The sequence below is a fragment of the Dermacentor variabilis genome, chromosome 11 (genome assembly GCF_050947875.1).
Source record: "Dermacentor variabilis isolate Ectoservices chromosome 11, ASM5094787v1, whole genome shotgun sequence".
NCBI classification, from domain to species: Eukaryota; Metazoa; Arthropoda; class Arachnida; order Ixodida; family Ixodidae; genus Dermacentor; species Dermacentor variabilis.
The window spans coordinates 78,390,278-78,462,366 of NC_134578.1; the positions used below are offsets into that span (position 1 = coordinate 78,390,278).

Genomic DNA, 72,089 nt, shown 5'->3' on the forward strand with positions numbered 1-72,089 from the left:
CCACGCGGTGCGCGAGGGGAGAGGGCCTCGTGGCGACGCTACACGATCCTCGCTCTCGCAAGCCTGTTTTATCTGCGTGTACCTTGTCCGAGCAAGCTCTCGCCTGAATTCTAAGTGCCCCTCGGTGAGGCTGAATCAAAACGCGCGCATTGACTATGTGTAGTTGTGAGGTCTGTGTCTGAGTTATATGATTTATGCATTCTAGTGTCGCTACGGTGGGGCAATTGCCGGCATCAACTGCAAGGCTAACCCCACCAGTAGCCTACAACCACTCAACTTGAGAGAGATTTCTTTCCTTGAGATTCGCCAGCCAGCAAAGCGAATGGTGATCCCTGACTGCTCTGAGTGGTCAACCATAGAAGTAGGGCCAAAATTTAAATATTGCCCAAATGACTGCAAGACACTCGTTCTCGGTTGCGGAGTAGTTTGCCTCTGCTTTCGAGAGCTTACGGCTGGCATAAGCAATTACATTCTCCTGGCCGTTATTCCACTGCACTAGTATGGCACCGAGGCCGACGTTACTCGCAGCGGTATGAACTTCAGTAACGGCTGTCTCATCAAAATTGGCAAGGATTGAAGAAGCTTGAAGGCGTTTCATTAACTCGTCAAGGGCGTCTTGTTGTTCGCTTTTGCACATGAAATGTTGGCCTTCTCTTGTCAATATTGTAAGGGGCTCAGCAATCTTTGAATAGTTTTCCATAAATCTCCTGTAGTATGCGCATAAACCCAAGAAACGTCGCACTGACTTTTTGTCTGTGGGTGTCGGGAACCTCTCAACAGCTGCTGTCTTTTCGGGATCTGCCCGAACGCCTTCAGCACTGATGACGTGTCCGAGAAACCGAAGTTCATCGAAGCAGAATTGACATTTTTCCGACTTAATTGTCAAGTCTGCTGCGCGAATAGCTTCTAATACTAGTCGCAGGCGCTCTAGATGTTGGTCAAATGTGGTGGAAAATACGACCGCATCATCCAAATGCACTAAGCATGACTGCCATTTCAAGCCTGCGAGCACAGAGTCCATCATCATCATTCGCTGGAACGTTGCGGGCGCGGAACAGAGGCCGAATGGAAGTGCTTTAAATTCGTAGCGGCCATCGGGGGTTGCGAATGCTGCCTTTTCACGGTCCCGTTCATCCACCTCTATTTGCCAGTATCCATTCTTGATATCCAGGAAGGAGAAAAACTTTCACATCGGAGCCAATCTAACGTATCGTCGATACGCGGAAGGGGGTACACATCCCGCTTAGTTACGCTGTTCAATTTGCGGTAGTCGCCGCAGAATGGAAGTGTGTTATCTTTTTTCTTAACGAGCACTACGGGAGACGCCCATGGGCTGCTGGAAGGCTGAATAACGTCATCAGAAAGCATCTCCTCTACTTGCTTCTTGATGATCTTTTCTTTTGGTGAAACTCGATACGGGTGCTGGCATAACAGTCTGGTGGCGTCCTCTGTTATAATTCTGTGCTTTGCAACAGACGTGCGCCGTACTTTCGAGGAAGTGGAGAAGCAGTCGGAAAAATCCTTGATCAGGGCATATATCTGTTTCTTTTGGCTTCCGGGAGTCTCGGGTTGACGGTTATTCATCTACCGACACTGCAGGTCCCTGGCACGGCAGTTGACGTTGTCGTCAGGCTCCATAATTCAGTCGCTACACAGAACTCGTGGAAATAGGCAATAACTGTTCCTTTTGCGATGTGTTGGAATTCATTACCGAAATTCGTATGTGCTACATTTGCACAGCCACCGCTTAAATGAACAAGCCCCCGAGCCACGCAAATACCTTTGTTGAAGTGGAGCTCTATGTCTCCATCCGCAATGCCTTCGCGGTCGTAAAATGTTTCATTCTCCACAAGAACCATTACACTGGAGTGTGGCGGCACAGTTACATCATCATCAACGACGCGCAGTGCAGCAAGACGTAGCTCCTCCGATGCTTCCACAGGTATAGCTTGTTCTGTCGAGAAAGACACACTGGACCTACGTAGGTTAATTATGGCGCTGTTAGCTTGTAGAAAATACATTCCCAATATAAGTTCCCGTGAACATTCTGGCAGTACAATAAAGTCACAAACGTAAGCGAAGCCTTTTATCGCAGGTCTTGCGGTGCATCGGCCAAGGGGCGTAATAAAATGACCGCCTGCCGTGCGCATCTGCGCTCCAGTCCGCTGTGTCACAACTTTTTCCAGGTGTTTCGCCATCTTGAAGCTTATTACCGGATAATCAGCGCCGGTGTCGAATAAGGCATTAAGCTCGCATGGATAAGAAGCCAACAAACAAGGACATCAAGGACGACGTAGGGCAAATTGCATGTGTTTACTAATTGAAATAAAGAAATGATAAAAAATAGAATTGAAGGCGGAGGAAAAAACTTGCCGCAGGTGGGGAACGATCCCACGTCTTCGTATTACGCGTGCCTCGACACGATAAAACCGGTTATAGAATTCGTTTCCTGCAGGCCGATAAAACGGGATGTCCCCCGTTTTACCGGCCTGCAGGAAACGAATTCCATGAGCAGTGACCGTGGTTTGTCATGATAATCATAAGCAGTGATTTTTTTACCGTTCACTTGAGGATGTCCCATAAACATAAGGCACCCCAGCAGCCAGTAATATGTACTCGATCGTTTCTGATTTCTAACAAATTATGCAGTGTGTATTCAAGGAAACAAATATACTTTTTTCCTCCTGCCAAGGTTTGACAAGAAGTGTGCCGCTGTGAGGTTGAAAGAAAAAATATTTGTTGATTCTCTGAGTGGGTATCCTGTTTATCCTATTTAGGACATCTCCTTCGAGTCTGATAGCGTACAAAGTTGATACAACGGTTACGGCGACATATCATCTACATTGTCCTTATACAATTTCTTGCGCGTAACTCCACTCAAATATTCTAATAAAATAAAAGGTACATACAAAATGTTGAAAGAAGAAACAACTTCATGAAGAAATCCAGACGCACTTGGTCGACTCATGGCATTTGCAGAAGCGACCTAACAAGGTAGCACTTCGCGCAGTCTTGTTTGAATTAATGTCCTCAAGAAATCGTCGCATTGACCTCTCACAGAACGGACTCCTCTTGCAACCTGCTTCAGGAATAATTTAGAAAACCTAGTCTAACCCTTTTGACTGAACGAAAGGGGTACGTTGAACTTGCCCGTTCGCAAGTCGAAACCTCACACTTACACGGTAAATATTCTGCGTATCATTTGCCCATTTAGTCGCGACACGCACAGAGCTCGCAAAACGCCATATAAGTTTGCAACCAGAATAATATTACATGCTGTTGCGCGAGCAAACATGGAACGTCGTGCCCCCGCCCCCCTTTCGCGTTTACTCGCGCACGCGCTAAGTTTCTGTTTTCTAGCGCTAGCGGCAAGCCCAAGTGGGCCGATAGCGGTGGGCCGATCCGGATACCGGGCCCGCAAGTGGCGGAGGTGGAGCAGACTTCGAGCACTCAGCAAAGTGAAGCAATATGTGCACACATTCTTTGGAATCACGGATAAAATATATATAGAACCCGCAGCAGCGAGTGGCTCTACCTTCGTGCTGTATATCGCTTGAACGCAAACGAAGCGGCGAGAACACAGCACTCACACATCGCTCAGCACACGCCGCACGTTGCCCCTTTCGCAGATAGCTTTCAAGACATGGGGCCATGCGTCTCTCCTCCACGAGAGGCTGTGAGAACACAGCGAGCGAAGCTATCAGCAGTGGGCACTCCTTGTTTGCATCGTAGGTCACGTTCAAGATATGGCATAATGGTGCGCCTAATGGTTCGATGGGAATGGATAAGGCTCTGGGGAGCGGTAACAGCGATATGATGACCGGAACTTCATCTGCGCACCTGGCTCCGCCACCTGCAGTAGTTTGCTTGCCTTATCAATTAAACTTGTGCCGTTGTCCGCATCAGTTAGTGTCGGCGCAGTGCTGACGTTTATACCAGTCGTATCAAGTTTCCTAACCATGATAATGACATCGACGAGAGTGGAGATGAGCAAGTTGTACAATTCTTGCGCACACTTAGACAACTCCCAGAGGGGTTCAGCGTGAAGTATTTTTTCCTTTCAGCTTCACACTTCAGCAAAAAAGAAGATGTAATTTGCTCGTTCAGTTCTACTTCGAGCGACGATAACGTCTTCTGGTTTTCGGTTCTTGGTTCAGTTCCGTGGCGATAGCCTACACGGGAGAAACGTAGCTGCCGTAGACCAATTGGTAGGGGAACGTACCCATGATTCGGAGGTCGCCGCGGGTTGGGTACCCACTGACGGTATGTTGCTTTTGCGTGTACTTCCATTTGTCCTATTAGTTCTACACTTGAATTCAAAGCTAAATATATTCCCCTAAGTTTGCCTTGGTTTGATTATCTGTTGACTTTATGTGGTTGTGGCTTTCAAAAAATTTAGCCCCTTAGTTCACCTTCTTCTGGTTAACGCGCACACACGCACATACGTACGTACATACATACATACATACCTACAAACATACATACATACATACATACATACATACATACATACATACATACATACATACATACATACATACATACATAGCTTCATTGATCGCTTATGGCTGAACTAGCTTATCAATCTCAGAAAAACGTGGAATATGTCACATTATTTTAACCTCAACACTTATTTCATAATAATAAACCCAGAGATCTTTAAGAAATTAAGCGTTTGGCTATCCGAAAAAGAACGTTGTGGCAGGCAACAGATACAGGCTAGTAGAAGCGAAGCGAAATCGGCTGTATTTGTTCTACTTCATTTCTGAAGTTCATTATAGCACAAACTGCGTGTAATTGTAAGAGATTTGTTTGAGCTCGGAAACAAAGCAATTATTCTTAAGTATCTCAGGCACAATTCACAATACGCGCGTGTACCGTCATGCGCTCCCCACAATGTATTCGAAAACAGCACTTCACGTGCTGTTAAAGCTCAGTATTTTCCTCGCGTAACCTTTCGACTTCACGATGGCGTATTATCATAGTGAAAGGTTTAAAAAAAGAACATTTTAATGACGGAACACCGCACAGTAGCTACAAGTTATGTCGTCTAAATCAAGCACTCAGAAAAGGTGCTGAAGTGATACCTATACCTTCTTACAATCTTCAGAACAGCGACTACAAAAATAACAATTCCATCTTAGTATAATTGTAGCATTTGCTAGTACTACGAGTGGAATAATTTCTTGCAATACAAATTTTCTTAAGATATTATATTAGCTGACGTGCGGCTATGGACGTCGTCGGCCGCGGTGGTCCAGACGTACCAGCTCTCACTGAAAACTTGTTTCATAGTTTACTGGTGCTTGATGCCATATGTATTCTCTATCATAACAGAGTGAGTGCTAAAGTTTTTAGACGACACAGAATGAAATGTAGAGGTTGTGAAAAAAAATACAGCAAAGAACTTCAAAATTCTTACACATGTAACGGAGTCCAGATTAAGCGGTATGTTCTCCAAACAAGCCTTGGTGCCTGAGTTTGAAAAATAGTGGGAAAATAGTGCAGTTTCACTGATTAGTTTGGAAGCGTGTCAGTCAAGGATAATGTCGCTTTATAATATCTAACCTCTCGCCATGTCCATTTTCATGTTCTACGCTCCTTAGCCCACTGCAGCTCACATTGTCAACTAACTTTTGCTTCTGCCTGTTTCTCCATGCACATATTCCTGGTATATTGCGGCGAGCTTTATTCAGAAAAATTCTCCAACATTTCAACAACGTGCACAAAAATTATAATCATATCGTTTGTTAGTGATATGTCATGAAGCGTTTTCCTCAAATAGTTGCGAGAGCGCAACCACACGATCGTGGAATTAAAAACAGAAAAGAAGCACAAAGCCGCGGGCCCTAGATTTCTTCATTCGAAAAACTCGAAGGCACTCGTTTCGAACGAGTGGCAGGCTGCTTTTTCGTGGAGCTGTAAAAGCGAATTGTGAGACGCGTGTCGACCGTGCCGCCTACGAGGCAAAGCTGATCGCTGCTCGCGTGCGAAGCACCGACGCGCCCGCTGTCACAGGAACACGCCGAAACGCACTCCCGCATCCAAAGGAGCACAAAGTGAAACACCTGCACCGAGAGCAGCGGATGCAGTTTCGAAATAGTGTATTCAGCTTTCGTACAGGTTATACATTGCTGAATGTTCCGAAGGATGCGTTATTTATCTTCTGTTTGACCTATACGCTCACTTCGTTGCAGGAGACTGAAAGTAGAGAAGTTTACGAGTACTGGTGATAGGTCGGAAGAGTTATTGCTAAAAAAAGTATGCCGAATTCGATGAACTTCGGAGAAGATATAACCTTGCGTTGTGCTACGAAACATTCGAAAAGCCAGTGGCAGCTGTTGCGACTTCTCAATGAGCATTATGTTATATTGTGTTCTGATACATGACAGTTCGATGCTGTGTACCTTTCACTCTCAGCATCCTTTAGATGCCTGGTTCTCACAACTTTTCCTTTTGGAATATTGCGAGAAAAATATTGATCAGGAGTTGCAAAAGACACAAACCATATGCCCATCTTTGCATTTGTGCTACCATGTTACGTGACTCTATGTTCTAACACACACAAGCGAGCATTAAGGAATTACGTTTACTATAGAACTGAACTTTTAATCTTGGTTTTGTTTAGCCCTTTCCACAAGTATTCAGACCAATCATGGCACATAAGTATTTATCCCTGCATATTAAGGGTCAATAGACACTCGGATGCTAGAATACTGAGATCCGATTTGTAAATTTTGTTCAAGAATGGCTCGAGGTTCAACTACATACGTCAGGTCAAAGCACCATAGAAACAGCGATATTAGCTACGCTGTGTGAAAATCGCATTTATGGAGAAATGAAAAAAAATTTGTGAAAATCAGTGTTATATATATGATGTACTTTTGAAATTTTTTCCGAGCGTTCATTAGAACTCGCAAAGCTAATTTCTCAAATTTGGCTCGAAAATAATGTAGATTCCATTCAGCCCACTTTCCTTTCTTTGTGTCACTACAATGTTAATCCACCGCTACTAAAGCAGTTAAAATAGCGCCTCACCAGTTGCCCTGAAACATATTCATCAATTATCAGCAGTGCGCTTGAAAGAAAACAAAGAAAACAAATTTTGTACTAACTGAACGTGCGATTTATCTACAAAACAATGCTTCAGTAAGTTTCGTGATTGATGGTCATCCCCACGGTTGAGAAATCTTAGAGGCATCAGCTGGCTAACAAGGTGGCCAATGCTACAGTATTCATTAGGTCACGATAATTATTCAGGTGAACTTCATGTGATAGGGGCGATGGGCCCTATATTGGTAAGCGTATTTTAACGGTGTAAGTGCACTCTGTAAAACTCGATCGACACTGATTATCATAGTGCTCAAAATAGGAAGTGGCGGGTTCGTCGACACACTAAAATTCAGATGAATAAACTAGCTCTAACAAGTAAGGTATATATTAGGTTCTTACTGGTTATGATCAGAAAGGAAGTGCAATGAATTGTGTACAACGACAGCTGCTCTGGAATGAACCAGGAAGCTCCATAAGCGCAATCGGTTATTTGGAAGAGAACCGGAATATCTTATTGGGCGTTGACAAATATTAAAGAAGGAGACGTTGGAAAAAGCAGCTTTCAATAATAGGAACTCTGTTAGGAACTCTTTTACCAGTCTCTACTCCCCCTTTCCCAGGCCCCCATCATAGGCTAACAAAGCAGACATTCGCTTGGTTGACGTGCCTGTATTTCTTCACGTTTTTTGCTCTTTCCCTCTTAGCAGCCTGCAAATTCTGGACTTGTGTTTTGTGCATCGGTTAACGGGCAGCCATTATTCTGTGCTAATCTATTCTAGGTCAATTCCTCAGACTGCGTGTGCACCCATTGCAAGAACAGTATCTACAACTTGAAACCTATTGATGTGCAAAGGGCCATAGTGCGCGACATAATTTCAGAAAGATTCACGGATAAACTTACCTATAGAACACTCGTCGTCCTCGCAGGTCATTGCTGTTTTGTCTGAAATTCTCATTACGAGAAATAAGATAAGAGCGCGAACAGCGTAGGCCATAGTGCGTCCAATGGGGTAGTGCTTGCGGTCGTATAAGGCCCAAGTTTGAAAAAAAAAACAGCTGTGTAATCTGCGTTTCCGTAAAGAGAAAATAGCGTGAGTTGTACCAGTGGGAGTGACGTTTCGCCCATCGCTCGCGATTCCGCGCATTTCTTTATTTTATTTTCTTCTTTAGAATTCATCGCGTGCATACCTAAGGGGGTGCGCGAATGGAACTTTTTTTTGGTTCTGTGTTTCAGCAATATATATATATTTTTTACTTTGCATTTCTGAATTCCAAACCTGCCATGACGGCACAGTGCCTGATATTCTAGTGCTGAGCACCCCGTCTTTTGTGCGATTCTTGTCAACGACGGCCGCATTATGATTGGGGCGAAATATAAAGAAATACTAGCATGCTTCGATTGAAATGCATGTTCAAGTGCTCCACATTGTCCAAGTTATTCCGGAACCCTTCACAACTGCTTCTCTCATTGGCCCACAGTTGCTTTAAAACGAATCAAAGTCAATACCAGAAAATATATTTTAATTGTGTTTTTTTTCTTGTTTTTGTGCATTGTTTAGTTACCAAGAGCTCAGCAAGGTATATTGCAGTGGCGTTTGGGTGTTTACATATCGCATGAATAAATAGCGTGAACTCACTTCTAGTGATTTTAGGAGAGTCATTCTTTCGCAGAGCATGCGCTGGCTTTACTTCACGGCATAGCTTCTTCGTATAATGGTACAGGCTGCAGGATACCGTGACACCAATACTTGATGTAGGCTAACAGATACGTTCGTCATTTCCTCGTCGCTCTTTGAATAATGGTCCAACGAAGCATTATCTTAATTTAGCTTCTATCGAGAGGGCTAAGAAACAGAATTTAGAAGATATTAATATGTAAAGAAAATGGGTTTTCGGGTCTTATTTGTCACAATCACGATTTGATTGTGAGGCACGCCTTAGTGGGGGTCTCCGGAATGCTGTAGAATCAGCGAGGGGTTTTTACGGGCACTGAGAGCGGACACCCGAACGCTTTTGCATTTAGCTCTCAACCGAGTGCGGACGCCCCAGTCAGGATAGCAGCAATCTACTCGTGCTCTCAGGCACTTCTACTCTATCTCTCGAATCATTTGAAGCACTGCCGAAAGTACGAGGCGTACACCGGTGATATACTTGCACAGCGGAATGTAGTTTTGGGATTAACTGTCTGATTATTGTCGGGAATAGAGAGCTTTATTTCGCTTGGCACACGGTACGTTAAAGGCGGTAGCTGACATGTTAGGACCTTTGCGCATGCACGTCGAACACGGGGAATCCAGTAGCCGCCGAGCAGACGACGCGGCTTGAATGAGCCCATCTCGAGGGGCATTCGGCCTTGCTATTGGCTAATAAGCCATCGAGCTTCCACGGTGCAGCGAACGACTTGTGAGATGGAGCACAGCTACCGTGCTTTCTCAGCTGCATTTAAAGAAAAAGTGTAATTGCTTGGTGAAAACTAATTATGTCGTTTATTTCACATTGTTGCACTATCTTCACGAAGTCATAAGCATCTACGCGTAAAATGTGCCAGCATGCTTCCGTGTCACATAGTCACGCGTAAGTTGAGCCAGTATCAGTTTGCTTCTTCGGCAGCTGGAGTAATTTAGTCATGCCGCAGCCATCGAGGTAATGAATATTTTTGCTTCTAATATGCTCTGGGAACGTTCTCATTTAAACATCCGGTGATTACAGATGGTTAGAGGTCGGAACTAGCGCTTGCAAGGGCATCGTCAACTCAGGGTCCTTGCGAAATTGCTTGCAGCCGCAGGCGTTTTGGTGCTTTTATTATTATTTCTTACAAAGGGTTTGCTGAAATTGTGTTTTGTTCGAATGAGTGCTTTTGTTATTCGATATTCAATGCCGTGGCCCCACATGGATGTCACTAGATACGTGCCCGTTTGATGCCAGTAGTAAGCGTTCAATTGATCAAAATTATTTCTGCGCCTTGATATTTTTGCAGCTGTGGCGCTGGCTCTTCTCAACGTATCTTCGCCTATCTATTGTTCTCGTCAAGACTGCATTTCAGCGAATGGAAAAAAACGAGAACTGAAAGTAGGATCTCCTGTTTGAGTAGAACGTGCTTGTGCCCCTGCGTGCCTTGCCAAACTTAGTTTTGATCGATCGATTATTTCGCTAAAACGTACCGGCGTGCCACCGGCAAATCGGGGCAAAATGCTGGCTCGAGGAAGAACAGACTCTCGAACAACATTAGAAGAATGGGTTTCCGTTGGAATCGTGCTCAGCTATTGCCTTGACTTTGCAAATGGGGACAAATTAACCTTTCCCGTTTAAGTGTAACGGTAAAGGCGTGTATACTTTATATCAGATCTTTACCGGAATCAAAGCGACCAAGCTCTGACTGACATCTATACACAGTCAGAATGGTTACAATTCCATCGTGTCATTCCTGGGTATAATGAAATACAGGCGTAATAAGCTTGCCTGCACTCACTAGGCTGTAATGCTACATTGTACTTAGGTTGGAATTGTAACAGCACATTACGGATGATACACTGCTACAAAGGACTGCAAATGCGTTTTCCAAATGACGATACTTGGTACCCGCAGAGCCGTCGCGAGATGTAACCAGTATTACAGTTTATACACACTTCAAGCACACTGACTGAAATGTATTGCGGGTCACCATGCCTTCTGAATGGTAGATACGGGAGGGCTTTATTTCGTGCACTCTCCGCAGAGGCTGTGGCAAGACACGTGTTTCCAAAGCGCCCTCTACTGAACACAACAGAAGCATACCTAGTTCTTCATTTCCAAGGCAACTTCATTGCTTCTTTTGTACCTAAGCTTTCCTTAAATATCTCAATGCACTGGAGCTGCATATCCGCTAAGTGTGTAGCCAAATAACTCAAAGTCATACATGTAAATCGCGTGCAACAAAAGCACCTGCTGTCGCGTGAGCTCTGCGAAATGATGCGCGGAATCAGCGTCGGATTCTGCAGCAACTGTTTTTGTATTCTTCTTGGGGAACGACCAGCCGGCTAGTCCAATCCTTGGCAGCAAGGAGGCCAGGTCTCGGTGAAGCGATTCCACCTTCAGAATGATGTCGTACCTGACCAGTGAGATCAAAAGCGTGAACGTTACTTCTCCGCAATTGAAAATGCAATCGTGTGTACAAAAGAGTGGTCCCGCACATAGTTAAGCATAAGTAAAGTAGTGATTTTTAAGAGTATGTTACTTGCATGTCTGCTAACCTGTGGACAATACCGTTATTAAGACCCCCGCAAACACAAGGAGAGGGGTTGGTGTGTTGCACATTTCTTAAATAAAGTACCCTCGGCACCCGTCCTGTGGAATCTATACGCAATTTTAACGATTATGTTCCTTCATGAGAAAGAGAGACATAGAAATATATATTTAAATGAGGCCTCGAGATCTTTCAGCAAGGGGAATAGAGTTAGTTATTGTTCACTATTGAAGCTTCAAACGCGAAACCTTACATTGAGTTAAGTGTCCCTGATGCTAGGCGCTGGTGGCACCCAGTCCTTAAACGCCGTCACCTCCTTGGGCCAGCTTATTTCCGCAATGCCTTAAGTCCGTCGCATTCCCATGCGACGAGCTAAACGACGAGCTATTTTCGTTAAGGCATTTTTGTTTCGCGTAAGAGGAGCTTGACTTCTAACTCAATCATTCAGAGGAGTAGAACCTCGGCGAAGCGGGAAAAGATTCTGGCAAAGAACTCTCTCCATAATGACATAATCAGGAAAGCCACAATGCGTGCGAACAAGAAACCTAATTAAATGTTGGAACATTGGAAACCCGGAAATTCCTGGTTTTAAAGCGATAATACGATGGCTACTCGAGAAAAAGCCTGTTTGAACAAACGTGAGAGTTCGACGTACCATACACATTTGTTTTAGCTAATTCCGAGTGTAAGCGTCGGTCCTTACGAGAAGCAATTGGAATAGGCTATTAATGACACTCATGAAATAACAACTGCAACGTGGCCACGCGATATTCAACGAGCGTGACCGCATGTTGTTTTGAGAAGGGAAACTTCAATGTTTTCAAAGAAGTGAATTCCTGAATCCACTGCCAACATCAGGTCCTGAATATCACCGGTTTGCTTTATTGCCGGCTCAAAGTCATTCAATTTGTTGCTGGCTGAATGCGAAATGTGTGTGTGTGTGTGAGAGAGAGAGAGCAGATGATAAAGGAAAGGTAGGGAGGTTAACCAGGACTGAGCCCGGTTGGCTACCCTACACTGGGGAAAGGAAAAAGGGGACGGAAAGATTAAAAGAAGAAGAGAAAGTCTACTGGGGATATCGTTCGGTCACTCAGTCCGGATCACAGACGCTGACTCAGTCCAGTAGCGTTCAAATATCGCAGCGGAGCTTTTGTGGCCTTTTGTAGCTGCGATATGCGAGGCCATGGTCCCAAGATCTTGTTCAAGGTGAACGGTGTTCTATCTAGCTGATTGAGAGCTGTGGAGAGGTCATGTCTTTCGTTTGCAAAAGATGGGCAGTAGCACAGTAGATGTTCTGAACCTTGTTTCTGTACATTTATCGCGGACCGACGCAGCCCAACACCTAAGCAAGGTAGCACACCGTATGACATTAGAGAAGTGGCACACACCTGAATTCACCCAAGAACGATTGCATTCCATCGACCCCTCTATGCAACTGCGGCTGTTACCAGGGCTTCTGCGAAATGAGGGAACAATGCTGTGCCGCTTACGCTTGGGCGTCGCATTCACCAATGCATATACGTTTTTGATTGGAATGACTGATAGCGCCGACTACAATGCCTGTGGTGTCGAGGAAACTTTGCGAAATGTTATATTGCGTTGTAGAGGACGGCAATCCCACCAGTGAACTCAAGACCTTTTTTTCTAGATGAAATGTACACTTCATAGATTTGTCAAGCGATATGAACTAAAAAACTGCCATCAGCGTCATAATAATCATCGTCATAAGAAGCCTACTGCATGTGGGCTTTTTGGCGAAGGGCAATGTGAGTGATCTGAAGTTGGGCCCTGCCTTGTAAGTCAGCAGGCTTCACTCATTGTGTGCAGCTTTTATAATCTCGTCACAGCATCAGTTCTCTGCCGTGTTCGGCTGGTTCGATGGAATTTCGCTACTCTAAGCAAATCAGTAACAGACCACCTGCTATCTGCTCTGCACATCACAACATCGCTTGCCCAACCACTCGTATATTTCGTATTCTAAGCTACATTATGAGCAGCATCTGTGCGATATATAGTGTATCATACCCTGCTTCAGTTGCTCACCAAAAAATGAACCGTAAAGAAATCTAAGAACTCGAGCTGGATTGAATGACCGCTCTTCCGTAACAACGAGTTCGTCATTAGTAGCCAGCTTAGAACTTCTGCAATGAAGAAAATGACAAATGAAAAATTGGAGGAACGTTAATTGGTGGCACCTCTCATACGATATCAGCAATGGCTAATTCATAGAGAACGGTAAAGAACAAGGTCGCGTGTTGATTAGGTAAACTCGTCCGTTTTGGCGTGGCGATTCAAATATAAGCACAGCTGCGTCCCGGCGGAAGACCAACAGAGAAAACGTGTCAACGTAGCTGAGCCTAACACATTTTAGTACCTATTTAAAGATACGTGAGCTGACTACTATAGTAATGATCGTTTTAGAGAGATATGTCGAATTGAATTGAATTAAAAAAAAGTACGCATAGAATCTTTCATTCCATTTGTCCTTGCGCGGTCCGTATATATAGATCTCTTCTGATATTTTTTTTCTAGCCCTCTTAGCTACGTTCAAGCCGATAAGTTAGCAATGTGAGAAAAAGTTCAGTATAATACGACTGGCATATATTTCCTAATGCTTCTCGATAAAACAGTGCAGCCACAGCTGAACAACTACTTGATATTGTAATAACAGCTGCATTACCTCATCGTACAAGGCCGGCATCGACGAGTGTAGGGCGCCCAATGCGGGTCCCAGGTCTCCGCAGACGTGTTCAGTATGATGTTCACGAATTCGGCGAACGTGAAGGTCCCGTTGGGCCCACTACCACGGAAGCCGCTTCTGTACATTCTTTTGGCGCCCACGATCATGGGTCGTGTAGTGCGAATCTTGTTCACGTACGCCGAGACCAGTCTTTCAAACGGGTGTCGCACTATGATCGCCTTTGTGTAGTTGGCGACGAGGTGGTCTCTCACGTAGGCTCTGGGGCACAGGGCACGAAACCTTCGCCGGAACGCCCTGTAGATGCCGTCGGCGTCGGCAGCCACCGCGGAAACGTTCTCGGCCAGCAGGACTAGGGCCTTGATGCTCGACGTGGCAGCCTTCGGCACGGAGCAGAATGCGAAGCGCCTAGTGTCCACGAGATACAGAGATCGCGGGCCACGTGCGCACATTGAACTGTTTACGTTCGCTGAGTCATCCACAGAGATCTCTGCCTGTAAGATGCCGGAGTATTTCTTGCAGTAGGCCTGGATTCGGCCGAGCCTTCTAGCTAGATCGTCCACCTCGCCGTGTTTTTCTTTGTCTCCGGGGTAGACGGATCGGTCGACGGAAGCACTGCAGTCGCACGCTGAAAGCTGGGTGGAATGAAATAAAATTTATGCAGAAAACAGTTTCTTTGCATATAATCCGATACTAAAGTTTTCGCATGGCTTCTCGTGTGAAATTGTAAATGAGTTCACGACGTGCAGTCAAGCACTCATCTCATCTCAGGAAAGTGCATTATAAGATGGTCTTAATCATGCTCAACTGCGGAAAATATCAAAGCCAGTTCTGAATTGTCCTTGCGCGTATGCCAAAGAATTTCTGTTTTTGAATCATAATGTTGATAATGATGATGAATTCATGGCATATCCTTTGAAACAGGGCGGTGACAAATTGTCACCTAGCCTGTTTGATTTAATAAGGTACGCTGGACACGTTTTTTAGCTAAAGTACTTGTATACATCTCGGTATTTTCCCCCTTCAGAATCTACCTCCTACCTCTAGCTATGACCCAAAGGTATCCAGTCATATCAATCTCTTCCCTGATTTTTCTCCACCAACACTCGAAGCGTCTCTTGCTTATCTCAACTGCTGACCGGTTGACGCTTCCGTCCAATTTAAGCCCAAGCGCTTCTGGAACATGTACGTTACCTACGGTTTTTCCTTGGTGAAAAAAAAAAAGCGTTCGCATTCCATTAGGATTTGCTGAGTATGACCGGAGTTTTCGCTGCAGCATACGCATGCCTCATCTAGTTCTGAATATTTGCTGCGGTATGTTTTTGTTCTTAAGAACCCGGCTCGAGCCTCAAGTAGCAAGGCACTGCCCTTTCTCTTATCGTTCAGATTTTCCTCCTCATTTCTTTCTTCTCATTCTCGTAAATATTTATGGTTCTTTTTGTTTCGATTCTTTGCATCATATTAACTGTGTCTGCTTTTCTCACATTCTGATCACTAATTGTTTGCGATACACAGTTTCAATTACCCTGTACTTGATTGTCAACATCCTTGACCTTTTCCTCCATTTTTTGTCCACGTTTTCAAGTACAGATACTTAAGCACTTTAGCTGCCCACTTAGTTTCATCCATGTTCCTGAGTATTTCTTCAAAGTTAAGTTTACTCTGTACTTCTCCAACTTCAAAAGAGGCCCAATAATACATGTCACCATGCATTGCTTCATTTGTGACTTTACTATGGGCTCCCAAAGCCAACCGGCCTACTGATCTTTGGTGAACTTTCAACTCCGACATGATATCCAATTTTAAGCATAGAATGACATTGGTGAACGTTAGCGCTGGCACCATGACTCCTTTCAATATTCGACGCACCACCTGATACTTATTGTGGCCCCACAGTGTTCTGTGTTTCATTGCTTCAGCATTCCGCCTGCCCTTTATTTTCAGATTCTGTTTATAGGTGGTTGACTAAGTGTTTCCTTCATTTATGTATACGCCGAGGTGTTCATATTGGTTGACTATTTGTATTACTTGCTGTTGGATTGACTCCCCATAGTTACACATCTCTTTAAGAAATACTGCAATTTCCGATTTTGTGATGGCTAGATTTGTCACTGCATTGCCACACATGTTCGCAAGTGTCTGTTTATTTGTTTTATTGTCCACTAGTAGCAATATGTCGTCAGAATACATCAGTCCAGGGCCCTTTCGGTCACACCATTTGTCCATTTCACATGTGGAATAAATCAAACCCATATTCACTGTGTTCCAGACATTTTTCTATGCCTCAACACAAAGTGTGAGCAACGACGGAGACAGAGGACATCCTTGCTTCACCCTTTGGTGATTTTCCATCACTTCATTACCTTTTCCATCTTACTGCACAACTTGTACTCGGTTGTCTTTACATATCTATCTCAGTAGGTCCTTGAAATCGTCATCTATGCTTTCCTGATTAAGAATGTCCCATTACAATTCTCGTCTACATTCTCATAGGCTCCTTTAATTTCTAGAAATGCTATTCGATAAATGTCTATTCTGAGCTACTCAAATCTTCATGCACTGAGTTAGTACAAACATATCCTCTAAGCGTCTGGCGAGCGCGAATACGGTCTGCAGTTCTCGCAGTACATCATTTTTCTCCACCGACTCGGACAGTTCCAATTTTATGGCTTGTATTATCATTCCATATATAACCGACGTCACTGTGACTGGCCTATACAGTTATCTTGACGCAGCCAAGCGTCCCCTTGCTTGTTCTCGCTCAGAAATAATGTAGACGTCCACCAATTAAGAAAGCACACATATTGGTCCTGAACGTAGACATGGTGATTGATGCATCCCTCTGAAAGTTCAGTGGAAATTGCCGCAGAACCTATGCAGTTCTGAACGGGTATCCTGAGCCCACAATGTTTCGAACGTGTTGAACTTGGACAACATATTTTGGTTAGATTAGTGAAAAAATCGCGAACGAATAGTGCTACTATTATTTACCTGCAGTAGCGATAACAGCCGTGCTTACGCTGTTCGAATGAAACTGAAAAACAACCGCTGTTGAAGCAGATAAATTAATGATAGCACAGTAAAAAACTTACGCTGTTTTGTAAAGCTCGCCTAGTTCGGACGTTTTTTTTTATTATCAGCGTTCTTATGGCATAACAAATTCGTATAGCGTGCAGCCGATACATAGAAAAGTACATAAATGCTAAGTCTAAGGAACTGTAAAATACCACCATAGTGGGACGATCACTCCTGCGTAAAAGGAAAAGAAAAACAAAACAAAGCAGAAAACGCTTATTTTTTTCGCCTAATACGCAGAGCAAGATGAACAAGAATTACACGAAGCGCAGCTGGCGGTGAAACTCTGCGTGCATCAATGTTGAATAATAATGTTTATAATAACACTTATTTGTTATGGATTGTTTGTACAATTTTCTTCCTTTTTATTTAACTTGGCCACATCCACACTTAGTTTAATAGTTATTCTGTAAAGATAAACGTACTAACATATATACGTTTGGGATTCAGGTGCTAATAATTGTGTTTTCTTGCGGTTTATCTATTCTACTGAGTACCAAAGCATAGCGTTCATTGACTACTCAATGTCATTCAAAGCAGAATAAATCTTTATTCATGACAGGAACACTGGCACCAACTATGCGACCGCCTTAACGGCCAGCTAGGGTGCAAAAACACCTGGTTCCTGCTTATACACCTACTTGACCCCAGTCAGACTAAAACACCATCGCAAAAGAACCTTCAGAGGATCATACACTCTTTCCCGGGAGATAATGATGCCCTTTCTGAAGCTCTTAAAAACCGCTACTTTAATAAAAGCACCAATATTCCTCTACCCGTAGCTTATACCGGAAAGGAAAACAGGGAACCAGGCAGCAAAATTATGGAATTTGAAGTACGTGCTGTCCTAAACAACCTCAAAACTACAGCGGCGGCTGGCGAGGACCGCATCACGAATAAAATGCTACGGAACCTAGAAGATCAGCCGGTTACCGAAATCACCAATCTTTTCAGCATCCACTGGAAAGACGGAACTATAGCCACCAGCTGGAAACATGCAAACGTAATTTTCATAACCAGGCAAGGAGCTGGAGCAAGAGAATCTCCGCCCTACCTCCTTAACCTCTTGCCTGGGGAAGGTTATGGAACACGTCATTCTTGACAGGCTAAAGGAGTGCACTGAAAGCAATGAGCTGCAGCCCCATACGTTGATAGGCTTCAGATAAAATCTGTCGACTCAAGACATTATGTGGCAAATTCAGAAAGATATCCTACACCCGGGCCCTATAAGAGCCACACGTACAATTCTAGGACTGGACGTGAGTAAAGCGTTTGGCAATGTGTCACATACTTCAGTACTCACAAATCTAGCCCAAACAAAGCAATGTCGGGAAGCACACTAATAGCTATATTACAAGCTTTCTCAAGGATCGCACTGCACAAATACATTTTGGCGACATTAAAAGCGGACAGTTTCAATTAGGTACAAGGAGCACCCCTCGGGGTACGGTTCTCTCCCCCTTCCTTTTCAATGTGACCATGCGTAACCTGCCTCCATTGCTGGAAAGGATCCCGCATATCAAACACTCCATCTATGCCGATGATATCACCATCTGGACAAATAGCGGTTCCGATGGAGAAATCACGGAAGCATTACAAGCGGCCGCGGATACCGTACAAAATTTTGTGCGACAGAATGGTCTAGCGTGCTCGCCGACAAAATTGGAGCTTCTCGTCATCCGAGATAAATCAACCAAACAGGCCACCGAAAGCGACGCCACCTCACCTATATGAGTCAGTATGGAAGACGGCCCAGTTCCGCCCGTACTGACTATAACTCTTGGGCATGCTAATTCCACATAACACCCATAATTCTGAGGCGATTGTCCGATTACAGACGACAGCCCACCAAATATGTGGCCTAATCAGACGAGTAGCCACACGACACCACGGTATGAAGGAGGCTGATATCTGCCATTTGACGCAGGCTTTCCTGTTCAGTCGTATCGTGTATTCCTTCCCTTGCTACCACCTACGCGTTTCTGACAAGGAAAAGGTTAACAGCGTCATTTGCACAGCTCATACAGCTGCCCTTGGTTTCTCGAGGTATGCGAACACTGAACGACTACTTAAGCTAGGTATATACAATGCCCTTGACGAACTCGTGGAGGCCCATAAAACAGCCCAACGTGAACGACTCTCCAGCACCGCAACTGGCAGGGTCATTCTAAGTAAACTCGGGCTGAATCCCGTTATGCATTCAACAGGAAGAACAACATTACTCGGTGCCTTCAAACGCCGTTTGGTTATAAAACCGTTACCTAAGAACATGCTCCCTGGGAGACACGATAAGAGGCGGTCTGGCAGAGCCAAGGACCTTCAAGAAATGTACCAAGGCAACCAGCGCACCGGTTATGTCTTTGCAGCAAAGCAAAATCACCAAACTTACGTAGTGAGCGTCGTGACCGGAGAGGGAAGTATCCTCAACGCCGCGACCATAAAAATTGTGTCCACCGTGGAAGCGAAAGAGACTGCCATTGCTTTGGCCATCATGAGTCCCTCTCTCCAAACTATCATAAACGACTCCAAAAGGGCAATCGTCAAATTTTTGAGAGGCAGCATACGCGTCTCTGCAGCGCGAGTCCTACGGGATTTTTTTTTTTTTGCAAATGAAAATACTGTTGAACTCGTATGGGTCCCTGCCCATTCGGGGAATCAAGGGAATGAGGAGGCGCACTGGTTAGCCCGAGGCCTAATCAACCGGGAGGTGTGCCCCTCAGACTCGCATCCCATGAATGAGGCACCGATGACATACAACGAGACTACAAACTACTACAAGCAAAAAAGGCGAATCTACCCGCCTCCAAACACAAGCCTCACGCCAGCGCAAGCCTCGATCCTGCGTCGAATCCAAACTAAGTCGTTCCCCAGCCCACATTGGCTGTCCATAATTACCAACGGGCAGTGGAACCGAATATGTCAAACTACACAAATCAAACACTGGATACCAAAAATCACATTCTTTGGGGATGCGAGGGCTTACCCCCTCCCAGGTCGCTCCTGCCAGCTCCCTCACAACAGACGTGGGAGGAGCTCCTCAGAACGCCGGATCAAAAACTACAAAAAGCCCTCGTTGCCTGGGCCCAAAGGGTCGCTCCTCGTGAGGGGCCATCATAGGACTCGGGCCTGCCAGATCATAACTGAGCAGAGTTCCAATAAAGTTGTTACCATCGCGTAATCATGACACGCACCAAATAACATCAGCTTAGTTCAATACCTGCTCTCTTCGTAAGGCCAGCAATGGTTACTTGTTAAGCACAGTAAATGCGTCAGTAGCGTCTTAATACTCGGGAAAACATGGACATAATCAGTAAAGCTTCTCACTGGAAGGTTATACCTCGTCATTGGATGTTCCGCGAAGTCATAACTGCCTTCATTGGATGCCATAATAATACAACTGCTAGGCCTAATAAGGCTTCGAACGCCGACGTCTTTGAAAGTCCCACTTTCTGCATTGTTTCCATGGTAGATAGAATGAAGAGAACAGAAGGCCATCGATGAACTATAAAGTGATACGCCATTGTTGAATCAGCCGAGAATAACCATCCATTCACGATGGGATTCAAGCGTACGAAACATACCTCAATGTAACATCGGCACTCGTAAATCATAAAGGATGCATTGTTAGAAAAGGCACGCGAGGGCTGTCGGTATATATGAACACTTCGCCACAAAAATCTCGCCCACTAGAGCGCCGACTTCGAGAATAGCAAATGTGTAATACGGGGCATGCGGGAGCCTATGAACCACCGACGGTGCAAGCTCACCTCCAGAAATAAGTTAGATGAGCCGGAAAACAGCAAATCAGCGAAAAATAAAACAATGCAACACACCTTTGCAAAGAGCCGATGTCGTCCGACGATAGCCAGATTGGCCAGCACTACAGCAGCCACGACGATGGCGAGTATGAGTGGTTTAAACGACGGTATTGCCATGGATAAAAAACCTGCCTAAATCGAGCGCAACATGCCCGACTCGGTTGCGAAAATTCTCGCATACTGTAAGACCGGCGCAAGTTGACGGTGGGCACAGTTGTCAAGAGCTCGCAGGCTCAGTTGCGTCGCTGGATGAAATATGAACGCTTCGTTCTCCTTTACTCCGTCGTCGTTCTTGGGCCTTTTCCGTTCTCGAAAGGCACCAGCTGGAGCTGACGCGACGTGTTCTATAGAAAAACTGTCTGTACTCCCTGCTAGTGAAGGCCTAACTGAAATCACACGCGCAACGACAAATAAAGGTGCCAGATTTCCAACCTACAACGTCGGAAGATCGGTAACGAGACAGAAAAACAAAAGAAAGAATGCGACAAACTGTTATTGTGACACATTTAGGACCAAAAGTAAGAACTGGAGGAGCCCGCTGCTCGCGCCTCGTTTATTTTCTTAGATAAAACGAAGCATTTGCCGAGACCTTTTTGGACTGCAGTGTAATCTACTTGTAAAAAAATGCTACCGCAAATAATTTATTGGCGCCACAAAGACTCAGCACAATATTCTGCGAGGCTTTTGTTCCTGCCGTTTTTTTTATTTCGCGTTGTCGTCTTTTGTGCGGACACGAGTATAGATTACAAGTCGAGCTTGTCTTTGTAAGCAGGATTTCTTTAGGCATTCCCGAATAAACGGAGATTCTTAGGACTCTAGGCGTTAGTTTCCACTTAGTTGCCACGGCGGCCGTATTTCGATGGGGGAGAAATGTGAAAACACCCGTGTGCTTAGATTTAGATGCACGGTAAAGAACCCCAGGTGGTCGAAATTTCCGGAGTCCCCCACTACGGCGTGCCTCATAATCAGAAAGTTATTTTGGCGCGTAAAACCGCATAATTCTTTTTTTTTTAGTTTTCACTCAAATGTTGTCCACGATCTGCAACGCGTTGGGAAATGGCAAAGTGGTAGTGAACTTAAAGGATTCCTTTAGCATTAAGTAGACAGCAAAATGTTTGCGGCCCTGGTCAAACCTAGAACCAGTGAAAACCCCCGTAAAGCTTGCACTGCGCACACGATAAATCACTTTGTTTGCAATCAGAACAATTGCGATCTGCCGCATTCTGGAAACGAATATTGGGATGATAAAAAATATTCCCTGCGCAAACGTATGTCCCGTCGACGTTACTTTAAACCGAGCAACTTTTTATCTGCATCTAAAGTGCTTAGGTATATTTCTGGTATTTTTTTCCTGGTTAGGACATCTGAAGCTCATCCATTTGTAGAAAAGCGAAAGCACCATCCAAAGCCAAGGGTGAAAATCACCGAAGTGCCGGAAACAATACATATAGATGAAGTGGATACGAACAAGCAAAGTGAGTGACGAAAAGTCAACAAACTTTTGCAGTAAGTGTTCAATGGGGCTTGAGTCTACGAAAACGTATGCACAAAAAACTATGTCGACCTAGGAGCCAGCACAATTTGGGAAATCGGCATTTGCAGTGTGAGAAAAAAAAGAAGAGGATGACTCCCCATCCCGGCCTGGCGACAATGGATGTCCAGCGTAGCTGTTGAAAACCACCACTAAAACTAATACTGAAATACTGACGCGTGTTTGAAATAACTTTCATACTGGCTTTGCACGAAAGTCTGTCTGTGTTCGTAAGTCAAAACTATCATCGAACTATACATGGCTACAAGCTCCTCAGATGAGCTCGCTGACTGACCAAGGCCTCTAATTTGATCTAAGCATATAAAATACTGCTGCGATTCTCATCTATCGGGACGCCAACTATGCGTGGCTCTTACGCTAGTATCGCACACCAGACACTTGGTGCCTATGGAAGCCCCGCGGTAACCGAAGCCTTCCGCGTCTGGTTTATCAAGCGAAGGTTTCTTTGCTTACCACGCAGTGGCTCCGCCTGGGTCAGTTGGTCGGTCGCTGCTCGGGTTCTGGCCGAGTAGGTTCCTTTACAATCTTTCAAAAAGAGAAGCTAGAAACTGAGCTGTTTTGTAAAACGAACAAAGAAAAGAAAACTAAAATCCACCACCCTACTTGCATTTTCCCTTAAAAGAGAAGTTATTTTTTTCCCTATCATTCCATGGTTGCGCCTGGGTGGGTCCGTTGCTGGTCGGGTTATGTTATAGTGAATTCGCATTCACACACGCACACACACACAAAAAAAAAGAAAAATCCTTAAATGAAGCAAAGCCGGCGGCGGGGCTTTTGAGGCTAGTGTGATGCATGGTCGAAATTACACAAGCACTCATTTTGAGGTTGAAAACGAACACATATGCATATTTCTGGGCTGCTACGGGTCGCTTATTCAATGAAATTCATTGAAATCAAGGAGACCACGAGAAAGGGGCCCACGGCGGCCCCCAAAACATCAGTAGACGTTTTGTTTTCTTTCAGCCTTAGGCCGAACACACCGTTTGCTGCGTAGCCAGAAGTAGTGACCGAAGCGCCACACTACTGCCTGCGGGTGCATATTACGACAGACGGGCCGTCAAACGACCATCAAGTGTACGTGGCATGCGACGCTTGAAATCCCTCCAACAAGCGCTTTGATAGGCTCATAAGCGAAGCACGTCTCAATCATACTTGCCTCCAGTCGTTTCTTAGCAGAGCTCCGAAGAATAACGAAAGTGCTTAAAGATCAACCCATGGGAAGATGTCCTTCTTCGAACTCCCGAAGGCGACCAGTGTCTACCCTTTGGGTAGACACTGCAAGTAAATTCTTGCAAGTAATAATGGAGCAGGCTAAGCCTTGGTGGAACATAACGCTGCGTTTGGAATGTGGCGATAGACGAGAAAACCATGGCCAGGCGGCGCTACTGCGCCTCCTGACAGCGCCCCTATGTGGAAACGTCAAGCAGCGCGGTCGCGTCGTGGCGCAGTCTCCGCTTTGTTTACATTGTGCCGTCCGCGCTTTTGTTCGCTGCTCGTTCTCACGGCGCTCCGCTTTCGACGGCGGCAGATCGCCTGCTTGCGCAACGACGATGCAAAGATTGCCGTGCGGTTTCAAGAAGGTTGGCGACGCCGACAGCTTTTTTTTTTCGTGGCGGCAACCTCACGATAGGGGAGCGTCTGCTTCCGAACGTGTACGGCGTTGAACAAATTGTGGACGGTGATGTGAGAGTGAAAGCCAAGTGCGTGTCACAGGTGTCCGACAAGATCGTATACGACGTCGTGTTAGAGGTACGCACCATGTTCAGAAATTTAGCCACTTTTACTTCAATTACAACATAAGTCACACTGGCAGCAGGAACTTCTGTTCTCATACTACTCGATGACTGCAGATCCATTGGGCTTCTTCTTGACGGTTCCGTCACTTCACAAAGGCATGTTCTGGAGTCTGTTTCACACGTGTCTTGCTGCTGCTCAAGAGCTGTGTCGCTGCAGTACGAAAGCACATGTCCCGGTGGCGTTGACTGCTGAGAAGACTGTTGTGATTGCCATTGGTTTCTTTGGCGCTGCTTCCATCTGCATCGCATATGAATGAAACAGTATGTGTGTCTATTGGTTGTGGGGATTAAATTACTCCCAATAATATGTTTGCAAAGGTAACGTTCCTGTGATTGTGTGCATATATTATTCTACAAGAGTGGTACCACTACAAGTTATGATACCTGCACACTTAGATACTTAGAAAGCATGGGCAAACAACAAACATAACGCGCACGTCTCGAGCGGCTGCTTTCCGATCTGCCGCTTCCCGACGCACGCGACGACCGCGGCTTGCATTAAATACGGTCTGCTACCAGACAAAAGTGGCGCGCGGCCCCTTTCGTTACCTGCACAACTTGTAACTTAAGTTGCAGCGTTTGGAAAAGGGAAATAATTCTCGTGAGCTCGCCCATGCCGATCGCGAGGGAAGGCACAGTGCAATCAAATAAATTCGGGGGTTATAAGTGCCAAAATCATGCGAAAACCACGAAATAATTACGAGGCCTGAGTCTCTTGAGTCTCCTGAACTGGTTGATGAGGCGTGCTTCCGCGAGTTCTTGACAGAATTTGTGAACACTCATGCGAATGCTGCACGTTCATTTCCGTGCAAAGGACGACGTGCAATGACACAGTTTTCAATGTAAGTAAGGTATACGACCCCGGGAGCGGGTTCGTGCAAGCGTCGTACATTTTTCTTCCGCTACTCTTACCACGATTACTGCAGGCGCAAAATTGAGGGCGGTAGAAACACTCAGCACACCTTCAACACGCAAGACGACCGCAAGACGCTGCAGGTGTGAAGGAAATCGCATTGAGTTTCATGACGGGTCTCTCAGCCCGCGCAAACCTGGCGCGTGGGCCAATACAAAACGTGGCCGGCCTTTCCAAAGTGTTGATGCACAATTAAAAATTACATGCTTTATGGCGTGGCTTACGGGCAAAATAATTATGCTTTTTGAGTTCGGTCTCTTCGTAGACGTCTTTAGTGCCCTTGACGAAACAGTTATACCGTTTTTACAAGTTATGATTTACTTCTGCATGTGCTTCGTACTGAAACGGATACAGTCGGTGCAGGTGGAACAGTGACCTCTAAAATCCCAAAGTGTGAAACTTCGGCCTGTGATGAGAGCGAAAATGAGAATGTCGCGCTGGCAGTAAGCCAGTACGCGTGACTTTCTTCCTTCTATCGCGCAGATGATGTGAGAAAGTAAACGATAAATGAACGGAACGTCATCAACAGAAAGATCCTTGCAAAACGAAACGCGGATGTTTCATTGTAGTCGCATCCGTCTGACTTAAAGAGTGTTGAATACCATTGAACTTGAATTAATGACAGTTCCACAGATTTATTGCACAAATTAAATAACAATTCTTACAGGTATGCACAGGTGAGGAGCCATGAGCGGTAGCGACGTCATGTTTCGACATTGTGTAAAGTCAAGTTTCCATTTTTTGCACAGTTTCAGTATGTGTGCGCAGGAGGTTGCTGGGGAGGGGATGGCGGCTCGTCCTATAACCATATGTGCTCCGAGCGCCGTTTAACTTAAATGCCGTTGTCGTAAACAAAGCCGGAATAACATAATCACTTACATCGTAAACGTATTCGTCGTAAGTGCGACCTCTCCTTGTCACACGAATTATCTTATAACCGCCGAACAATTGTAAGTGTAAAAGTGTGAGATTAACTAGCGATACCTGTTGTAGGATAGCGCTATCACAGTGCGGAAATAAAAGTAACTGAACGTCGTAGGCCAAATACATTGAAAATGACGCACACAAGCGCTGTATTTATCCTGTCCTGTTTCACTGCGCGTGATTTGAATATAGAACGTACATTTATAATGGGATAAAAATAGCATGCATTTCTCTCCGGCGAATGCGTCATGTTTTTCTGAGAAAGTGCCTGCAGAACATTTCATATGCAACAACGGCAATTGTTATCGAAAAAAAAACAGTTTCAAACACGAAGACTTCCCGGCAGCTGAAGATACAAAACATATTTCTATTCCGGCAAAAGCAATTTAAATCTAAAGTGTTTTATGCCGCGCCCAACCGAAAATCTGTTGGTTGTACTTGCATCAAATAATCATCATCCCACAAATGCCCCTTACGGAAATACGTTACCTACCTCAAGGGCATGATAGTAGAGTAGAACAATCAGAAAGGTTTCGTCCAATAAAATTTTCGTGATCATCAGGAGCTGTGTATGTTTCAATGAGCATATCCAACTCTCATTTATTCGATCACTGACTAACTTTCAAGTACTATGCCCACCTACCAAGACAAGTAGAAGGGCAGTAAAGGTGGCAGTGGTTAAATCTATTTTAGAGCACAGCTCTGAGAAACCCGTTCCTGGGTTGAATGTCGTCGTCCCTCGGCGTAACCACGTGAACGCGCTCGTGCCACTGCTTGCTCCTCATCGTCTACTTCTTGCACGGCTGACTCCGATGCCGCTCATCAAGCTAGCGTTACCATACTGCCCCTCCCTCTGCGAAGATGCTAACGGTAGTGGCCTACTTCCAGTCGGTGCGGTGATTTGGGCCTCATATTCTTTGGCTCGATATATCGCGAAATTAAAACGCGTATACAGCTGCGCTGGAATTTCGCTTTACTGAGTATGGTACGGTATGAATAACTTTATTTAGGTCCTGAGGGATCAGTCTGGGACTGATAAGGGCCGCTCCCACGTCGGGACAGAGAGGCCGAGCCCCTCTGCCGTCACACGCGCCCTCTGGACAGCCCTGACTTGGTCCGCCAGCACTTCACTGTGGAGCATTCAATCGACGGACGTTTTTTGAGGTGACAATTTGCCATTTCGTGCCTGGCCGATTGTTAGAAGAACAGACAACTAAATGTTGGAAAAGTTTGTTTTATAATGGAACGGTCACCGGCAATACGGCTAGTTTTTGCAATGAGGATATGTAGGTGTCATATATTTATCACTGTGTTAGTTTTTGGACAACATGCGCGACAGCATAGAGACCTAGATGGTTTGTAATTATGGCAGTGCTTGGAAGTGCCTTGTAAAATTCCGTCGGCGTTCACAGTGGATGACAACCGTCATCATATGATGGCGCTTTGGGAGCGCCAACGACGCACTGCTACCACATACGGACTACATACGGTCGCGTCGGATATAACTATGACTCCTAGCAGCCTCCGGGGTGTCGTTTACGCGGGACAACACCAACGGCCTCGCGTTCTTGCTATCGTCGCCAATGCTTCGCCCTGCGAGCGAAACTGTAGTCAGTAAGAAGCTACACAGTTATGGACTTCCGTATGTGGACGCGCAAGGAAGCTGCCACTGGCTCCTACAAAGGGCGCTTCACTTCCGGGTTATGAAAAAATTGTACTGGAAGAGGGATGAACCAATTCTTGTTGTCTTGCTTAGCTTGAGAGCAGTACAAACCAGAATAAGAAGTCGCCAAAAACTGCAACCACCACAGATTGCTCAAAAAAAAATTAGAAGAACGAAAATAGGGGAATGTGAGGGCTTCATTTATTGTTAATGCTGCAGAAACGAAGAATAAGTAAAAACAGACAAAACTAATAGGGAAGTAATTGTTACACGTAACTTAAATGCATAAGGAAAACTGTGAAAATAAAGAGCAGTGGATGAATAGACACCCGCAGGTGGAAGCTGGCTGCCATTGCGTCCGCAACGCGGCTATCTAGGACATCCTTCTTGTGCGAAGGCCGGCTGTGCATGGTGATGAAGTGCCACTACCTTTAATTTAAATGGAGGTGTGCTGAGAGCCTGCGGTCCGCCAGTTACGCGTATGCCTGGTAACAAGTGGCGAATATGCGTACTAGAACTACAGAGACCTAAGAGGTGACGCGGAAGGCTGGCATCAAGATAACAAAAAGCGAAAAAAAATATGCACATTCTGAGAGTCTTGCAGAACCTCTCCAGACTTTCCATTTCAGTGCTATCACACGCGAGCACACGTCCTTGAATATAGAGTCCAGCGCATTGCAGCATAATTCAGCAAGCGAGTACCTGTGGGAGAGTAGGGTCTTTAAGGCACTGGCGTGGTACTTCCGTCTCTGTCTCTCTCTCTCTCTCTCTCTCTCACACACACACACACACAAACACACACACACACACACACACACACACACACACACACACACACACACACACACACACACACACACACACACACACACACACACACACACACACACACACACACACACACACACACACACACACACACACACACACACACACACACACACACAAACACAGGCGCGCGCGCACGCCCGCACGCACACACACAGGTCGGGCGTAAGCTTCCACGGGCCACGGTGTGTGCCGCTTCGTTTCCGTCGAGTGTCTCCTGTCCCTAAACCCACATGATGCAGATGTAGGTGGGAGGAATGTCGCCGCGTTTCCTTGTCTGGATGGCTTTGATGGAGATCCTGCCCTTCAAGTAGTTGCGTGCCGCTGTTTGAGAGCCGGCGAAGACTACTATGGCATCCTCGCTCGCGTGAGTGGAGAGTGCCATAATGGCGTCCTCAGTTGTGTCCGTGCGTTTGGAGATAATTTTCGGCTAATCCGGGAGATGTGCCCGCGAATGCCACAGCAGTAGCAAGTCGGGTGCGACTGACGTCAGGCAGAGCAGTCAGGTGAATTGGGCGCTCTTGCAAATAAAGGTGCTGGCTGACCTTGAACTGGCACAGGCGACGTGACGCAAGAAGATACGGGTAGCATTGCAGCAATGTGGGAGTACGAAAGCGGTGGCAGGCAAGGGGAAACGGCAGTAGAATTAGCGGTGTTCAGGGAGGCCTACGGCTCCTTAATGATGCTCCGTAGGCCGGGTAGTAGCAGGACGAACGTCAGCGCTGGAGAAAGGACAAGTCAGGCTGCAAATAGATTGATTGCAAGGCATAGCGGCGCTGACACACAAAGATGACGTCGTGTACACTCGTGGGATTTTGGGCCACAAGGGCATTTAAAGCAACAGATCCGATACGTTTGAGGAGGTGACGGACACGGTCAGTTTCTGGCATGGCGTTTTCGACGCGACGGCAAACGCGAGGACATCCTCAATGTATGACCTGTAAGACTAGCCCTAATGCTGCACACGCTCATAGAGCTTATTTTTCGCAGCTTCAGAGCGGACCGTGGGTGTGCCGAAAATACGCCGAAGATGAAGGAGCGCCAATGACAGAAGTCCCGCTCGTCATTCTTAAACCACGTCTTCGGGAATTCAGGGACGACGACGCAACGTCCCGTAATTTAGAAGCATCGCCCCACTGGTTGAAGGAACTCTCTCTCCCTCTTTCACTCCCCCTTCCCCTCCCCACGTGTAGGGTAGCAAACTGGACTCAGTCTGGTTAACCTCCCTGCCTTTCCGTCTTCCCTTCTCCCTCTCTCTACTCGATCGTAATTGTCCAGCCAGTCTTAGACGTCATCGCTAGGCAGGCCAGCGAATGCATCACCGTCCCCTTGGAGTCTGTGACACTGATGGACATGGCGTTTCGGCCCGGATACTTGGCTGCGTCCATGTAGCAAACGTGCGGGTCTTTACGGTGGTCGTGTTGGACGGCGTTTACCTTGGCGTGCCATCTGCCTCGGTGGTGTTCATAATTCATGTTCCGAGAGATCCGTTTAACTTGTAGACATGCTCGGAGTGGCGACTGGGTTTTTGCCCTTACGTTCATCCTCGTGTTCGAGGCTGGTTGTCTATTCTGTGCGTCGGAGGTCTGCTCGGCCTGTGGTTGTGATCTTGAGTCTCTTGAACTGGTTGATGAGGCGTGCTTCCGCGAGTTCTTGACAGCATTTGTTAACACGCATGCGAAGCAATCATTCAGCGCAGGTAGTTGGTGGCATTCATAGGGACGGCTCCGTGGCTTTTTGTATTATGTTTAACTTGCGTTTCTTCGGGTTGAGCTATGAATTTCCGTGTGTTACGGGCTCTAAAGAAGAACTTGTACCATTCGCAAGGTGCCGAGCTCTATGAGGCCAATGCGGCGGTTGGCCACGACGATCTAAGCTGGTGCGTGTTGCAGGACAACCAAATGCTTGTTTTTTTTCATGCTTAAACTGAACGGATTTCTTCTTTTTTTTGCGTCTGTGGAGGCGGTCGAGTCAATGGAACTGCCTCTGGCGCTATGCGTCTATTCACTACATTAAGCAATTATATACAATGCTGCACGTTCATTTCCGTGCAAAGGACGACGTGCAATGACACAGTTTTCAATGTAAGTAAGGTATACGACCCCGGGAGCGGGTTCGAGCAAGCGTCGTACATTTTTCTTCCGCTACCCTTACCATGATTACTGCAGGCGCAAAATTGAGGGCGGTAGAAACACTGAGCACACCTTCAACACGCAAGACCACCGCAAGACGCTGCAGGTGTGAAGGAAATCGCATTGAGTTTCATGACTGGTCTCTCAGCCCGCGCAAACCTGGCGCGTGGACCAATACAAAACGCGGCCGGCCTTTCCAAAGTGTTGATGCACAATTAAAATTTACATGCTTTATGGCGTGGCTTACGGGCAAAATAATTATGCTTTTTGAGTTCGGTCTCTTCGTAGACGTCTTTGGCGCCCTTGACGATACAGTTATACCGTTTTTACAGGTTATGGTTTACTTCTGCGTGTGCTTCGTACTGAAACGGATACAGTCGGTGCAGGTGGAACAGTGACCTCTAAAATCCCAGTGTGAAACTTCGGCCTGTGATGGCAGCGAAAATGAGAATGTCACGCTGGCAGTAAGCCAGTACGCGTGACTTTCTTCGTTCTATCGCGCAGATGATGTGAGAAAGTAAACGATAAATGAACGGAACGTCATCAACAGAGAGATCCTTGCAAAACGAAACGCGGATGTTTCATTGCAGTCTCATCTATCTGACTTAAAGAGTGGTGAATACCATTGAACTTGAATTAATGACAGTTCCACAGATCTATTGCACAAATTAAATAACAATTTTTACAGGTATGCACAGGTGAGGAGCCATGAGCGATAGCGACGTCATGTTTCGACATTGTGTAAAGTCAAGTTTCCATTTCTTGTACAGTTTCAGTATGTGTGCGCAGGAGGTTGCTGGGGAGGGGATGGCGGCTCGTCCTATAACCATATGTGCTCCGAGCGCCGTTTAACTTAAATGCCGTTGTCGTAAACAAAGCCGGAATAGCATAATCACTTACATCGTAAAAGTATTCGTCGTAAGTGCGACCTCTCCTTGTGATACGAATTATCTTATAACCGCCAAACAATTGTAAGTGTAAAAGTGTGAGATTAACTAGCGATCCCTGTTGTAGAATAGCGCTATCACAGTGCGGAAATAAAAGTAACTGAACGTCGTAGGCCAAATACATTGAAAATGACGCAAACAAGCGCTGTATTTATCCTGTCCTGTTTGGCTGCGCGTGATTTGAATATAGAACATACATTTATAATGGGATAAAAATAGCATGCATTTCTCTCCGGCGAATGCGTCATGTTTTTCTGAGAAAGTGCCTGCAGAACATTTCGTATGCAACAACGGCAATTGTTATCGAAAAAAAACAGTTTCAAACACGAAGACTTCCCGGCAGCTGAAGATACAAAACATATTTCTATTCCGGCAAAAGCAATTTAAATCTAAAGTGTTTTATGCCGCGCCCAACCGAAAATCTGTTGGTTGTACTTACATCAAATAATCATCATCCCACAAATGCCCCTTACGGAAATACGTTACCTACCTCAAGGGCATGATAGTAGAGTAGAACAATCAGAAAGGTTTCGTCCAATAAAATTTTCGTGATCATCAGGAGCTGTGTATGTTTCAATGAGCATATCCAACTCTCATTTATTCGATCACTGACTAACTTTCAAGTACTATGCCCACCTACCAAGACAAGTAGAAGGGCAGTAAAGGTGGCAGTGGTTAAATCTATTTTAGAGCACAGCTCTGAGAAACCCGTTCCTGGGTCGAATGTCGTCGTCCCTCGGCGTAACCGCGTGAACGCGCTCGTGCCACTGCTTGCTCCTCATCGTCTACTTCTTGCACGGCTGACTCCGATGCCGGTCATCAAGCTAGCGTTACCATACTGCCCCTCCCTCTGCGAAGATGCTAACGGTAGTGGCCTACTTCCAGTCGGTGCGGTGATTTGGGCCTCATATTCTTTGGCTCAATATATCGCGAAATTAAAACACGTATACAGCTGCGCTCGAATTTCGCTTTACTGAGTATGGTACGGTATGAATAACTTTATTTAGGTCCTGAGGGATCAGTCTGGGACTGATGCGGGCCGCTCCCACGTCGGGACAGAGGGGCCGAGCCCCTCTGCCGTCACACGGGCCCTCTGGACAGCCCTGACTTGGTCCGCCAGCACTTCACTGTGGAGCCTTCAATCGACGGACGTTTTTTGAGGTGACAATTTGCCATTTCGTGCCTGGCCGATTGTTAGAAGAACAGACAACTAAATGTTGGAAAAGTTTGTTTTATAATGGAACGGTCACCGGCAATACGGCTAGTTTTTGCAATGAGGATATGTAGGTGTCATATATTTATCACTGTGTTAGTTTTTGGACAACATGCGCGACAGCATAGAGACCTAGATGGTTTGTAATTATGGCAGTGCTTGGAAGTGCCTTGTAAAATTCCGTCGGCGTTCACAGCGGATGACAACCGTCATCATATGATGGCGCTTTGGGAGCTCGAACGACGCACTGCTACCACATACGGACTACATACGGTCGCGTCGGATATAACTATGACGCCTAGCAGCCTCCGGGGTGTCGTTTACGCGGGACAACACCAACGGCCTCGCGTTCTTGCTATCGTCGCCAATGCTTCGCCCTGCGAGCGAAACTGTAGTCAGTAAGAAGCTACACAGTTATGGACTTCCGTATGTGGACGCGCAAGGAAGCTGCCACTGGCTCCTACAAAGGGCGCTTCACTTCCGGGTTATGAAAAAATTGTACTGGAAGAGGGATGAACCAATTCTTGTTGTCTTGCTTAGCTTGAGAGCAGTAGAAACCAGAATAAGAAGTCGCCTAAAAACTGCAACCACCACAGATTGCTAAAAAAAAATTAAAAGAACGAAAACAGGGGAATGTGAGGGCTTCATTTTTAGGTAAGGCTGCAGAAACGAAGAATAAGTAAAAACAGACAAAACTAATAGGGAAGTAATTGTTACACGTAACTTAAATGCATAAAGAAAACTGTAAAAACAAACGACAGTGGATGAATAGACACCCGCAGGTGGAAGCTGGCTGCCATTGCGTCCGCAACGCGGCTATCTAGGACATCCTTCTTGCGCGAAGGCCGGCTGTGCATGGTGATGAAGTGCCACTACCATTAAGTTAAATGGAGGTGTGCTGAGAGCCTGCGGTCCGCCAGTTACGCGTATGCCTGGTAACAAGTGGCGAATATGCGTACTAGAACTACAGAGACCTAACAGGTGACGCGGAAGGCTGTGTTGGGAACCTCAGCGCTGACGCCCGTTGTTGCACCTGGGTCGCAAGCCCCAAGGGTAGCGTTGGCCTGGCGGCCTGGGGCACAACTGGAAGCATCCGAAGGTCCCCGCAAAGCATGAGTCGACTGGTAACAGAACAACTTGTTTATTCTAACATCGCATAAGAGCGGGCGGTCAGGTCGACCGAAGTGGAGAGACCGGAGAGCACGTAACTCAACAGAAGAAATCGGAGCCTCTCTCGGCGTCCGGGGGCAGCTGCTTTTATACTCTCGCAGTTGAGGGCAAGAAGGAACGCCTCTATAGACGCGCACGTGACGTCGCCGCTCGGGCACGTTGGGATGAGTAGGTGACGCATCCGCCGGGCCGGTGCCGCTCGGGGAAGTTGGGACGAGTAGGTGACGCATCCGCCGGGCCAGCGCCGCTCGGGAACGTTGGGACGAGTAGGTGACGCATCCGCCGGGCCGGCGCCGCTCGGACCTCCTCGCTTCACAGTTGGGGGAGCTCCTCTCCCCGGCTGCCGCGCTTCGACAAGCGTGGGCACCAACATGCACACACATACACACACGCACACGAAGACACGTGGCATTGGAACATGCCTGGACGCGCTTGGCGGGGAGGCGTAGCGGCGGCGCCGAACGGGCCAAAATGTCTGCCGCTTTGAACGAAGCCCCGGCGTCCGTTGCATCCGCGCCGGCTATACCGCGCGTCGTAGGCGAAACGTAACAGACCGCCCCGCCGGGGGAAGGAGATCCCGAAGGTCAGGGGACTGCATCCGCTGTCCGGAGGGATGTCGCTCGATGATGCTCATAACCGAAGTCGGGCGTCCCTCGACGTTTCTTGAGCGCAGCGCACAGAGAAGGCCTCGTTCTCTCGTTCAGGTTCACACAGGACACTGCAAAGTGACTTCGGGAGAGTTGACATTTTTGTTCTCGTTCCCGGCAAGCGTTAGAACTACGCCGAAACTCAACCGGTCAGTCAGCAAGCACGGCACAACCTTCACTAAGCCCTGCCAGGCTCTTTCCCCTTTTATACCACTGCCTAGTTCCTTACAGTAGTCTAGCAGCACTCAGAACGCGTCCACAAATTGGAAAATTGCACTAGAAAGCACGTCATCACTTTGAAACACTAAACAAAAGCAATATGTTAAAAATCCTGCCTCAGGAAGAAAAACATCAATAACAAACAATTTTGAGGCTGATTCCTACGTTAGGGGCTTCGACTTAAGCCATCGGCGTTACCGTTGAGACTCCCCTTTTTGTAACGCACCTCAAAGGAATATTGTTGCAAAGCGAGGCTCCAGCGCAGGAGGCGGCCATTTTTGGGAGAGATGGTCTGCAGCCATTGGAGAGGGCAGTGATCCGTCTCAATGATAAACCTCGAGCCGGCTAGATAGCATGACAATTTCTGAACGGCCCACACGAGACACGCACACTCTTTCTCGGTGGCGCTGTACGCCTGCTCACGACTGGTCAGCTTACGACTAGCATACAGGACGGGGTGTTCCACTTCTCCATTTTCCCGTTGGCACAGTACAACGCCCATGCCTCGCTCACTAGCATCGCACTGAACAACGAACCCTTTTGTATAGTCTGGCGATCGTAGCACAGGCTGGCTTGTTAGGGTGCTCTTTAGGGCGCTAAAAGCTCTTTCCTTTGTCTCGTCCCAGACGACTGTTTGGGGCTCTGTTTTTCTTAGAGCATCCGTCAGGGGAGCCGCGATATCAGAGTACCTGGGGATGTACCTCTGATAGTAGCCGGCGACACCTAAGAACGACCGAATATCGGTCTTCGTGCGCGGTTGCGGGAAGTCTCGCACAGCGGCCACCTTTATTTCAGAGGGGCGGCGACGACCCCGACCAATCACGTGACCGAGGTAGACAACCTCGGCCTGTGCTAACTGGCACTTGGGAGCCTTGACTGTCAAGCCCGCATCGCGCAGGCGGGTTAGCACTGCCCGCAAGTGGGCCATATGCTCAGACCAGGATGCGGAGAATATCGCTACGTCGTCTAGATACGGTAAAGCGAATTCTTGCTGTCCCCGCAACACTTTATCCATGAGGCTTGAAAAGCAGTATGGCGCGTTCTTCAAACCAAAACTCAAAACTTTAGTACGGAACGTTCCCATTGGTGAAATGAACGCCGCATACCTACTAGCCTCTTCTGTAAGTGGAACCTGCCAATAACCCCTGACAAGATCTAGGGTGGAAATAAACTGAGCGCTACTAACTTTCTCAAGGCGCTCCTCGATGTTAGGGATCGGATAAATTTGATCCTTAGTGATGGAATTAAGCCTGCGGTAGTCGACGCAAGGACGAGGTTCCTTGCCCGGTACCTCAACTAAAATCAAAGGGGAGGTATAATCACTCTCACCCGCCTCAATAACACCGAGCTGTAGCATTTTCTTTACCTCAGCCTCCATAATATCGCTCTGGCGGGGTGACACCCGGTACGCCTTGGATCGTACTGGCTCTGGGGAGGTAAGTTCTATATCATGAGTAAGGACAGAAGTCCTACCAGGCCTCTCAGAGAACAGACCTTGAAACTCTTGTAAGAGCTGGTGTAGTTCGGTTTTCTGCTCAGGCGACAGCGGTGCTTTACTGATTAAGTCACTAATGACTTGATCGGTGTCTTTCCTGTTCGTCACTGAGCCTAGTCCCGGAAGCTCGACCGGAAGCTCTTCAGGAACGATTACCATCATGCACACCACTGCTTCCCGTTGTTTAAAGGGTATGAGCAGATTACAGTGGTAAACTTGCTGTGCTTTCCGCTTTCCTGGCAGACTCACCACGTAGTTAACGTCCGACAGTTTTTGAACAATCCGTGCTGGGCCCTCCCACTGCACGTCGAGTTTGTTTTTTAGCGATGTGCGCAATAGCATGACCTCATCGCCCACTTCAAAACGACGGGCCCTGGCTGTCCGATCATAATAAACCTTGGCCCTCTGCTGGGCCTTTGCCATTGCTTCACCTGACAACTCCTGTGCCCTTCTTAAGCGTTCGAGGAGCTTAAGCACGTACTCCACCACGACTGGGTCGTCGCCCCTGCCTTCCCACGATTCTCGAAGCATGCGAAGCGGAGATCGCAGCGAGCGACCGTACACCAGCTCAGCTGGCGAAAACCCCGTAGCCGCATGCGGCGCGGTCCGTAATGCAAACATCACCCCAGGTAGACACAGCTCCCAGTCAGTTTGATGTTCAAAACACAATGCTCTCAACACGCGCTTCATGACGGAGTGGAGCTTCTCAACGGAATTCGATTGTGGGTGGTACACTGAGCTGTGTAACAGCTTTACCCCACACCTTTCGAGAAAAGTCGTCGTCAAAGCGCTAGTAAACACTGTGCCCTGATCTGATTGGATTTCCGCAGGAAAACCAACTCGCGCAAATATGGACAGTAGTGCATTGACTATCTCAACTGAGCTGAGTTCTTTAAGCGGCACTGCTTCAGGGAACTTTGTCGCTGGGCAGATCACAGTCAAAATGTGTCTGTACCCCGTGGTTGTTACCGGCAGAGGTCCCACTGTATCAATAACGAGCCGTCTAAAAGGCTCCGTAATGATAGATACCAATTTGAACGGCGCCCTCGATTTGTCCCCTGGTTTGCCCACCCGCTGACAGGTGTCACATGTCTTCACAAAGTGGTCTGCGTCCCGAAAACACCCTGGCCAATAGTACTCTTGCAAGAGACGGTCCTTAGTTTTCTTAACTCCTAGGTGTCCGGACCACGAACCCCCGTGCGACAAGCGCAACAGATCCTGACGATAGCATTGAGGCACGATCAGCTGATCGAACTCCACTCCCCTGCGGTCTAGATACTTCCGGTACAGGACCCCACCTCTTTCCACAAAGCGAGCATTTTTCTTGGCGATACCTTCCTTGACAATGCAGCGTATGTTTTCTAGGCTGCCATCCTTCTTTTGCTCGGCTATCAAAGCCGACCGGCTGACTTTTAGCAACCTATTAAGTCCGTCTGACGTAGGCGCGATGAGCAAATCTGCAGATAGCTCTTCTAACTTTCCCGCATCGGGAATTTCCTCTCCAGTATCTGGTGCCTTTAACGCTACAGGCTCAATTTTATTCAGTTCGGGCGTGCTCTGAATATCAGCTTGCTGCGCCTCTGACCCTTTTTCATTGTTTGACAACGTCGGCCCCGCAACTACCGCCTCTGTAGCGAGCTCCCGAACCTTCGATCTGGTTAAGGCCTGAACGCTAGCCTCACCAAACAAAAGCCCCTTCTCGCGCAGGAGGTGATCGGACCTGTTCGAAAATAGGTACGGGTACTGGGGGGGCAGCATAGATGACACTGCCGCCTCCGTCTCAAGTGCTCCGAAAGGTCCTTCAATAAGCACTTTTGCTACGGGCAGACACACGCTATGAGCTTCCACGGCTTGCTTGATCCATGCACACTCGCCCGTGAACATATCGGGTTCTACGTAAGAGGGGTGAACTACATCCATTGTAGCTGCGGAATCGCGAAGCACTCGGCACTCTTTCCCGTTCACGAGGAGGTCTCGCATGTAAGGCTCGAGAAGCTTCATGTTCTCGTCAGTGCTGCATAATGACAAAAACACGACTTTTGTTTTTGTTTCCGGACACTGCGCCGAAAAGTGACCCGGCTTCTGGCACGTATAACACACGCGCGCTTGCCTCGTCTCGAACCGCTTTCTGCGTTCGGCTTCGGCTGCCGCCGTCTCCTTACGTTCGGTCGGACTGCTTTCACTCGCATCCGCACTACGTGTGTCGCCCCTTGCCCTCATGGGTGTGAACTTTGGCCTCTCAAACTTGGAGCCAAATTCACCCTTTTGACCGTCCTTAGCTCCGCGAGCCCGACGCGTCACAAACTCCTCGGCTAGCTCGGCGGCTTTAGCCACCGTACAAACGTCTGGCCTATCCAAGACCCAGTACCGCACGTTCTCAGGTAACCGACTATAAGACTGTTCTAGCCCGAAACACTGCAGAACTTTCTCGTGGTCACCAAACGCTTTCTCTTCTTTGAGCCACTCCTGCATGTTTGACATAAGCCTGTACGCAAACTCCGTATATGACTCACTTCTGCCTTTCTCATTTTCCCGAAACTTCCGACGGAACGCCTCCGCTGACAGCCTGTACTTTTTTAGCAGACTCGATTTCACTTTGTCGAAATCCTCTGCCTCCTCTCTATTCAAGCGAGCGACTACGTCGGCCGCCTCGCCGGGTAACAAAGTGAGCAAGCGCTGTGGCCACGTTTCCGGAGAGAACCCCTGCTTCTCGCACGTTCGCTCAAAGTTAACCAGGAACAAACCAATGTCCTCTCTAAGCTTAAACGGCCGCATCAGGTCAGTCATTTTGAACAATACTCGTTCTCCTGCACCGTGTGCCTGACTTCCATTACGAGCACGTTCCATCTCTACCTCGAGACGCTTCATTTCCAAAGCGTGTTGACGGTCGCGCTCTTGTTGCTCTCGCTCTTTCTGTTCTTTACGTTCACGCTCTTCTTTTTCTTTCTGTTCTTTAATTTCGCGCTCCTGTCTTTTTGCCGTCTCCCTCTCCTCAATGGTCTCAAGGCATTCCGACAGCTCGTCATCCTCAGCTTCTAACTCAAGAATAGCCCTTAGCAGTTCTGGTTTTCTGAGTTTGTCCGAGACATCCAGACCCAACTCTCTTTCAAGCTCCAGCAATTTCGGTTTGCGCAACAACTTCAAATCCATGGCTGCTCTGAATGCTGCTTTCTCTACTGCCTATTATTGTCTTGCCGCAAACTAACCCGGCAGCAACGACAACCACAATTACCAGCTCTGTTTCTGACACTAACAAAAGCCTGGCAAAACTCAGAAGAAGAAAGTCCCGCACTCACCAAATCTCGCAGCCAAGAATTCAGCGCAGTCGTTCCGCTGCAGGCAACCAGTCATCACACAGGGCTCGTTGCACTGCTCCCGGATGGTCGTTGTGCTGCTCAGCATACAGTCAACTGCATATCTTCGCTGCTGGCCTCCGTTGTCGCGATCTCACCGCTGGCAGACAGTTGTTGGGAACCTCAGCGCTGACGCCCGTTGTTGCACCTGGGTCGCAAGCCCCAAGGGTAGCGTTGGCCTGGCGGCCTGGGGCACAACTGGAAGCATCCGAAGCATGAGTCGACTGGTAACAGAACAACTTGTTTATTCTAACATCGCATAAGAACGGGCGGTCAGGTCGACCGAAGTGGAGAGACCGGAGAGCACGTAACTCAACAGAAGAAATCGGAGCCTCTCTCGGCGTCCGGGGGCAGCTGCTTTTATACTCTCGCAGTTGAGGGCAAGAAGGAACGCCTCTATAGACGCGCACGTGACGTCGCCGCTCGGGCACGTTGGGATGAGTAGGTGACGCATCCGCCGGGCCGGTGCCGCTCGGGAACGTTGGGACGAGTAGGTGACGCATCCGCCGGGCCGGCGCCGCTCGGGAACGTTGGGACGAGTAGGTGACGCATCCGCCGGGCCGGCGCCGCTCGGACCTCCTCGCTTCACAGTTGGGGGAGCTCCTCTCCCCGGCTGCCGCGCTTCGACAAGCGTGGGCACCAACATGCACACACACACACACACGCACACGAAGACACGTGGCATTGGAACATGCCTGGACGCGCTTGGCGGGGAGGCGTAGCGGCGGCGCCGAACGGGCCAAAATGTCTGCCGCTTTGAACGAAGCCCCGGCGTCCGTTGCATCCGCGCCGGCTATACCGCGCGTCGTAGGCGAAACGTAACAGCTGGCATCAAGATAACAAAAAGCGAAAAAAAATATGCACATTCTGAGAGTCTTGCAGAACATCTCCAGTCTTTCCATTTCAGTGCTATCACACGCTAGCACACGTCCTTGAATATAGAGTCCAGCGCATTGCAGCATAATTCAGCAAGCGAGTACCTGTGGGAGAGGAGGGTCTTTAAGGCACTGGCGTGGTACTTCGGTCTCTGTCTCTCTCTCTCTCTATATATATATATATCTCTCTCTCTCACACACGCACACGCACGCATGCACATTCGCACTCACTCGCACGCACACTTGCACATTCGCACGCACGCACATTCATATGCACACTCTCTCATGCACCTGCACAATCATGTTCTTGCCACTGGTTTCCAAAGCAACCCGGTATGCTGACTCACCACTGATGGGGTTGGAAACACCATAGCCTAGACGTTAGAAAGTAAAGATTGTGACGCCGACAATTTTCTTGAATACCTCGCTGTTATGGACACTTCGTTTTCCGACCTTAACAGTTCTCGCGCCGAGCACCGGAACAACCACAATTCGCCGCCTTTCTGTCTCTCCATTTCCGTATTACCTGGTAAACGCCGTTTCCTTGTAGAAAATGGCCTTTCTAAAGAACGCTTTACTCTCGCAAAGGCACCCGTCCTTTATTTTGGCAAAGTCGGTGAGAAACTCATTCCCTCGGGTTTGCGACGTGATGTGCTCCAAACCCTGCACGATGACGGTACGCCTGGATTGCATTTTTTTTCCAGTCCATTGCAGCGCACACACGAACGTTTCTACTGGCCGAATATGCATCGCAGTACGGCTATGTACGTTGCAATCTGTGAGCGTTGACGCTCTATAACACTATAACGTGCCACTAGTGGTACGCGCGAACTTGTACACCCCGTTGCACGCCACTGTTCACCGTTTGATATTCTTGGTGTTCCCCTCCTCGGCAGTTTCCCGCGATTTATCGAAAGATCCACCGACAAATTATAGCCTAGGCCTACAAACTGCGGCGACTCCTGGAGGAACGTCCGCTGAAGTTTTGCATTTAATTCTGCCGTTCATCAGTTCCGACCCTTGATCGTATGTTTTGTAACGGCGCAAAAAGATATTTCTGTACTTTCCAAAGCAACTTTTTTTATGTTTCCAAACTAGAGCGAAGTGTAAACCTGGATGATTGGTCCCCCTAAAAATGTAGCGTGGACTGCTAGAGCAACAGAAGGGCCAAACACTAGAACAATTGGACCTGAAGGTCTGAACTTATTACTTGTCACAAGCATACAGAGGAACAAAGAATAAATTCTGAGAAAGCATATGGGAAACATGTTGTCGTCTGTATTTCAGACTCAGATAACATGGTAAGGTTAAATAAAATTTTACGGAAAGGTAGCCTGCCGCAGGGGGCAAGATAAATGGCAATTTTCTGATTGTAATAATTGCACGTAGTGTCAAATGAGTTGTTTGCAAATATATAACTATATTAATTATAGGCAGCTGCAATAATATTTTAGATGACAAGAATTTATAAGGAATGAAACTGCTTTTTTAGATACACGGGCGTGATATACGTGTGTACCTCACCTATCTTTATCCGCCTTTTGTAAAAACCTCGTGCGCATGTATGGTTCTTGCTACCCACCTTTTTTGTCGTCATATTCATTCGCATAAGCGGTGAATAAACAGTTGGAAGTAGCGCCTGTCCCGTCTCGCTTGCTGTGTGTTGTGTTTTTTCGGCGCTATAACCCTCTTCTGGAAACATGCACCAACTAGCCCCCCAACAAGTATTACTCAGATTTTAGATACCCTTTCAGGGGCGCACTAAGCACGTACGAAAGTAAATTATACGTGGGTGTATATCCATTCTAAGGTTTTAATAAAAGCAGAAGTTCAATAGCTGTGCGAACATACGTGCAGTATTCGGCATTCGTGGCATTCCAGTAGAAACTTTTCATTTAATAATAAAGATTGTGGTCTTCTCCCACTCAGGCACTGATTTAGATGCAACTGGGAACAAACATGAAGTGATGAAAATCACTTTTGTCTAACCTACGTCCAGCACGGGTTCACAGCTAGACGATATACCTGGATTGGGAGGCAGTTGTCCCTGTAAAACTCCTCGACAGTGTAAGATCTTGCTTGGAATCTCCACTACAGTGGCGTAGTTCTACAGAGTCTAGAAATTATGCAGTGCATTTGCAGCAACTGTGCATTCATAGTGACTATTTCTGAAGCAGACTTGTTTTACTGTGAACGAGAAAGGTGCTAGCTTGCCGTTTTAACTCGCAAAAAAAAGCCTTTCTTAGTGATAAGCATTATGCAGTGCAGTTACTGATAACAGAATCTACACTAGGCATTCATCAATGCGCGCAGCTCCAGCAACACTTCGCACAGAAGCAATATTTCGGTGACTTATTTTTAATCTAGCCACAGCTCTTCGTTGAGAGTAACGCTGCTTATCGAGTCCGATTTAGCAAGTGCACATTTCCAATGCAGCCGCAACACAATGGCTGCATATTGGCAGAAAACGAACACGAGGAGCGCCGGGAAAAGAGAAGCGGCTTGCGAAAGTTTGCAGTGAATTGATTTATTATTATACTCTCGAGCTCTGTGTATTCCTACAGAAAGGCATAAAAGCTTGGGAGTGGAACCAAACGCTTGGAGGATTTTGAGGCCACAAACCATGATGCAAGTTTCACGCTTGAAAATTTTAGTCGCACTGGCCTCAATTTTTATTCTGTACACGCTAGAACAATTCCCAACTTGCGTGCTTGGAGGAAAGGCAGGACTTCAAGGAATACACAATCCGGGTTTTGAACCAGACGATCCTAATTCACCGCAATTGAATAGAAGTACGTATTCTCGGGTTTTGTTTCTCTATATGGTGAACTTAGTAAGATGCAGTATGTTCATGCCAAGCCGCAAAAAAAGTTTGATTATGCACAATGCATAACGCATACCATAAGAACGTGATGTTATACTGATGCGTACTGAGCTTGCTTACTTTTGCAGCATATTGGAATGTACACAATGCCTAATCGCTCATGTGTACGCAGCTTTCCTTGACCGACACCACTGAGAGTAGGGATGTGCTTACGCAAAAATTATCTCTGAAAAACGGTTTTCCTTTATCAATTTCAACACCTGTGTGGTTGCTAGTGGCGGTTGTTGCAAATGCAATGAGGAAACTCATTTTTAAGCACTTTTTTATGTACAGATTCCAAAGATTTCAACGTAAGCCCCTGCTTGTGCTAGCGAAGAGCAGCAGTTCAACGGGGAATCAACACTCGTGAGCCAATAATGGAATGCCAGTGCGCAAACTTGCTCGCGCGTAAATGTATTCCTCCTCGACAGTTGGTTATGCGCACATTTATAAACATCGTATGCATGAAGAAGATTTTTGTTGTGTAAGACCACATGCACATTTGGTGAGCAAGGAATGCGGTTTTGCTACTGATTGTGGTGGCACGCACTTCCGAAGTGACTCGAATTATTTTTATTGCAATAGCAATTGCGCGGGCGCATAATGTGCGTGCACAACGTCCCTATTGGCGCTGTCGTGCTGAAACGGTACCGGCGCGCATTGCCTGTCTTGCACGTGGAGTGTTAAGATGCGTCCAGAACTGCGCAGTCACTTTGGCGACACAAGCGACGGCGGCGAGTGGACGCACCGTCAGGATTGGCCCAATGGGTTCTGCAGAAACTGCTGCGTGTTGGCTTCTGCTGCTGGCATGAGCGCTGGGCGCGCATGCATTATAGTAGGAGTAATTTTTTTGAGCACTTTTGTGCGCACTACAATGTGGTGCTCTCAGTGGTCTCGGAGGAACGGACAGCACTTGTTAAGGCAAATCTATCTGACCCTTTCTTTCAATGGTAGCAAGCGCGTGTGATCTTGTGCGCGGCCGAAATGTGACTCCTGCAATGCAATTCGTGGAGCTTTTCATGACGTCAGCTTAAGCTGACACGCCTTCACCGCGACGCTGAACCTTCCTATCTCTTTCAATGCTTCGCCTTCAGGAGCAACAGCGAAGATTTTGAATGCCCAACGTACCTAAGGTAGGCGCTCGCGTTAGCCAATGCGCTTGTGCATGCCAGCACGCCGAAAAGGAAGAACAAACAGAAAGAAAGGAAAGGTAGGGTTGTACACTAGATGCACGTTCGGTTGGCTGCTTCACACAGGGAGATGTGGTAAAAGCGTACAAGGGCCCTTTTACCGCGCTAGTAAGTAAGAAAAAAATCGCCGGACGCTTACGTGCGAGTAGCGCGAATGTTGAAGTACTAGGTTGAGGTATATGAGCTACGCGTTCTCGCTGCGGATCTCGAGATTGACGAATCTTCTGTGCGTCTGAAGATTTTGTTTCTTCGATGACGTTTCACTGCAGGGGATGTTTTATAGGGCTCTCGGTTAGAATACTACGCACCTCTCCGGTCCCCGAGCGCTCGTCGACTTTATAGTCATGCACTGAGGCAACCGAAGGCGCTGTGACCGCGACAGGGTGACGGCGATGGCATGACGAAGGTGGTTTCACCAGAATCAGGTGACGAAGCTGGAACGACAATGACGGTATTAAGACGACGGTAGGACAACGAATGCGCGAAGACTCCAGGACGGCGATGGGATGGTGATGACGTCATAATCATAATTTAATGACGGCAGCATGATTACGGTGGGATCATGAAGAAGGAATGACGTCGATGAAAAAACGCAGGCGAGATGAGGACCACGGCATGACGACAATGGTATGATGACGATCTGCATGACGACGGCATGACAATGACTGCGTCAGGACGATGGCTTTACGACGATGGCGTGAGGACTATATAACGAGAATTGGAAGCCCACGGCTTTATGACGACTACAACCATAGGTGGCTGTAGTCGTGGCTGTAAGAGGCCTGTAGGACGAGCATAGCATGGTGATGACCCACCATGGTTGCTCAGTGGCTATGGTGTTGCGCTGCTGAACATGAGGTCGCAGGATCAAATTACGCCCACGGCGGACCCGTTTCGATGCAGCATAAATGCGAAAACACCCGTATACTTAGATTTAGGGGCACGTTAATGAATCCCAGGTGGTCAAAATTTCCGGAGTCCCCCACTACGGCGTGCCTTATAAACAGAAAGTGGTTTTGGCACGTAAAACCCCATAAGTTAATTTTTAATAGCATGATGATAAAAGTGTGATGATGGTGGAACACACCAAGTGGCACATATCTAGCGGCAAATATTCATTGGAACAGTAGACCGCGCTATCTCCGAGACTGGCTGACCACTGCTTTCGGCGCCCGCGGTGCAAAATTGGAGATGGAACTAACAAATGTTACCGCTTTGAAAAGCAGGAGAGCCAATTTATGGTGTTCCTTCTTTACAGATCGCAAAGCACTTTGTGGTGTTTATCCCTATTACTAAATCGGTTCTGGATGGCTCATAGCCTGTTGCGATGGAACGTCGTAACTATTTAATTATAATCAACGATATAATTTCTAGAGCACAATTTAGACACGTTTGCTTTCTAGTTCACATTTCCGTCCAGCTGTTTTTCAGCGGAGCTGTTAAGAGGCTTCTACAACCGTTTTCTCGCGACGGCGTGCTCAGGAACAGATGTGAATCGAAGATGAGCGATCCATGCAGGCTGCACCAAAACCACATTTTTTTAAAACATAAATATAAAGCATAATAGAGTAAAACAGGCCTTGCCTTTATTTAACTAATATTTGAAAATTGATCTGAGCTCATATTTCTTGCTTTTTGCTTGTCACATAGTGGTTAACCGGCTCAACTTTGCAGGTTAGCTAGGAGGGGCCCAAATCAAATCTCGTGTCTAAATATCGCGTCTGCACCTTTGGCTATGATCGAGTTGCAGACTAATCCATACAAGCACTCAAATCGCCGCGTATTGTTAGTTCAGCTAGTTCCGAGGTTTTGCAAGACAATGTGAAGAGCATAAACGAAAATGTGTACATTGAAGACACCATATTAGAGATCGCCATGTCCGTCGCTAAACTTTCGCATAGAGAGGTGCTACAATGACGAAACGCCTGACTAATAATGCAAAGCTTGCTCCTGATCTTCACTCATTCCTGAAAACAGTAAACAATTCGATCCGTAATAATTTTTACCTTTTTTTGTAGAGCCACATATAAACTAGTAACAGCATTACCCGTTACAATTAAGTATTTCAGGTCTTGCTAATTGCATATTCATGCGTATCCATGGTTGTGATTTTACAAATATTATGAAATCTAGCATTCTTTCACATCGTTCCCATTGACTTTCGTGCTTCTTATTTGATATTTGAATTGTTCGGGAGCCCTTAACTTTGATAGGTCCCTGGGGCTGACTAAAGTACGTCGTATAGTTGCAGTCTGCAAGTAACTTCGAACGTTGAACGAGAAGCCTATTAAACAACCCACCAGAGCGCGACTGGCAGCCATGAATAATATTGATCATGCAGACCGCAATCTCACCAGCAGCTTCTAGGAAAAAGTAACGCTTGCTCGAAATCTCTGTACTGCATAGAGGTAGCGTCCGCGACTTCTTCGTTTGCTAGTCTGTCGCCTTCCCACCTGTGGAGGTGTTCCCAACTAGGTTCTACTTCAACGTGTCATGACCAATACTTAGAGTTCCGTCTACTTCTTCATGATTCAAATTATGTTATTAATTTGGTACTCAGCGTCTTTGTAGATTTACTGAATGACACTGACGTTGCCCTTTTTTCTTTCTTTTCTTGAGAGGGTAGCGTAAGGCTAATTATTGGGCTAGCCAAAACATAAATTTAGGAATAGGCGGACACTTCCAGCAGTAAGATGTTATACTGCTAGTTTAGCAAAGACCGGTGACTAATTTTACTTATTTTGTAGGAGAGGCAAAAGCCGAGTTTTTCACCCTAATAACGAGAGGCGGAACTTGCAGGAACGAATAAGCCTTACATATTTGTTTTACTTCTCAAAGCAATCGGTGGCTCACGCCTGCAAATGTTCGCTCCTGTTAACACCGCACGAACCAGTGTAAGGCTTACAGCAACACGGAGAGCTGGGCGAGTTGGTGAAAATGCATAATGTAACAGCGCAAACGGATGACCCAAAGAGACGGGGAAGGCAAGGGTAGAAACACTGAAGGAGTCTCGTTTTGAGGCAACAACAACAACATTTACTGTAGCCAAGACGCACTCTACTCAAATATAATTCGCCAACTATGGCGCAAGTGCTTGGCGTCATGGGCGAAACGGTAAATTCTCATTGACAAAACGCATGTCGCTGTACAAAAGTTGGATAGGCTATTGAAGCGTGTTGATAAGATGTTGAAGCGGTTGATAAGTCTGGGATAGAGTTCGAACAGTGGCAAAAAAAAGAAGACAACACTCTAAGCTTTTCTCTTTTTTCTCTTTATAGGTTACAATAATTATCTTACCTACGTGGCCCACTGCATGATTGTTACACTTTTCAAATTTCTCATCCTACACGTTTTGTCAGTATATGTTAGTACTTTACCCGCCCTGGTTGCTCAGTGGCTATGGTGTTGGGCTGCTGAGCACGAGGTCGCGGGATCGAATCCCGGCCACGGCGGCCGCATTTCGATGGGGTGAAATGCGAAAACACCCGTGTGCTTAGATATAGGTGCACGTTAAAGAACCCCAGGTGGTCAAAATTTCCGGAGTCCTCCACTACGGCGTGCCTCATATTCATAAAGTGGTTTTGGCACGTAAAACCCCAAATATTATTAATTATATGTTAGTACTTTCAAAACACACTGGTTCTGCTCTCTTTAGTTTCGACTATTTTAGAAAGCGGCCGCTCATGCATTAAGAATGCCGGTAATGTGACGCTACTATCTTTTTTCTTTAAAGCACAGTCCTTAATAGCACTTTCCATCAGCGAGCGGTGGTGGCGTCGGCGTAACCTAGCTAAAGAGGGTGGCGAAGAAAGAAATCGAACGCGGAGCGCAGAGTAGATGAAAGAAAGGCCATAGTAACAAGAGAAGGAGGGTATTGCAGGAGGAGAGTGCAGGGAACCATGAGGTGGAAAGCGGAGGAAGAGCGGAGGGGAGTCGGCGTGCGGATGGACTGAGTTGCCGGCGGCCGCAGTATCGACTGTTGAGTGGGCAATCTCATCTGCGGTTTCAAGGGGGGGGGGGATGAGAGGGCAGGGTGCCATGAGGAGGGGAGGGCTACGCTCGTCCCATTCGAACTACTTTCGAACAAACGCTTGGACTTCGCCTGTGTACGTTTGCAATAGGCTTTTGTAGAATAATGCAAAGGCTATACCGTATAGAGGAAAGTCTCACCTCCGGACAGCAAGTTGGCGATCGTGGTAAAGGGAAAGTTCACTGTGTTTGTTGATAACGTGGCTCAGAGTGAGGTACAAAACACCTTGGGAAAGAGTTATAGGTTGACAATACGTATTGTAGAGGTAACTTTAGGCAACCTGAATCAAGGATTATTTTTTTCGGACACAGCGTGTTGAGGAGATAGTTGCGGGGACATTGTAATTCTTTGAGGCTTTGCACTTGAAGGACAAGGTGATAAGTAAAGAATTAAGGGCTTGTTCATATACAGGAATAAGGTTCCCTGAGAATCTTAGACGTCAACAGGACGTAGAGCCTGGCAAGCTACACACTTTAGATGTACGGCGTCTTATATAAACATATTTATTTGAAAAAAAACGCCATGAAACACAGCGGAGCAGTTGAAATGACAGGCTTACCAGCGATCACTTTCATTCTTCGTAGCTCATGAAAACATTTGTAAAACATGCATGGTGCCTGAAAATAATGTACACCGCGGAACGAATAAACTTCAACTGCTGTTGGCTTAGCAGAAAACGCTGACAAAACTGCGCGGAATACACTGGGAAATCAAGAATGACATCACATCTGCGGCTTAGTGGCACAAATACAGTGGCCTCAACGACACGTGGTCTCCCACACAAAGCTCTCAATAAACTACAGGCAAGGGACTGGCGCTGCCTGCAAACGAACACATACCTACACTTGTCTCGTCTACACGCAATCTCGCGAGACAGATATACGTCCAGGACGTGTCCCTTGTGTAGCAACCACACAGCGACATTGGCGCACTTAACACAAGACTGCACCGACCGTCAGGGCGACGCAGTTTCGCCACGAGTCACAGCACACACACACACTACGTGGTCTTGGGAGGCGAGACTCTTCGAACTGGACCTGGGAAGACAACTGGCGACCCTCGACCAGGCCCGGCGAGCCGCCATCGCCAGTGGTGACCTGTAAGAGGGAACCACCCAGGAATAAACCGCGCAACGGTTTCTGCAATCATAAAGCTTCATCCTCCTCCTACCAATGCATCAATGTTGGCGTGAAAGAGGTTCATTCAATGATGGCACATGCCCAGTGGTATACACATACGCACCCGCAGTACTTTCCTTGTAGCGCCTAAACCTACGTAGAAGCTGTGCGACGTTGGACCGCCTTCACGATAGATGCACGATAAGGAGGTTTTAACTTAATATAGCGGGTGTGCAAATAACATTGTAATTTTACTGTAGACCACATGACATAACCATAAGTACGTACACTTGTAGTAAAGTAGTCTCTGATGACGTTACAATATATTATTGGCTTTCGCTCGTTAAGTACGTGTGTAGAATCAAACAGTCGGGAAAAGTGGTACGTTAGCGTTGAACGGCCGGAGCAGAAATCATGCCGTCGTAGTCGTGACATCTTCATGACCATGGTCTTGCAGCAATCGTCATGCATACGCTTGCGGCAGACACACACAAGGACTGTAATCCTCCTGGAAACCTGTTTAATCCGAAACCATGCTGAATAGACAGATAGCAGGAAAATATTTCGCAGAGCATGTATTCTGATGCTGCATGGCATATCCTCCATCTTTTAATACCTTTCGTTACAGCGACGCTGTTTCCCTGACGGACTTGTATGAATGAGGCGTATGCGTGGTCTCATGGGGGGGGGGAGTTACTGGGCTGGATAACGTCCACAAAGTGAACAAAAAAGATGGCGGTGCTACGTGGTCTCGTAGAGGGGTATCTTGGATGGCTAACGTCCGTAAAGTGAATAAAAAAGATGATGAATGACAGTACGTTGCAGAAAAAAAAGGACACATCATTTCGTCGCGCACCGCACTTGTGCAGTGGGGCAGTGCACCCCCACTGGCCGTCGTGGTTGCCAGCTGCGTCTGCTGTCGTCTGCCCTCAATACAACATCGTGGCATTTGTGGCGTGAAAACACGGCGATGTGCGCCACGATAGCCGCCGCGGTGTGCAAGAACCGGATTGTGCATTGCAGGGGTAGGCTATTGCAACAGGTGCAACTCCAGTGAAAGTGGGGAAAATTGGAAGAACACGCATTTTGGTCACGGTCGAAGCACAAGCCGAGTATGAGGAGAGGCGTCCACAGCAGAGACGCGACTATAACCAACGACAACGCGCCCGTGCGAAAGCAAAAATTGCATCCAGTGACTGCCTTCGAAGAACGTCAGGCAGAGCAGATGCGAGACCCTGCAGGCGTCGCGCGCATGTTACCGAAGAAGGTCGCGCACTGGAGTCCGCTCGTCAGCGTCAAGCTAGGCGTTCGAGTCTGCAACCAAGCGGCAGATGATGATGATTAAAAACTTTATTTATCCCTCTTTACAGGGAAGGGGGCAACGGAATAGAGGGGGGGAGGAACTACTTGTAGTAGGCCTCCTCTATCCTCTCAGCCCATTCCCGGATGGCCTCCTGAAGGTCGGGCCTCGAGCTGCGCAAGGCAGCCTCCCACCGCTCCTCACTAGACATGAATTGCGTGAAAGGGCACCCCCACATGATATGGTTTAAGTCTGCTTTGGAGAGGCGCAGAATTTACAAGAGGGAGAAAGGTAAATGGAGGGATGAATGCGGTGGAGGAGGTAAGGGGGGAAAGGTGCTAGTCGGCAGCTGTCGCCACAGAACTTCACACCTACGCAGGGATTTGCCCACGAGTGGCGGAAAGAAACAGCTTCGCTGGCTTATCTGCCATCATATGAATGGTTCGGCCCGAGATTTTTCGCTTAACAGATACCAGTGCATCAACCGTACCTAGAATCAGACTTTCTACATGTTAGGGGGAACCCAAAAGTAACCTGAATTATTTTTTAAAATTTATGTATTCATATATTTCTTTTTCAAACTGCCTTATCACCTTGAATATACTCTCCATTGCACTTAATACATTTGTCCAATCTTCGCTTCCATTCTTCAAAACAATTTTTTGAACTCGCTTGTTTTAACGACCTAATAGCTCCTGTCTCGTTTTCCCGCTCACTTCTTCTAGGTCGTGAAATTGCAGTCCTTTAATGTCATTCCTTATTGGAGGAAACAAAGAAAAAGTCGCACGGAGCGAGGTCAGGTGCCCGCGTCCCTTACTTGCCTGACCTAGCTCCGTGCGACTTTTCTTTTGTTTCCGCGGATGAAGAATGACGTAAAAGGTCTACTAATTCAGCCAGATCCCAGATACGCCAAAGCCGCATGAAGTCAGCAAAGCAGGCGTTGCTTTCAAACACCATACCCTCGCCATCGCTGATGCAGCGTGGCATGTAGAACATGTGGGCGACCACTCTGGTGCCTGAAGTGGTTTTCTAGCGTAAGAGTATTTTTCCAAATTAAGTGAAATGCCGCTGCATTAAGCAAAGAGAGGGTTGCACGTATAACTCGCTGAAATTCCAAGTTTGTTCTTCTTCCAACCGTCACTGCACATAACTAGCGAAAAGAAATCGCACAAGAAGATTTGCGCGCTGTTACTAAAGTGATCATTCCTCTACTTTCCGCCTACTTTGACTGATAGCTATTTGGTCACACATTTGGAGTTTTGGCGCATAAGTATTTACTTTTCCGTTTTAATACACAATGTCAATTTCATTATCTTACAGGATCATTCTCGGGAAACGGCCAAAAAGCAGGAGCTCCAGCCCGTCCGCCACCACCTAAAAACAAGAGCCCTCACGGTACGTGACTGCACGTACGTGTTTCACGTACGCGGTACGTGAAAGAAACGCGATGCAATCTATGCCGATTCCCGTTGTGCCATTCGCTGCGTTCTGTAGGAGTGGAGAGTCATGAGGGAGCCCTACCTCGTACGAAGCTGGGATCTCAATACAAAAGGCTATACTTTTCAACACACTCACGTTACACAGGTCGAACATTCTTTGTTTACGATGTTCCGTTTTAATCGACGCACCATTCTATTCACCAGGTTTCCCTATGTTCATTGTATTGAATTCAGAATGTATTTCAATTTCTTGCTTGAAAAATTTTGGCACAATATGAATCAATATGAATTCCGCATTCTTTCTCCGTTCATAATTTAACTGCTCAGAGAGCTAACAAACAAACTTGAAGTATTGACTTTTAATATCCATCCTGCTTCACTGTATCCATAGCTCACATTACTGGGTATCATAGTTAACTAGAGACCTTACTCGCGTCAGAGCAGTGCGAAATCACTGCTGCACCTTATGAAACATTTATTGCAATTCAGTATGAAATGGAAACAACGATAATTTAAAAGCTAGCAGGTATAAATATGCCTTTTTACAAAGCCATATGAAATGTCCATGTAATACACGATTCATATGGTTGTACAAAAGCATCAGTGATACCGGCACTAATAGCATGTATGGCAGCGCACCTGAAGAACTTGAAGTGCGAATTTGCTTCGTTTCCTCTCCTGCACTGATTTGCGTTATTACACTAAAGATATGCATACCAACCAACAAGGCTTAAGCAGTTACTTCTGCTATACTCTCAAATCGAACACTAATAGGAATTCCCTCTTATCGCATTAACAAGCACAATTCATCTTGGGTACTAGGCGCGAAAACACACACGACACAAGGAAGGAGACGGGACAGGCGCTCTGTACCCAAGATGAATTGTGACTAACTCGCCCAACAAGACGTCCTTTTAACAAGCACAATTTCATCTGCACGTGATATGACGACTTGGAAAGTACTTCTGTTCTCAAATGTTTTCGGGATTTCGTGCCGATGAATATCCGTACTACGGACGCGGCGCCTATTCATAATGAGGTTGTAGTGTGCTGAAGTTTTCTTCGACAGGCGTTTGTGGTCACTGCGAATAGCGCTAAGGTATTATTGGAATACTACTAATTCAAACGTGAAACTTAATTTCGCTCGCTCTATAGTTCTTACCCTAGAAGCCTAAATCACCGCAATATAGTGTACGAAAGAAAACCTCGGGTTCTTGGGGAGGGGGAGAGGCTCATTGCTTGATGTTAAGACTATGAAACGTGCCATTATTGCTCTTAATTCTTGACACCTCATTCCGCAGCTATCTTGGTAGGATACTGAGGCGCTGCCGAGCCCTTGATGCAAGAAGCGATGTCTATATTGAAAACACAATGCAATTATTACGTGCATTTGTAATGAGTAATTGTATAGAACTGCAAGCGAAACAAGGACTTATCTTCAAAATGTTGTTGATGGAACATAGGAGTAGTATTAGTAGTAGTAGTAGTAGTAGTAGTAGTAGTAGTAGTAGTAGTAGTAGTAGTAGTAGTAGTAGTAGTGCTATTCGTGAGCATCGGCATTCAGGTAAGAGGAGTGGCTCGCGTCTGCGCGCGACCATGCAGCTGTGGGGAATCATTGGTGCATATACATGTGTTTATCAATCTGCAAGAGAAATCATCTCTGGGGCAAGGTCACAAAAGCGTTACAGCCGGAGATCAGGGGCCAAGGCGGGTGGAGAGAACAAGAAGCGCAATGTTCATAGATTTGTCTACTCATTATGTTCGCACTTCTGCTAAACTAAATTTACATTGAATACACAAATGCGGTGAGAGAGTGGGAAATATTCCATTTGAGAGAGCCAATGAAAAGCAGCTGCAAATGACAACAACCCACGCGCGTTCCTCCATAAAAAAAACTGCAGGGGTTTTAAGCGAGTCATGGCATGGTGGAATTTCTTGAGACGCACGTTGGCCTGCGCACAACGTAATGGGCTGCAGTGTAAAGGCCTCGGGGATTCTTATGAAACAAATAGCAACTCCTCAAATGCGTTCCTCAGCGAGAAGATATATTCCTTTAAAACTGATGGTAGCGCTAAAAGGGATGAACACACGGTGACAAGACGACACGACGATGAAGCAACGCTGCGTTCCCTCGTCGTCGTGTCGTCTTTTCACCGTGTGTTCGTCGCTTTTAGCGCTACCATCAGTTTTAAAGAATGCATCACCAATTAGCCCACCACCAAATTTTAATGGAGAAGATTTATAATATAAACGATAATCAGAGACCGGCTCCCGTTTTTTGGGAAGTTTCTGACCGTATTTATTGCTTGTGGGTGCCCAATTTCATCGCCGACGGATCCGAGAAGTTGTGAGCTCCAACTGGATACCAGAGTGTTGTCAATGAGTGGGCTCTTTCAAATTTTCGGCTCGTTTCACTTCGACCGCGCCGCCGGTGGACCACAAGAGTTCATGGCGGGAAAACGCTCTCGGCCTTTTAGCCGCTCCGTGAGACCTCTTCTTATGGAATAGATTGTGCAAGAGGAGGAACTGAACCCCGACAATTTTCTTGAGGATTCCGGCTGGCAATTAGCCGGCCAACGACACCATTTGACGAAATCGTCGGAAGATAGGGCCGGCAATGGAGACAGGCCTAGGGAGGTGCCCGGGCACAAAGATCGTGGCAGGACCGGAGATGGTGTTAAGAGCCACATTATTCGTCGTGAAAGAATGCCGCCGCCTCCCCAGGAGGACATCAAGATTCTGTGAGGAGTGGCCTGAATATATCCAAGGTAGGAACGACTGTGGTGGCTGATGCAATCAATCGTCTATCTACTATCGGACTATCTATCATTACACAATTAATTGAAGTAGTTCATGATCTCGCTGCCACCTTAGACGTCATTTGCATAGATTTTGCGAAAGCCTTCGATAAGGTTCCGCATAATAAGCTGATCTTTAAACTGAGAGAAATAGGCATCGATGAAAGATTAGTGCTATGGATAAGAGAATATTTAAGTGATCGTAGACAGATTGTAAGTTTAGATGGCAGCCTGTCGAGTCCACTCAGTCTTGGGCCCACTGTTATTTCTTATATATATAAACGAGATCTCTTCTGTTCTTGAAAAACCGGTAAAAATAAAGCCTTTTGCAGGTGATTGCCTAATTTATTCTACCGTAACCAATGTCCAGGATCAACTCAGAATTAGTTGTTGTTTAGAAAATTTCAGCCGATGGTGTAAATTATGGGGTATGCATATAAACTACATTAAATCAACATACACACATATGACTAAGAAAGTAAACGTTCTGCCTTTTAACTATTACATCGATGGTAATTTGTTAGTCCGTGCTAACCAGTTTAAATATTTAGGTGTTACAGTTACGCATAATCTGACATGGCATACGCACATAGAAAATGTGTGCCCGAAGGCGAATCAGAGATTAGGTTTCTTAAGGCAAAAGCTAGGTCAAGCTTCGCGAGATGTAAAGCTGATAGCTTATAAAACTTTTGTTAGACCTTTACTTGAATATGCCTCAGTCATCTGGAGCCCTCATCAGACAGAAATGACTACAAAGTTAGAAAAAGTTCAACGTCGTGCCGCGCGCTTCATATGCTCAAAGTACCGCCGTTTAGATTCCGTTACACTGATGTTGAAGTCTTGTGAACTGGAAACACTAGAAGTACGAAGGCAAAAAAACTGTCTGAAAGTGTTTTTTAGAATACTACATGGTCATTGAAAAATCAACAAAGATGAGGATGTGCAGCTTCCAGGAAAACGAAGCAATCGTGTTAATCATCAATATGTTTTACGCCCATACTTTGCTCACAGTGATGTGTTCCGCTTTTCTTTTTTCTCCGCCGTAATTCAACTCTGGAACGCGATACCAAGCTTTGTGGCAGATGCCAGTGATGTTTGTGGATTTGAAAAATTTAACGTTAGACATATATTTTTACGATTCCGCTGCCGCTTGAAGCACCTGTATATATGGTCTGCTTGTATTTAAACCCTCCCTGTAAGAACCCTCAGCAGAGGGTTGACAGTATGAAGAAATAAATAAATATATACCGCCGCTTGCATCGATGATTCCAAGCGTGAAGCAGACACGATCTGTCCTAACTATCAACAGAATATCGTAGTGGTCAGTATCCCCGAGAAGGAGAATGCAACCAAATATGTTAGAATCAAGAATATTTTGGTGGCGGGTCGTCTGCACGAGGTACCGGCATACCGCACGACACCACATGCTACGTGCAAAGCTGCAATACGAGACGTTGCCCATTGTGACGGGCCGGAGGTGTAGCAGCGCAAGATTGTTAATCCAAGAAACCTCCTGGCACTGGCAGCTAAAAGGATCAAGGACACGAGCACCGTCATAATTGCCTTTGACAGATACCGGGTACCCAACTACGTCAGGTATGACAATGCATTGGTCAGATGCACATTAAATCGTAAGCATATCGACATCTGCTACGTTTGCGGAAGGCTCGGCCGTCATGCCGACGTATGTCCGACGCCTAGTGAAGCCATACGCAGAGGATGTGGAGCCTTGCACCCAGACAAGCATCATCAGTGCATACCTAAATGCAAATTATGCGGCGAGAGCCATCTCACGGAAGGAAAGGAATGCAGACAACGCTGTAAAATGCCCTACGTCGTTCGACGTCGTCTAAGAGAACGAGCCAGAGCCGAAAGGAGCCGGATGAGAAGCCCTGCCCCGAATTACCGCTGTGCCAGGTCCAGTTCCCGGAGCTCGACCAGCATCGACACCAGCAAACAGCCCGCGAGGGAGGTCGCCGTCGCTCCAGATCGCAGTCTAGGGGTAGCCACCGTTCCAGGAGTTTATCCCGGAGCCGTTCCCGTGGTCGCTCCATGGGACGATCTGCATCCATGGTTGGCTTCGAGCGCACAAGCCGATTAAGGTCAAGATCCAGAGCCAGGGGACATCATCAGCAGCAACAGGTCGTCCACAAGGAGGGCTGCCTTGGGCACTTGGGCAGATCGGGTCCGTGGAGGACCATCGGAGGTGATGTCTAGGGCGCTGCCAGAGCATGATGATAGTTTGGAAAAAATCAAGGGATTAGAGCGCGAGAACGCGGCCATAAGAGAGCACATTATTAGCCTAATGGCTGAGATAGCAGAGATTAACGGCGGTAGAAACTCGCAACCCACCGCTACCGTCAACGCGGAAATTTTGGATGTCCCGATGGCCGAGGGTAGCGACGGGTCACGACCACCGAAGAAGAAGGCAATAGCTTGTGATCAAGAGAACGTGTCACATAAAGCTAAATCAGAGGTGCGCGAGATGTTAACCGCTGTCAGCGAAAGTGTGAAACAGTTAGGTGATAGGATCACTGAGACACAAAGCAAGATGACGGCATTAGAAGCAAACACCAACCAGTGGTTGGCCAAAATGTAATCCTTTCTCGAGATTGTAGTGGGCCGGGTAGCTCATCGAACCTACCGATACGTCTCTCTAATCCAGCAGCTAGCAATGTAGCCACGATTCTAGCTCCACCTACGGTCGGTGTCCAGCTCGTAAAAGATGGCCCCGCCCCTTGAGACATTCCGAATATGGCAGTGGAACTGTAAGGGCTTCTCAAGGAGGAAGGCTCCCCTACAGCAATATCTACGCAGTTGTGAAAAGATGCCCCAGGTTATCTTATTACAGGAAACCCGCACGCCTGGCATCTCGATGACTGCGTTTTGCTCGGTCACCGTACGGTCGGGGGGAGGGAGTTATGTACTCTCGTTAGCAAGAAACTCACTCATGTGACACGTGATCTCTAATTGGCTGGTAGTATGATTGAGTATGTAATGGTAGAGGCCATACCTGGTCGGGTCAACCGAGGCAGCATATATGTTCTTAAAATTTGCAGTAGTCCCAATGAAAAAAAAGGGAACGACTTAAGACTCTGCTCCGCACGGCCGTAGACCTGGTACGCTCAATCCCTCTTATTGTCGCAGGGAATTTTAATGCCCCGCTTCATGTCTGGGGTTACAAATATGATACGAATAAGGGTAAGCATCTCTGGCAGAATGCCATGGATCTAGACCTGACGCTGATTACTGACCCTAACTTTCCAACCTGAATCGGGACTTCCACGTGCAGGGACTCCACCCTTGATCTCATCTTTATCAAGATCGTGACTGAGGCCAAATAGAATAACTTGGCTGAGAACCTTGGTCGTGACCACTATATTTGTGAGGCGCAGCTTCCTATCACGGATGAAAAACAGCGCGAATTCTCATACACGGACTGGGATAAATTCCGCAGTCTTCGGGAGGAGAGGCCTGCCTCAGATTGCCGACCTACCATAGAGCAATGAATGGTCCAGGTCCAAGAGGACGTTCGGCGTGCAACCTCTAAGGTCTGCACCGACCTTCCTCTTGAGAAAATGGACAGCAGGTTAGCCCATCTGTTAGAGGCCAAACAGTCCATTCTCAACAGAGGAAGTGTCAACGACCTAAGCGTAGGCAACGCAAAAAGGTATCTGAGATTAACAAATACATTGAGGAGCATTGTGTGACCTTCTCTAAACAGCAGTGGGACGAGGTTTGCAATTCGATAGACGGCCAAATGCACAACGGTAAAATTTGGAGCTTGCTTAAGCATCTGCTTAACGAGAGAAATACTAAGTATAATCAGAGGCATGTCATTGGTAGAACCATACATGAGGCCGCACGAATGAACTTTGAGGAGGAATTAATCCGCACGCTTGCTGACAAATATTTTCCAGTCGGCTCAGGGTGGTCTCCTGTACATCTCGATTACCAGGGCCAGGCCAATTCCTACCTGGATGCGCAGTTTGGCGTTGAGGAGGTTCGTAAGGTTCTACATGGTCTCAATGGTAGATCCGCACCAGGGCCGGATGGCATCTCCAGCAAGGCGCTGCGAAATCTGGATGACTAATCAATCGCATACCTCACACAGGAAATTATTGAAATTTGGTGGAACCGAACCGTCCCATTACCCTGGAAGACTGCTCTCGCAGTACTCATGGCCAAACCTGGCAAAACGTCTAGCGTTGACAACTTCTGGCCCATCTCGCTTACATCCTGTCTGGGTAAGGTAATGGAGCATGCGATCCTGAATTGACTCCCCCGGTTCCTGGAGAATAACGACATTTACCCCCATAGTATGATAGGATTCAGACCAGGCCTATCCAAACAGGATACCATGAAACTGATTTAGCATCAAATCATAGGCAACGACTCTAGCGACACTCGGACCGTTTTGGGACTTGATCTTCAGAAGGCCTTCGACAACGTTCTACATTCGCATATCCTAGCCTCGATATCTCGACTCAATCTGGGTGAGCGATTTTACAACTATATTAGATCATTCATCTCGGATAGGAAGGCTACGCTCCGGGTGGCTGAGTTCAAATCACTGCTGCTGGAACTTGGCGAGAGGGGCACCCCGCAAGGGTCAGTCATTTCCCCCTGTTAATTCAATATAGTCATGGTCAACCTTAGCAGAAAGCTTCTCGAGATTGGAGGCGTCAAACACACTATGATAGGTGCACAGGAGGCAATGACGGTCAGGTTGAGGGAGCCTTACATGAGGCCATAGACACTATCGAAACCTATCTCGAATCCAGCGGTCTCAAATGCTCCCCCTTGTTGTCGGAACCCTTACTGTGTAGTCCCAGGAAACGCGGTCCAAGGCGCAGGGAGTGGACATCGTTAGAAGATAGACATTAACCTATATACAAGAAACGGTGGCCGCATACCCAGATTCGATTCAATGAAGGTCTTGGGCATGATCGTTGAGTCAGGGGTACAAATGTCAAGACTATACGCAAGCTAATCTCTAAAACTGAAAGTGCTGTTCGTTTAGTTCGGAGGGTATCAAATCGGCATCATGGACTCTAGGAGGGTAACCTCATTCTGCTAATGCATGCCTTTGTTCTGTGCGACTTTACATAAGTGGCAGCCATGCATTGATGGAAATGGGCAGAGCAGGATAAATTGAATGCACAGCTTAGGAAGATCACTAAGCGGGTTCTCAGGTTACCCGTATACACCTATACAGAGCGCCTAATGCAGCCTGACATTCATAATGCTCTCGAAGAGGTTGTAGATGCCCAGGAGCGCGCACAGCTGACTCACCTCACTACAACGAAGGCAGAGAGATCCATCTTGCAAGAACTCGCAGTGATCAGCGACAGGTCAGCTTTGTGGATGCCGCTTCTTGTAAGGGACGTCGGGCGTTCCCCATCGCCACTGTCGATGGTCGGCAAGGAATCACTAATGCTGCCTCGGTTCGGACGGGGTGCTCCGGAATAGCTGAACAAATATCTGTTGCACTAGCCCCGCTGGATAGCTCACGGGATGTTATCTATAGTGAGCCAAGATCTGCAGCCAGAGCATTTGAAAAAGACAGCGTTTCAAAACAGGCCCTCAGACTTCTTGGGGGCAAGGCAATGACGCACCACTTCATTTATTGTTTTCCCGCACAGCAGGGTCAGATAAAGGGTGCGCCTTCCAACCTCAACGAGTCGGCTCACGGGGCTGCGCGTGAACTTGCCCACCGCGCTACCCTTGACCAATCGCAAGCCCACTCCCCAGAGAACAGAGACACGCCCTCCACCTACAACGTGATTACTAAACACTACTATCTAAGCCATAGAACCTACTTTCTTGCTCATCCGCAGCTCAATAATGCTCAAGAATTAACGCTGCGTCTACTACAAACGAATACGTATCCCAATCCGTCGCTCTTACATAAAATATATCCGAATACTTACACCAATGCTACCTGCCACGATTGTGAAGAAATAGCCATGTTCGACCACTCGCTCTGGCGGTGTGCCCGGTGACGCTCTATCATCGATAACAGCTCGGCCAGATGGGAGGTGGTTCTCCTCAGCCCTCTTCTGGCTGACCAATTCTGGGCGGTCCAAAAGGCCCACGATCCGGCCCAGAGGCTCGGCCTTCCGGTTCCGACGTGGGAGCGGCCCGCTCCGTGATGGCTCATGATCTGCAGGACTTCATTAAAGTTTTGCCATACCATACCATACCAATAATTCGAGAGATGTACTAGTCAGGGTAAAAACACGGAATCTGTGCGCCAAGTCTCGCTGCAAGGTGAGTCGCCATACAACTACAACTGATACCACTAAAGCATCGTATTCATTATTTGTATACCGTGTGAGCCAGCTATTCTTGGCTAAGGCTAACTTGGGCACACTATATGAGGTTAACGCAAACTCGACTGCAGTTTTCAGTAACGTGGTGAACGAAATTTGATGCGAGGAGTGCAAGCAGAAAAGCACTGTTAAAACGCAGACGTATTTTTGCCTGCGGTTAAACAACAATCGCACACCTATGATAAGGCTCCCGAATTCAACAGGTACTCTAAGTGTCTGACTGTACCAGCAAGTAATCCACGCGAGCTGACGTGGTGTCAAATGCCCTGTAATCTATCTATTTATTTATTTCAATACGTTTAATGCCGGAATGCGTTGCGGAAGGAACTGGTGAAGGAAAAAAAGGTATCTGTCATAAGCAATTTGTACATGTAATATAGTTTAACAGCGGATTTATATGCGGAGGCATTGAGAAGGGGGCAATAGAGTTGCCCAGGTGGTTTCATAATTTGACAGTCGTCGCGATGAATGATTCAGAGTACAATTAGTCCGACAAAACGGGAACTCAACATTATAGCAGTGGTTCGTGCAACAGGACACATAAGTTGGCTCACTTAGAAATTCATTTTTCAGCTGCGCATTATGAAACATTTTGTGAAAAATTAATAAAAGGGAGTTTTTCGAGCGCAAAGGGAGGTCGGGAACTTGCAGAATGAGTTTGATGAATGATTCACTGGAAAAGAGAAAATAATTTGAGAAAATGAAAAGCACACAACGGCTTTGCACGAATTCGAATTGATTATCAAGAAATACTTGACAAGCAACCGGCAAATGAAGTGCATATTCAGTATTAGATGTTCAAGATGTATATCCTGGCACTGCGTGTTCATTTTATCGCTTATCATCCACGCGAGCAGCCGTGGCTTCCATCACGTGTTGGTCATAAATGCTATGAAGGGACTGTGCGTCAAAAACATGTGGTCATTTCCACCCGCGCCTCCGACTGATTTGCTAGTCTTTTGATTTAAAACTTTGTGGTTTTTAACATACATATTTATATTTCGACGGTGTCAACATCCTTATGTTACAGGGGCACCTTCGGGAAATGGAGGAACTAACCATTCATTAGATGCACAACCGGCACCTCCACCTCGCCCACCGCCACCTGTTCCACCACGACGTCGACCCAGCGGCAGCATCAGTAAGTGTATTCTTGAACCTTCCAACCGACAAAGAGCAGAATAACGTCGGAGTCGCCCAACTTTGCGTATTTCATTCACATCTGTGAAAGAAACCCGAAATAAGCCGTGCCAGTTTATTGTCTGCTAATGTGGCCACGTTCGATAACCACGGAGAGTGATCAGTCCGTTGAGACTAGCACGAAAGTAGGATCTAAGCGTAAATAGCTATATATTTCAGCTTGCTAATGTTACATAAATAGAATACATTCTTGTACAATGTTCTTTTTAATCTAGGTAATATTAAACGGAAGGTAGTGGCAAGCGGATAAGTTTCATATATTCATTCTATCGGCTCTCAAAAAAGATCTTTCCATAACTATCCTGATAAATTTTGTCGCAGCATCAGTTCTGTATTTTTTGTCGATTTAACGTTTTTTAAGCTGCTGATACAGCTAACAAGCTTGGCAATAGTACCTAATTTATAAGCCGGGTTCACTGCAGCCACAGCTAACTTTATTCTTTGCCATAGAGTAATAGAGCCCTAATATAGTATGTAGTATGCAATTTGTAACAGTAGTGCGAAATGACTCCTGCGCCTATTGAAACATCTCTTACATTTCACTACAAATTGGAAATAATTCTAATGTATTAGCTTGAAGTTATACATAGTTTTTTTAACCGCGTTATATCAAATATCTAAGCACCGAACAATTTGTATGGGTGGAGAATAACATCGGCGATTTCGGCACGAATTGTACGTATGACAAGGCACATGAAAAAATGTAACTTTGCATTTTCTTCGTGGTCTCTCCTGTACACAATTGCGTTATAGCACATGTATTATTCCGCAATAAACAAGCCTTAAGCAGTGATTTCTTCTAAACTCAAAAGTACTACCAAACGTAGAAATTCAGTCTTTTGGTGTCAACACACAGTTCCATCTTGACGACACATCAACGCTTCAAGAGCGCTCCTGTTAAAACATTTTGATTGTACGCCGACTCAGATGATGCCTGTGCACGACACGTCCTCTACTGATAGTCAGGCTGTGGCATGCTGAGGCTAATGCAAGCATTTGAGGCCGCTGATGGTGGCGCTAAGCTATTACGGGAATGGTGCTAGTTCAAATGTCAGACTGCATGTCGCTCGTTTTATTCTTATTCTTATCCCCGTAGCCTATGCTAAGTGTTGCATTGTGGTCACCGCTTGTAATATAGCATACAAAGGACAAACTCGGGTTCTTGAGCGGGGTGCTTATTCCCTCATGTTGACACTACGAGATCTGCCAATATTGCGCTGTTTTTTTGACAGCTCATTCTGCACCTCGTCTTGGCAAAATATTGAGGTGCTTCCGAGTTAGTATTGCAAAAATTGTTTTCTGTATTAAAACCGAAATCAAGTTCTCACATATAATTGTAATCAATTAATGTATAGAATAAGAAGTTAAACTTCAAAAGTCGTTGCTCGAAAATTGCCGTAGTAGTAGTTGTAGCAGTAGTAACAGCAGCAGTTCAATCATCATCATCATCATCATTATCATTATCATCATAATCCTATTTTTTGTCCACTGCGGTCAGAAAGTTTCTCCTTGCGATCTCTTATTACCCCTGTCCGGCGTCAACCGATTCCCATTAGCGCCCGCGAATTTTCTTATTCCGTCGCGCCACCAAGTCTTCTGCCGTCCTCGACTGCGCTTGCCTTCTCTTGGAACCTATTCTGTAACCCAGTATTTTTAGTGTTTTAGTAATAATAGATGTAGTAGCAGTGGTAGTACTAGTACTAGCAGATGTACGACTTCTGCTACTATTACTACTGCTACTACAAGCACTAGTGGTAATAATAATAATAATAATAATAATAATAATAATGTCAGACATTCGCCCGAAAGGCAAGCATCGCTTACGATAGCAAATCAGTACACAGCTATAAGAAGTCGGTACAGTAGCTTGATCGGCCATATAAACATATAAACGTTCGCTCACTAAATTTGTTTACAATCATAGTGTCACGCGCAAAATCAGACAAGAACATATCTCACTGGATGACCGCGCATACTCGCTGTTAGAACGCTGGAGTGAGGAAGCTCGACACAGGGGTGGAACTAACCTCACCTCCCCCCCCCCCCCCCCCCGCGGTGGCTACTCAAGGATAGGATGGAAGCGGTTGAACCTGTTTATCGGCTCCTGAACCACGACCACAAAGGGGAGTAGACCGGTGAGCACAAAAGGGTGTTCGAGAGACTGAAGAAGCTACTTGGCACAGATGCCGTACTTGTTCCCTATGGCCCCAAGCGTCCCTTGAAGCTGCGCTGTCACGCATCCACTGTAGCGGTGGGGGCTGTGCTGACCCTTAGAGCAGCTGACGGGAGGGAACAACCCAGAGCTTATGCTTCACGAACTCTTGGCGCAAGTGAGCTTAACTACGCACAAATTGAGAAAGAGAGTTTAGCCGTCATCTTCGGCGTAAAAAGGTTTAGTCAGTACCTCCCTGGGAGAGAATTCACGGTGATAACAGATTACAAAGCACCTTTGGGTTTGTGTAACATAGACAGGCGAGTGCCGGAAGTACCGACGCCCAGAAGGCTTTTGTAGATTCTGGTGCTTCACTAATTTGGGTTTATATTTAAAAGGCAGCTAAGGCCATGCTGCGCCTGTCACAAGACAAAAGGATTCTGTTGTCTGCTTATAACTGTCGCATCCAGTACAGGCGAGGCGAATACAACTGCAACGCTTTTGCATTCAGTAGCCTGCTATCCCCAGGGCACGAGGTCGAACCACAACAGCCACCTGCAGACGTGCGCCTGTTGGAAGCTGTCGAGTGCGCATAATTACAGGCAGCGGACATTGTCAAGCTGGTCAAGAAAGACAGCATCTCGACTAAGCTGAAGGACGCGATCATCAGTGGCTGGCTGTCGACACAACTACACAGCACGTTTGCGCCTTACGAGGTGAAGAAGACTGAGTTGTTGCACCGGGATTGCGTACTCTGGGGAAATCGTGTGGTCGTTCCCGAAGCCGAAAGCGAACGAGTGCTACAACTCCTGAAGACAAATCACCCGTGGATGAGCACCATGAATGCAGCAGATAGAAGGTTCATGCGGTGGCCAAATATGGACAACGAAGTTGAATATGTACGGTACTGCTTGCCATGTCAGAGTAACCGGCAAAGCAACCTCAAGGCTCCCGTTCATTTTTCGATCAAGCCATACCAGCCTTGGAGTCATCCACAGATTGATTTCGCGGGCGCAGTTAAGGGACATGTATTCCTTATCGTGGTAGATGCGTCCAGCAACTGGACAGAGGTTGAAGTCATGTCGTCGATGAAGGCTACTGCGGACGAGACAAGCTTAACAAGAATGTTGGCGATACAAGGTGCGCCGCACGTTATCGTTTCGGATAATGGAACTCCCTGCACAAGTGCTGAGTGTGTGCGTATTGTTTTTACCGCACCTTATCATCTCTCCAGTACTGGTAGCGATAAGAGGATGGTAAGAGAAGCCAAAGAAGCGTTAAAAAAGCAACAGGAAGGATCAACACAGTACAAGCTTTGGCAGTTCCGGTTAAAACTGTACACGACGCCACATTCTGTCACAGGAAAATCGTCAGCAGAATTGATGATGGGGTAAAGGCTGAGAACTCCTCTGGACTAGACTTCATCCTGATCGACAGCACGCGTCTGAGGTTCACCGCCCATCGCGAAGACGTGCTTTGTCGGTAACGCAGTCTACACTAGAAGCTTCTCTCCAGGTCCCAGGTGGAAAGCCGCCAGAGTGGTGGCGGTCAGTGGACGGTTGTCGTACGTGATACAACTGGACAATGATCAGCACAATGTGTTGGCGGGCTAGTTGGTGCGGATCCATAAATACTTCGTTTAGCGCAAAACAACGGACACAAGAAAAGCGCCTTGTCCTGTCGCCTTTTCTTGTGTCCGTTGTTTTGCGCTAAACGAAGTATTTATGGACAATGATGAGCGCCATCACATTCCCCGGAACCAACTGAGAAGCACCTGGAGGAGACCTGAGGCAGACCTAGTTACTGGGGTGGACTACCGTGCCGTATTCTTCCCATGGCTGAGAGGGCCATGGCAGCAGCTGTGGAGCCCAGAAGCACAGCAAGGGGCAAGCCCGCAGCGAGCCACCCAAGATCCGATCGCGACGCTAAGGTCAATGTGCGATCAACGACCTCTTCTTCGTTATGGCAGTAATGACTAGCCCAACATAGTTTCTGTTTTGTTTGTACAACTATTCTTAGGAGAAAGGAATCTTATATGCTAACGTCGCGTGCTAATTTTATCGCTTATCACCCACGCAAGCAGCAGTGCGCTTTCATCACGTGTTGGCTATATATACTATGATGGGACTGTGCGGCAATAAGCATGTGGTCATTTCCACCCGGCCCTCCGACTGATTTACTAGTCTTTTGATTTAAAACCTTTGTGGTTTTTAACACGCATATTTACCTTTCAACGATGTCAACCTCCTTATGTTACAGAGTCATCTTCGAAAAATGGAGGAGCGAACCATTCATTGGATACACGACCGGCACCTCCACCTCGCCCACCACCACCTGTCCGACCACGACGTCGACCCAGCGGCAGCGTCCGTACGTGTATTCTTGAACCTTCCAACCCACAAAGAGCAGAATAACGTCGATGTCGCCAAACTTTGCGTAATTCATTCACATCTGTGCAAGAAACCCGAAATAAGCCACCCCAACTTATGCTGTGCTAACTTGGCTACGTTCGCCGCGCACGGAGAGTGATCAGTCCGTTGAGACTAGCGCGAACGTAGGACCTAAGTGTAAATAGCAATATATTTCAGCTAGCTAATATTACATATGTAGAATAAATTCTTAAAGGAATAAACAAACGATGTTCTTTTTAATCTATCTAATTTGCAACCCAAGGTAGTGGCAACCGGATAAGTTTCTATATTTTCATTCTATCGGGTCTCAATAAAGGTCTTTCCATAACTATCTTGAGAAAATTTTGCACACCATCAATTCTATATTTTTTTCGATTTAATATTTTCAAGCTGCTGAGACAACTAAGAAACTTGTACTTAATTGATAAGCCTGGTTCACTTCACGCACAACTCACTTTATACTTTGCCACAGTTAACTACAGCCCTTATATAGCGTGTAGTATATAGTTGGCAACAGGACTGCGAAATGACTCCTGCGCCTATTGAAACATTTATCACATTTCACTACGAATTGGAAATAATTAAAATGTATAAGCTTTAAGGTATAAATAGTTTTTTAACAGCATTATATCAAATATCTAAGCACCGAACTATGTGTATGGGTGTGGAATAGCATCGGCGATTTCGGCATGAATTGTACGTATGACAAGGCACATGAAAAAATGTAACTGTGCATTTTCTTGGTGGTCTCTCCTGTACACAATTGCGTTATATCACATGTATTATTCCGCAACAAAGAAGCCTTAAGCAGTGATTTCTTCTAAACTCAGAAGTGGTACGAAACGTAGAAATTCAGTCTTTTGGGATCAACACACAGTTCCATCCGCACGACATATCAATGCTTGAAGAGCGCTCCTCTTGAAACATTTCCTCGTGCATGTGCGCCGATCCAGATCATGCCTGTGCACGACACGACCTCTACTGATAACGAGTTTGTCGCATGCTGAGGCTTGTGCAAGCATTTGAGGCCGCTGATGGTGGCGCTAAGGTATTACGGGAATGATGCTAGTTCAAACGTCAAACTGCTTGTCGCTCATTTTATTCTTATTATTATCCCCGTAGCATATAATAAGTGTTGCATAGCGGTCACCGTTTGTAATATACCATACAAAGGACAAACTCGGCTTCTTGAGGGGGCGCTTATTCCCTCGTGTTGACATTACGACATGTGCAAACTGCTTTTTTTTAAAAGCTCATTCTGCATCTGGTCATCCGAAATATTGAGGTGCTGCCGAGTTATTATTGCAAAAATTGTTTTCTATATTGAAACCGAGATCAAATTCTTACATATAATTGTAATAAACAATTGTATAGAATAAGAAGCGAAACTTGAAGATGTCGTTGCTAGAAAATTGCCGAAGTAGTAGTTATAGTAACAGAAGCAGTTCAATCTTCATTATCATCATCATCAGCGTATTTTTTGTCCACTGCGGTCGAAAGGCCTCTCCCTGCGATCTCTAGCTACCCCTGTCCTGCGCCAACCGATTCTAACTAGCGCCCACGAATTTCTTAATTCCGTCGCCCCACCTAGTCTTCTGCCGTCCTCGACTGCGCTTGCCTTTTCTTGGCACCTATTCTGTAACGCACTATTTTTAGTATTTTAGTAATAATAAAAGTAGAAGCAGTAGTAGTACTAGTAGTAGTAGATGCAGTACTACTGCTACAAGTACTAGTGTTAATAACAATAATAATAATAATAATAATAATAATAATAATAATAATAATAATAATAATAATAATAATAATAATAATAATAATAATAATAATGATGATGATGATAATAATAAAGTCAAAAATTTGGCCGAAAGGCGAGGCATCGATTACAATAACAAATCAGTACACAGCTATAAGAAGCCAGGATAGTAGTTTTAGCGGCCATATAAACTTGTAAAGAATCGCTTACTAAATTTATTTACAATCATAGTGTCGCGGCACAAAAGCAGACAATAACACATCTCACTCGATGACCGCGCAAGCTCGCTGTTAGAACGCTCGGCAGCAGCAGCGAACGAATTCACCTTCGTCCTACCTCTCTCTTTAGCGCGAACTAAGCGGCGAGAACACAGCACACACGATGCTGTCAGCACTCGGCGCTCTCCTTCGGCATCGCAGATCGCTTTCAAAATAGGGCCGACGTGGTCCCGCCACAGGCAGCCGCCGCTGGACTGGAACTGTTTTCTTCAGACTTTTAAAACACGATGCATTGCTCATTATTTCGGAAAGTGATTATCGGGCCACAGCCAGAAGGATTCTCGTGGCAAGAAAACAAGGAGCTCCTCCAATCCTTGACGATCTAATCTGAATAGTGATCTGAGTGCGTACCGCTGCTGACCTTCTACCTATAACAGGCAGCTAACGGCCAAGCTTTTGAAGCCAATTTTATTTGTGTACATTCTATGTGTAAAGAATTTCGATTAAGCCATGCTGATTCCCGTAGTAGACTTTAAGGAGCATTCACTACGCACAGCGCATTCTCAGTGGCAGCGGATCAAGGTGTCATTCGGGGCCCTGATAAAATGAAATTCGGCAGATTTAGGCCTTAATTTTGAATCTATGCGAATAGGATAATTCGTGAAGCGTATATTTAAATGTTGTACATTTGTCAATTTCTTTCCTACGTCCTTGGCCCAAGACAAGTTCGCAGGTGCCTCTGCTCTCGCCTACCCATGTTACGTAATGTGACAAACGTTATATTGATTTGTATCGCTTTATTTCTAGTTCCTCATTTTGAATCTACCGGCCGTCTTTAGACCAATTGGCCTTTGGGTGTGTATGCCGTAGTATGGAAATTATATTCATCGTCAGGCCGAGGAGATCACCTCACAGAGATAGTGGCCCATAGGCAGAGTATGTAGCCCTCGCTTCTCGTCCAATTCCCGCTGTTGGGTACGTGCATTTTAGGAAAATGGCCATCTTCATCATAAGCTTTATAACCCAAGTTATGGGTATGTGTCGTAGTATGGAAATCATGTTCCGTATCAACACATGGTGATCATATCAAAGAGCTAGTTGTGGTTCGCAGATGCGAAGCGTATGTATATTTGCAACTTAGAGAGGTGCTTAGAATCCAATGTCAACCACATGAACCGGTAACTTTCTTTTACTTGCGGAAGTATCAAAGAAAAACTTCTCGGAGTATTTGCACGAGATTGTGAGCGATAGTGAATTGCCTGTGGAATAATAAGCAAAGCATTAAGCAAAAAGAAAGCTCTTGTGGCCTAATGGTTAGAGAAATAGGTTGATCTGCTGGCAAGCCGGGATTCGAAAGCCACCGCTCTCTTTACGAATTAGGTTGAGTCTACACGGCGAGAACCTTACCAGCGGCTGAGCGACCGAGGTGAAACCATTCAATGGTAGACGAACAAAGCTCCGCTTTAACAATGCTGTATTTTGTACCGAAAGACGAAGCATTGATAGCGATGGAAAAGTGTTAGTCAACTACAGCAGATTTGGGTAGAAGCTTCAGAGGCCGCATAAGTAGCACTAAGGATTTGCTTGACGAATAAATTAGAAGCATGGTGTCAGGCGTGCACAGGCAAACATGAGCAGATCTCTTTCGATGACCGCGAACAGTCGTGGTTACAACGCCGGTGCGACGAAGAGAGCAAACGGAGATGAGCGAATGCTTCTGCTAGCTTTTGCTTCAGCGCGTCCCCATAACATGAGGTTACCCAACCCGCAGCGCTAGACCCGCGAAAAGACAGCGTGCATGAAACCACCAGCCGTCTGCTTCAGACAACTCTTGCACCCACCGCACATTGTTCTTCAAGGGACCACAATATGTTCACAGACAAATATCTTTGGTTAGTTTTATCACTTGCTTTCTTCTAAATTGTTTAAAAACGTGATTCCCGGCTGTTTATATTCCAGGAGCACCTTACCGCAAGATACCTCCACCCCGTCCACCACTGCCTAGCATTGGAGCCCGTCGGCGTATGTACCCCCTTGTTCACCTTCCGTGTAAGCCGCACAACGAAAACGCCACTGCGCCACCATGGCGTGTAGTAGATTTATGTATGCAAGTTGATTATTGGACACCATGATCATGAAAAGGAAATTTAGGGTAGAATAAAATTTGTCCGAATGCAAACGGTAGGCTTTACCATGTCGCCACCGGAAGCTTGCTGCTATCATTGAAAAGGAAAGTGCGCAATCATTTCATCCTACCGCTACCAACATTTGGTACATATCGAACATTCATGAATTTAGCACAAAAGAAACGATCATGGAGAGGGGAAGTCACAAAAACAGAACGAGTACTTTATGGCCTCTCCTCTTTGTGATCGTTTGTTTCTTAGCGCTAGATTCAGTAATGTTCCAAACAAACCAACTAGCCCAGCGGGGAGTAGTACTAGGGTATTTGGGACATACAATTGGAGGTTATCAAAGAAGCTTGAGACGAAACTAGGGACTACGCAAAGAGTAACACCGCAAAAAATTTAATGCGTAACATTGAGGCAGTGGTCGGATTAGAAATCAAACGGGAAAACCAATACTGTAGTTGATAATAAAAGTAATAAATTGTGCTGTGCAGGAGACGTAGCTGGTAAAACAGATTGCCGGTCATCTATTAGAGTCCCATATTGGGTACCAAGAGAAG

General features: G+C 46.5%; 1 protein-coding gene across 1 annotated transcript; it reads right to left on the reverse strand.

The window, feature by feature from the left end:
- Window positions 1-10,448: 10,448 nt before the first annotated feature.
- LOC142564580 (carbohydrate sulfotransferase 14-like) lies at window positions 10,449-21,102 on the reverse strand. The gene is made up of 3 exons (XM_075675633.1): window positions 20,882-21,102; window positions 13,956-14,608; window positions 10,449-11,140 (listed from the first exon to the last, which is right to left on the reverse strand). The coding sequence occupies exons 1-3, from the start codon at window positions 20,981-20,983 to the stop codon at window positions 10,891-10,893; spliced, it is 1,005 nt and encodes a 334-aa protein (XP_075531748.1). The 5' UTR covers window positions 20,984-21,102; the 3' UTR covers window positions 10,449-10,890.
- Between the last annotated feature and the right edge of the window lie 50,987 nt (window positions 21,103-72,089).

Bases quoted from the DNA above. Each gene is read 5' to 3' on its own strand.
- LOC142564580 (XM_075675633.1), bottom strand. From the start codon at position 20,983: ATGGCAATACCGTCGTTTAAACCACTCATACTCGCCATCGTCGTGGCT. The intron at 14,609-20,881 runs GTGTGTTGCATT...CATTCCACCCAG, and splicing joins GACATCGGCTCTTTGCAAAG to CTTTCAGCGTGCGACTGCAG. The intron at 11,141-13,955 runs GTAATGCAGCTG...CTCACTGGTCAG, and splicing joins TGCCGGCCTTGTACGATGAG to GTACGACATCATTCTGAAGG.